The following is a 72,089-nucleotide window of genomic DNA, read 5'->3' as shown; positions in this document are numbered from 1 at the left end:
CAGCATGCAGTCCCATGGTAGCAGCATTTTTCAGAAAAGTCATCCACCAAAGATTAGAAGCACACTGCCTCCATCTGGTGGTGGCATTCAGGTAAGGTTTTCTCCATCCTTTCCAAACCATATACACAGAGGTCAGTAAAATAGAGGAAGTGCACTCTTTAATAAATTAATGAACATTTGCACAGAGATTTCATTTCAAAGCAACTTAACCATATAACTATGATATGAACCAACTATAGTAGGCAACTGAAATTTATTTGAATTTTTAGTAGTAATACAAGAACCTAGCAACTGAATACTTGGATTTCCCCCCAGATCACCATCATATTATCTTTTGGGGAAGAAAAATTATACTGTCTGAAAAGAAAATATGAGTGCATCCTTAATCATCATGAAATCAATTGGTCGGATGAAATAGAGATTTCTTAGAGATGTTGGTATTAACTATTTTAAAACCTTGTTGTTGTTGTTGTTGTTGTTATATATCTTCACATCATTTCTGACCTATGGTGACCCTAAGGCAACCTATCATGCAATTTTCATAGTAAGATTTGTTCAGAGGAGGTTTTCCATTGCTTTCCTCTGAGGCTCAGAGTACGTGATTTGCACAAGTTGCTCAGTGGGTTTCATGGTCAAGCTGAGAATTAAACTTTGGTCTCCAGAGTTTTGGCCCAGCACTCGAACCACTACATCATACTAGCAGCCCAAATCTTTGAAATCACTCCTATGTTCCCAGACACATTAATAGAGTGGAGGAGGCTGTTTAAAAAAGCACATTGAGTGTTAAGAGTACAGTTTGGAAATGTTCCTTTTAGGACTACAAATCCCAGAATCCCTGAAATAGCAAGAAAAATAGCCATAAAGGCTGGAAGATTCTAAGGGATGTAGTCCCAAAATATCGTTACTACTTACATCAGGTTAGTTCTGTGCCCCAAGACAGAATATTCAAAGGACACCTGATTCCGCTATTATCTCTCCTGTGGGATATGGTGGTCTCTTGAGAATCAGTTGACAATCCTTTTTCTTCAAAAGAATGAAGTTGGCACCCTCCCCCGGAACTCCCTTACTCCAGATATTTGCAAGGCTCCTTGAAGATTTTTTTTAACAGCATGTTACAATCTTCATCTTTTTTTTATTCTGATACATCTTTAAAGAAGGATATAAAATATTTCATAAGGGTTTCTTTGGTTCCATGCTGAACTGTTTTCTATTATTCTTGAATTGGTATGTTCTCCTATCTCATTCTGATTTAGGATATGATTTAGGATCATATCAGAATTTGGTATTTCATTGTCCTAACAAACTTTGAGGGACTATTAGGCAAATGGCAAGACAAACACTAACATTATTGTTATTGTCAGCAGCAGCAGCATTAAATAGAGTGACTATGAGATCAAGGACTGAGAGTGAGATATATGGAGGCAATGCATAATTGGCATGAAAAATGTGGCTATCCTTTCTTGTGGCTTGTATGTCTCATTAAAGATTAATCTGGTGTATCTCCCTGCAATTATACCTCTTCCTCAACATTGGATTGGAGTGACTGGAACAATACAAATCATGGGGGCCCTTTCTGCATATTCTGAGAGGAGTGGCATAGAAACTAAAGAGATGGAATGCAGAGTGAAATAGAGTACAATCTTCATGTGTAAACTTACTTTGATTCCAGTAATTTCAGTAAGAATAATAGCCTGATTCCATGCATTTTAGCTCATTTACTCAAGCAATACATGTCTTTCATACTATGCAATTATAGCACTTTGATACTATGTGAACTCCCATGGATGCATCCTACAAGTTCCTGGGAAATGTAATCTGATGAGGCACTAGAGCATTCTGGCTGAGACTCTGAAATCCAGGGTTCAGATACCCATTCAGCCATGGAAACCCTCTTGGGCAAGCTGCATTCTCTCAGCCTAAAAGGGAGGCAAAGGCAAACCCCCTCTGAACAAATCTTGTGATAGGTTTGGCTTAGGGGATTTATCCTCATCCATCTGATAGCCAAATTCGAATCTAACCCTAAATAATGTCCCTTTAACACTCCGACTCTGCCCCCCAGCCAGTCTTTCAGGCCGATGTGTGCAGGGCCTTAATCTTTCATGTTAATAGAATGGCATGAGCTTACTCCACCCTTTGCTTCAATTGCCATACCTTATTGTCCTCCACAAGTTGAAGGGTGAAGGTCTAGGATGAGCTGTCTATTCTGTTCTTGTAGGTTCTCTAAATGCTCTGTTTCCCTTTCTGGGAATGTACTCTGCTGGGTGGAAAGGGCTCCCCAACATACAGAATGGTTGTATTTGGGAGACTGGGAAGAGGAGACTGTAGTCATTTAATTAAAAGTATTACATCTACTGCATATGGCCCCATGGATCATGGTAAACATCTGAAGATACCTTATCTGTCCATAGAATTTCACTTGATCCAACAATATACAATAGCTGTTGATAATTAATGCCATGAGGAAAATGCAAACTGGGAGGCTATTAATTAATTCTTTCATATTTATGATTTGCTATTTATTTTTATTAGCATCCTATTATTTAAAAGAAAGGCCTCTGTAGAAGTTCAGTCAAATGCATGGTAGCAGGCAAATTATGCTTGTTTGTTCTGACCTGTCCTAAGGTCTGCCCAATGCTAGCATATTTGGACCACATTTACATATAGGAGGCAGTTTGTATTGAGCCAAAAAATATGTTGCTCAGGACTGAAGAGACTACATATTGTGGATTTCCCGTGTGTGACCCAGGAGCAATCCCCACTGGCTTGCAGAGCCTCTTTTTAGCTGAACTTAAAATGTAGGGTGTCCATCAGTTAGCCATCTGTCCTGCTTTTAGTCTGCTGACTTCAAGACTGTTCCTTGTGATGCTTTCCTTCAGCACATTGTTTTTAGGATCTCCTGATTTCAAAGAAACTTACTTCCACCTAAATCACTATGTGCCATTCAACCAGAGGGCTCTTGCCAGGACTCCACATGGGAAGGCAAGCCCAAAATGGCAGGATGACATCCCAAAGACAATGAGCCATTACTGCATTAAACTAATTCACAATGAAGTGTTTCATACAAAAATGAGGACAGTACAATAGGATGGACCTTCGCCCAAGAAGGCAAGTAAATTCTCAGCTGTATCAGCAGCTTTGTTTCTTTTCATTTAGAGGAGATTCCAAATATATAGCACACACCAGCAGGAAATTATACTAGGGCAATGAACAGTGCTGGAATATAACCAGCTATCCTGGAGTCTTATTTTCCTCCAAAATCTTGCACACTCGGATTAATTTCTGTACAACCAGATGGTCTCACTGTGACTACATATTGGCAAGCGAGCAGCACAGCAAAAGCCTCCTCTGCTTGGACAGGGCAAAGATTAAAACTAATCTTTATTTCCTTCCTGCTTGAGGTCTGTTTCTTAAGATTACTTACTTGTTTAATTCTATTCGTCATATATTGATGAGGTTTCCATGGTCACATTGAGATTCCTTCCTTCCTTCCTTCCTTCCTTCCTTCCTTCCTTCCTTCTGTACTGTGATTTAATTAATGCCTGCATATGCACAGGTACATCATTTCGAACATGTTGGGGGGGGGGATTATTTTTCCCAGAGGAATCCAGAAGAAACTACAAATCCTGTGCTCTTCTTCATTACAAAACCATATTCTTGAAAATAGTCAAGAGCATATAGGATGATTGACTGGCAGGGGACAGCCAAACTCCATTAATAGTTGTACCTGAAATTTAGGGTGGCCTTGTGCCCTCTTTATGATTTTTTTTACCTTTAAAATGGATTGGGAGCAGACAGAATTTCAAATAAAGCAAGGGTGGGAATTGTGTGACCCTCCAGATGCTGGTGGATTGCAGTTCCCAGCAGTTCTAGCCTACAAAGCCAATGGTGCGGAATACAAGGAGTTCAATGACAATTCCACAGTTCCAGATGATGAACCTTCAAACAAAGGGTGGGGCAACTCATTCCCAGTAGCTGAACTATTTAAAAAAACAGATGAGGAGCAAACAGGAGCCACAAAGTCGTTCATCAACAGCACTTATACAGGGAACCTAAGCAGATACACAGGTCAGCTAATCACTCTCTTCCCCACTTTTGGGAGATGTGCTGTATTTCACCACAGTAGGAAAAGGGCATTTGCAGAGAAGCTAGTGAAAAATGTACGAGACCATTCTACTGTTAGGTGAGTTTACAACTGACTGACTGACTAAACTCAAGAAGTGCTCAACAATGGTTCCTCATCATAGAAGTAACTAGTGGAGTTCCTTAGGGTTCTGTCCAGGGCCTGGTGTTGCCCAAAATCTTTATAAGTTATCATGACTTTGGTAATGGAATAGAGGATAGGCTTATCACATCTGCAGGCAATATCAAATTAGGAGGGGAGAGCTAATAGCCCAAGAAAGAGAATTGAGATTCGGGGAGGCGATACAAACCGCCGCTTTGCAGCGGTCTCCCGGCGCTGCTGTTTGCTCCTTGAGGGAGTCGCCACAGCCAAACCGTGCGGCTCCCTTATGGAGCAAAAAAGAAGCTCCAAAATGGAGCTTCTTCTGGCAGCGTGCTAATGACGCCGCAAGGCGCCAATGGCGCACTCATGACATCATTAGCGCCGTGTGACGTGCGGACTCACAGCGTCCGTTACGTCAAGATGGAGGCGGCCGTGTGGAACGGCCTCCGCCATTTGTTACGGACAGAGTCTGTAACAGGAATAGGGGCGTCTGGAAGAGACGCCCCTTTTTTAAACTGGGACGTCCTGAGGACATCCCAAGTGGCGGTTTGTAACCCGCCACAATGATCTTAAAAACCTGAGGACCTAGGCTAATTCTAACAGAATGAATTTCATCAAGGATAACCGTAAGTACTACATTTAGGCAGCAAAAAATTGAATGCACATGTATGCATGACAATTAGCTTGAAAGCAGTGCATAGGGAAAGGATCAAGGGGTCTCAGTAGACCCCAAGCCTAATATGAGTGATGTGGCAACCAAAATAAAAAGCCAGTGCAGCTGAATGTTGCATCAATGGGAGTAGAATGTTCCCAGCACAAGGGATGTAGTAGAACCCCTCTAGTCTACTTTGGTCAGATCTTGCCTGGAATACTGTTTCCCATTCTGGGCACCATATTTCTGGAAGGATATTGACAGTCTGGAATATGTCCAGAGAAGGGGAACCAAGATGATCAAAGGTCTGGAAACCAAATCCCATGATGATCAACTTAAGGAGCTGGGTATGCTTAGTTTTCAGAAGATAAGACTGAGAGGTGACATGATAGCCATCTTTAAATATCTGAAGAGATGTCATGTAGAAGAGGGTGTGAAATTGTTATTCCTACTGCTCCAAAGAACAGAGCACCAACCAATGTATTCAAATGGCAAGAAAAGGGATTCCACCAAACTTCTGTAAGAATTTATTTACTGTAAGAATTGTTTGACCATAGAACAGACTGACTCTGAAGGTGATGAACTCTCTTTCTCTAGAGTTTTTAACAGAGTTTGGATGGGCATTTCTCAGGATTGCTTCAGTTGAGTATGCTGCACAGTAGTTGGCTGAACTAAATGGTACCTGCACTTTCCAACTCTATGTTTTTCTTTTTCTACTATTCTAATAGCAATTAGTTTTAAAACTGTACATCAGTTGGCATATGGAAATATTATACAGATCTGCTTCCTCTTTTGTTTTTTTGTTTTGTTTGTTTTGTTTTGTTTGGGGGGGACAACATCTTTCCTCTTTTTATCTTTCTTTTTTCTGAAGGGGGGATGTATATACATGGATACCCTTAAAACTGAAGGCTACTGGGCCTGGCTCATAATGCAGTGAAACTTTCCAAACTAAGGAAGTTCACTATCTGAGCAAAACCAATTCTACATTTGCCCCATTACTAAACAGAAGCAACAGAAAACAGAATCAAGACAAAGGAGATTATCATACTGCCTTTTCCCTTCCTTCCCTCCCAAGCTTGGCATGGGATGAAAACTTTTAAGGATGGATTGTAACACATGCCACGGTGCCTAGGTTAGAGGCATACCATATCCAATCATGGCATCCCATACCCAATCTGGACTTCTCCCATATTTTGCAAAAATGGGAAATTCTAATTCTTTCAAAAAGTGCCGGAGAAGTCTGGTTCACCCATGGATGCCATGATCGGCTACGGGATGCCTCCAACCTGGGCACAGAGGTGTATAATACAATCTGTCTTTAAAAGTTTTGATCCTGTGCCAAGGTTGGGAGGCAAGGATGGAAAATGGCAGTGTGATGATCTCCAAAGCTAAGGAATAAACTACAGCAGTCACAGTGGCTTGGTAATGTTGACTTTTTTTATTATAACTCCCAGAAGTTTATCGCACCGGGGATAAAACGTTCCCCGATGCGTTCTAACGTGCACGAGCGGGGCCATGCACGGAGCGTGATGGGAACCCGATGGGGCCCAGAATGCGACTTTACCGCCACCGCATGTTCCCATCAGGTTCCAGGGGACGCCATTTCTGGGAACTGTTTCAAAGTTCTCAGAAATGGAACCTGGAACCCGATGGGAACGTGACAAGAATGTGTGGCGGCGGCGGTGGCGGTGGCGTTCCCTGTGTGGTAAAGTCACGTTCTGGGCCCCATCGGGTTCCCATCACGCTCCGTGTGCGGCCCCGCTCATGCACGTTAGAATGCATCGGGGAACGTTTTATCCCCAGTGCGATAAACTCCCCAGAATCCTCCAGCTAGCATGTTCAGTGGAAAGACTCTGGTAGCTACAGTCCTAACAATAACTTTCCCGAGGTTTTCTGTTGATGAGACCTGTGATGGGAAGCCTCTTTCTGCTTCTGAAATATTGGGATGCAAGAGTTAATGAAATTCAGGATGCTCATGACAGCAGTTTAGCCTTTATTCCAAAAGAGAGAGTGCAGTTGTGGCATTTTTGACTGTAATATTCTTTTTGTGCAGGTTCTTTACCCTGGTGGAGTTCAGCCACTAAAGAACAGAATAGTACATTCATTTACATGGAAATCATGCCCACACTTTGAAGAAAGACTGTGCTCTTCTGACAGAGAAAAGTAAATGAATTTTGGTCTAGCACACAAGAAGCCATTAAAAGTAAAATGGCCTCCAAGTCATCCCTGAGGACAGTATATTTCATATTTGGCGGCTGTGCTTTTCTTATTGTTATTTCAGTAGGGATTGCAGTAGCAGAGATATTCATTTTTTCAGTGCTTTAAATGTGCTGCAGAGACAGTGTTTTGTGGATGAAAGACAGAAAAGAATAAATAAAAATATAAATGAATCTTTAAATTTCAAAAGTTTTTAAAATGTATTCAATCGCTATCACACCCCTGGACTGTCTGAGTTGTATGGTTTTATAAAGTGGATACTGAAACCTCAGAACTAGGCTCTCAGCCATTCAGACTAATGCAAAATGGAGAGGCTTTGTGGAGCCCTCAAATGTTGTTTGACGCTCTGGTCAGCACTGCTAGAGGTAGAAACCCTGGCATGTATATACCTATTAGTTGGTAGACTGCACATTTCTCTAAGCATAGATTGTATTCATGACATTTGTTGGGGTTTTTGGTTTTAGCCACACCCTCTCTCATTCTGAATCAGTTAAGAGATTATCACACCTGCAAATCCCGCAACGATAGATGTGGGATTGAAAATCAAAACCAGGTTTTATTGCATACAGCCAAAGCCAGGCAAGTGCAACCTGTCTGCAACTCCTTATCCAGGAGCTTTTCAAAAATGGCAAGCTCTGGTTTTTTGAAAAGCTCCTGGATAAGCATGGCTGGGGTCTGGGCTGCAGATGGGTTGCAATCGCCTGACCTCGGTTGTATGAGATAACACCCAGTTTTGATTTTTCAATCCCACATCTATCCTGCCGGGATTTGCAGGTGTGATAACCTCCCCAGTCTGGGTTTGTTCAGCATCCATATTGTAATGTGCTATTTTCTCTCTCATTCATGCATGAAGCTCACAGGTTACGCTGATCTTCCTACACCATGAGATTGTAAGTAAACCTACTTCATCAGTTTTTATAAAGAGATTTGTTGGTAACTGTCATCAAGTCAATTTGGGAATCATTCCCACTGCAGTTTGCTCCAAAGTGGGATCCAGGGCAAATGACCCTCGTTCCCATTTGAAACTGCTTCTGATCCTTATTGGATCGATTCCAGGAAGAAAAAATCGAGACAAACACAAATAACCCGGGGTTTCCTAACACTAGTTTGGAAGTGGTTTTTCTGAGAAGAATCGATTCTGAAGCGTGCCCAATAAGTGGGAATGCCAGATCAGAATCAATTCTTTTTTTCTTTTCTTTTTTGCAATAGAAATAATTGAAAAATCAATATATTGCTAACTCAACTATTTGCTTTAGCAATAGATCAATTTTTGATTTTTTCTATTTTTTTAATTGTCTGTCACCCTTCTCCTCCTCCTCCCTCCTCTCAGGTCCCCCAGCCTTGCTTTGCTCCCTCTTCTGCAGTGCCTCTCCTCTCCTCCCTCCCTCCCTCCCTCCCTTCTTTCCTTCCCACCACCGCTGCTTGCCCAGTACTGGCAGGGCTTGCAGCACTGCTGCCACAGAAAAGGAAAGAATTACTCCTTGTCATTCCCCAGAGGAGAAAGAGGAAGAAATGTGTGAGCTCAGGTTTCATCATGCTTTGTCCTCATCAAGCTAAAATGTGGTTTGGCATAACAGCCAAGTCAAATCAATGAGTTTGGAGGATATATTTGTCCATTTGTATAATCATTTTCTATCATCGTGTCGTTATGGGCCTTCTTGTCATTGTTTAGTTGAAGTGGGCATGTGGTTTTTTAAGTAGTACTCCAGTATTTTTGAAGAACGCATTTCCATATTCCTTTCAGAAATAGTAATCTACTGTTGTAGTTTGAAGAGAACAAATGATATATATAAATCTTAACATGTCTTTGTTAATTTTATACATCATTTTAGTGAAAAATTAGTAACAGATCTTCTAAGATACTAAAATCAATTATGCTACTTCAATCAGCATAACATCCTTGTAATTCACTGATAACAGATACTTTCATCTGAAGGATTTCTTAAGGCCCACCTCTACAAGCATACAGAATGTTATCTCTAATTACTTCGACTTTATGAACAATCTTCTGTGATAAGTAATTCTAATATGTTATAAAATGGGATGTGTGAAACTCCCTTTAGAAATTTGACTACTCTTGCTGAAAATATAATGTCCCAGAGTCTAGGCTGGGTTTGCATGGCATACATCTTCACATGCAGCATTATGTGTTAATTGTGCCAGGCTTACATTGTGTAGAAAGTCAATATTGCACAACTAGATGTACAAACAAATGGCCCACCAAAGGAGCAACTGAATGCACAACCTAAGAAGTATAACCCCAGTGCCACCTGGGGCAGAAAAATTCACATCAGCAGAGAATGTGCATTGGTAGACCCGTCTCCATGACCTTGAACTAACTGCAAATGTTGTGCTTTAAATATAAATATCCAGTCCCTTCCATAAAGGAATTCATAGTATGCATGCATAAGACACCAGCAGAATACCAGTGTTTTGACTTCCTTAATGTTCCCTAAATATTTTGCTTGAAGAGGTAATGCGGCCCTCCAGGATCCCAGGGAAGGTAAATGCAGTTCCCAAAGTCCTGACAGGTACCCACCCCAGCTTAGTTTATATATTTGTGTTGGGCTTCAGGTCACACAGTCAGTTTCATGGTTTAGTCAGGTCTATAACCTTGATGTCTCAAGTCCCATTCCAGTATTGTAATCTTCATTGGCAGAATATGTTAAGAATTCTTTAAAAAGAATTATTCTGCTTTAAAATTAATGAACTTTTGACTTACATTCTGTGATGCTTTGATAATCTCACTGACTATGGTACAATAACATCCAAAATCCATAAAACAGTGATACCTTTATTCGACTCAAGGGCTGCATTCGGAAATTTTTGGTATTATAAACAAGAATCAAATAAACGTGCCACTGCTTTGTGAATTTTGGATGTTTGGGGATTTTGGATACTATTCTTTTGCTATATGGCCAACATGGCTACCCCTAAATATGTTCACTGGCCATAATTTACAGAATTCAGTGTTTTGTGTGTGTATTCATCTCAGTCAACAAAGACTAGTAGCAAAATACTTGAATGGTTAGCCATGACAAAGTTCCTTTTAAAAAAACTGGAAGGGATATAACTCAATTTCTGCCATTTCCCTTGGAAGTAAAAGGAACTTCTGTCTCCTTAATGTTTTTCAGACTTTTTTTAAGAGAATGCTAAAACAGCAGTTTAAATTCACTGTGTAGACTGACTGGTGCCATATTATCTTAGGAGACAAGGAGCTAGCCTACTTTTCTGATCAATCCAGAAAAATCTCTGCTTACTTGCATACAGAAAACCTATTTGTTATAGGTGTGTATGTGTACGCATGTGTGTGTGCAAACAGTGGCAAGGTATCTTTCTTAGAACAGTACACCCTGAGGGCTGTAGCACCTACCTTCTTCCCCATCTTTCAGTGGACCTCAGCACTTCAATGTGTAGTATTCCTAAGAAGCAACATACTTTCTATCTTGTATGATGCTTCATATTCATTTATTATTATTATTATTATTATTATTATTATTATTATTATTATTAAATACAACCCACATATCATCATTTGAATTGTATACATATAAAGCCATGAAATCCAATCCAATACTCAGTGATCAATGCCAAGTATAGGATGCAAAACCTCAATGCAAAGTACAGGATGCACAACCACAACACATAATGTACAATGCAGAACTTGCAAAGCCAAGGCACAGATGAATATGCTGTCTGTGCAAATCTGCTTCCCCTCTTATTCAGCAGAACATGTCCATTGCACAATGTTGATTTTTTGGCCCCATATGCATAGTGTGACTTCCACATGTGTATGTCCCTACCAGAATTCTGTCTAAAGTAAAATAATCCCAGATACAGCTATAGGTAGTAAGTAAATCTTAATATAACACAGCCTGGACTGCATCTGCACTGCAGAAATAATCCAGTTTGACACCACTTTCACTGCCATGCCTCAATGCTATGGAATTCTGGGAACTGTAGTTTGTTGCAGCACCAGGCTCTGCTCTGATGTCACAACAAAATAGAGTTTCCAGAATTCCATAGCATTGAGTCATGGCCGTTAAAGTGGTGTCGAACTGGATTATTTCTGCAGTGCAGATGCAGCCCTTGAGTCTCAAAAATATAAACTGGGAAGATTTATGAGGAATGTTATAAAGTTTAATGTTCCAAAGCTTTGTAGTTTAAAAATATTGTAGCAATAGGAAGCAAGTACATTTCTATACTGCTTATCGGTGCACTTAAGCATAAGGCAATTTACAATGTATAAGCTAATTGCCCCCAACAAGCTGGGTACTCATTTTAGCAACTTCAGAAGGATGCCAGGCTGAGTAGACCATGGATCCCTGTAGAATCGAACTCACAACTTTGTGGTTGTAAGGGGCTGTAGTGCCAGCATTTAACTACTGCACAATAATAATATTGAATTGTGTCAATCTAGATAAACCAACTTGCCCACTTCAGGGTGTATTAATAAAAGTCAAGAAAATGAAAAAGATTTGAAAAAGATTTGTATATTGGCAGCAACGGCAACCTAATTACATTGCCTGAGTATATAGAGTATTTTGCCACTTCAAAAGGAAATGCTTGATGATTCTTTTTCTTGTATGATATTTTATCTTGTGCCAAGGAGGTAGTTTCCTGTTGACAATTCCAAAAGATGCTCCTGCCACCTCCTTTGCTGTTCTAAATTATATCAAATTCCACCCTTGGTGTATAGCTCTTTTTATGTCACCTTCTCCACAATCCTAGGTATGGCAGTTTGCCATTTGTCACAGTATCTCTTAGGGTTCTGTGACCTTTTCTTAGTGCAATAAAAATAGCACTGTGACTTGACTACTTCTAGATCAAATATCTCGCGACTCATCAAACAAAGTTTTCTTCCTGTAGTCAGTTTTTATCTTTGGCTACTGCAGCAAACCACAGTTCCATGATGAAACGGGACACTGAGCTTTCTCCAAAGGCTGGAAAACAATAGACGTCAGTCCTCCTTTTAGAATTATCCAACCTCTGAGCTGTTTGAGAAGCAGAAAGCAGGTGACAGCACTGCCACTGTAAACTGTATTAGCGAGTTATCAATTTATGCTATGATAAGTGTTTGTAACTTACAGTGGGAAAGCTAATCGCTATATGCACACAAAAATAATGCCTCCACCACTTCCAAAATCCCATACCTTGGTTTATTTACCTTTGCCATTTTTCCATACTTCTTCATAGCCATATCCAAAAATCTGTTGTGGCACCACTCTTTTATTTTATTTTTTCCTCTCCCACCCTTTTTTTTAATTTATTTTTTTTAATTTATTTTTATTTATTTTTCATTTGCCACTTTTTCCAGCACTTTTGTTGTGAGCCAATTTTTCATACCCTCCAATATTTCATAAAAGAAAACCAGGACTCATGTGGCCAAGCAACATCAGACTATGGTCAAGAAGGACAAAGTTATTCATGAGAAAGAACACACAACCTAGGAGAAGCTGCAGCAGTTTGGTTTTGCCCCAAGCCCTAAGAAATTCTCTACTCAGAACACATTATCAAATCTGTTGTTCACAGCCAAGCCTTCCAATGCAACCACATGTGTTCACACCCACAAGACAGAGACTCAAACCCTATGTTTTTACAACAGGCATTTCTCAAACTAAAATAAAGAATTGAAGAAAAAAATTGAGAAGGCAAGAGTAATACTCAGAAATCACTAACTATGGCCCAGTACATACCTCTTTGTAAGTCTGGGCTGGCGGCAGCCTTTTTTCCTCCGGAGGGAAGCTGCAACCACCAAACCGCACAGCTTCCCTCCGCAGGAAAAAGAACCCGAGTAAAGGGGGTTCTTTTTAAGCCGCAGGGGTGGTGTAACAAGTGTGCCATTGGCGCACTCATTATGTAAGTGCCGCACAACAACGTGTGGACGCCGCACAGCACTTACGTAACAATGACAGTGCCCGTGTACACAGGGTGCCGCCATTGTTACGCTGCCAGTACGTTCTAGAGTTAGGGACCATGCGGTTGCCAAGCAGTCCCTAACCCTAGAATTGGCACTGTTACACCACTTTATGATGGTATGTACTACGCCTATGAGAGAGGCAAAGGAGATTATCGCACTGACACATAACCCTACTGTTCCCAAATGGGATATAGTTGGGTTGCGGGTTGCTGGCAGGTATTATTATACTTAATTCACTGCTGATTCCACCTGGCGATTGCAACCTGACTGCATCCCAGGTCCCAGGCATGCTTTAGAGACTATTCTTCCAACACAGCAAACTCCCGTCTTGGAAAAATGGCCTCCGAACTGCTCCTGGGACCTGGGATGCAGCTGGGTTGCAATCACTCAGGGGAATCGGTGGCAAATTAAGTATGATAATACCCACCATACTGACTATATCCTGATGGGGAGCAGTTGGGTTATTTGTCAATGTGATAATCTCCTTTGCTTCTCTCATAGTAAATGGTTCCTGGGTATTAATGTCAAAATGACAGAACACCCCTAGTAGTCACTCTAACACATCATCAATGAGTTACACCCATTTGTGGAAATAGCAACCCTCTCACAAGCTCTGGGAGGCAGGTCTTTACAGCCTCCAAATCTTGAACAACTACTCACTTCAACAGGATAAATATGGATGGTAAAACCCGGCGACAAACCCAGATGCCAATTCACTCCCCACATCTAATCTGGGAGAAATATTCTCTCTCTCTGGCCTTACTTCGCAAACGAAGATTCAGGAAGGACTCAATCCCTTGCTTTCTACAAGCGTGTTGATGACTAAAAAGGCCAATCCGAGACAAACAAGTCCGGTTGCAGAAAGCACAGCAGAAAGTCTCCTTGGGTGGTGTTTCCAGTTTGTGGTTCTTTCTGCGTTGTCGTTTCTCTTCGAGACTCGTTCAGTGTGAGCTTTCAAAAATGGCTGCAGCATCGTGGATAGTGCGTCTCCATGCTTCCCGATTTGAGGCCAGGGCGGACCATTGTTGGTGATCAATTTGGCCGAGCCTGAGATGTTGTTTCAGGGAGTTCTTGTATCTCTTCTTTGGGGTGCCTCTCTTATGCTGACCCGTGGCAAGTTCACCATAGAATACTATTTTTGGGAGGCGATGGTCCTTCATCCTAGAAACGTGTCCTGCCCAGCGCCTCAGAGGCTGGGAAATGGGCTTTGGAGAATGGCTACCTGAACAGGGAGCCTCTGATTGCCACCCTCCATAATTTCCCAGCCTCTGGGAGCCATACTCCAAAGCCCATTTCCCAGCCTCTAAGGGACCCGAAGGAACTCTCAGAAGCTGGGAAATTATGGAGAGCAGTGACCAGAGGCTCCCTGCTCTGGCAGCCGTCCTCCAATGCCCATTACCCGGCCTCTGAGAGACCCAAAGGGTCCTGTGCTCCAGACAGCTGGAGACCAGGAAAAGGGAGAGGGGGAACCCCACCCCCTAAAGGGCGGAACCCCCAACACCAGGAAGAGCCCAGTGCCATAAAAAAAGCAGTTGGGGCACATGGCCTCAAAAATGTTCGCCATCACTGTTCTAGGATATATGACAGTAAGCCTTTATTATTCTTGGGTAGGCTCAACAAAATGGTGATCTTAATATTTCTTAGGAGTTTATCACATTTTTTAAAAAAATTACTTATCACTTCCGTTTTGCAGTCACTTATGAGATGCAGCCAGGAATTATTGCATGGAAAATGCTGCTGATGCCTCTGCTCGACTGCATCCAGCCTAAATTCTGACTCCCAGCCGTGCTCACCTGACCAATTTGCAAAGTTGGGAGCTTCCAAGTTTTGAAAAGCAGTGGGCTAAGAGCAGCTGGGAGCTGGGATTTAGGTGGGATGCAGTCGGCCAGCAGCATTGGCAGCATTTTGCTTGTTATAATTCTTGGCTGCATCCTGTAAACAACTGTAAAATGGAAGGGGTAAGTTGCTTTTTTATGAATGATATAAACTGCTTAGTGTCTGACATTTTAGAACATTTCTTGTGTCCCCTTTTGTTTTAGTTAACTGTTTTTGTCAACTGTTACCCAAAATGTCCACCCAAGAAACAATAAGATAGCAAGGCTTTAAATAAACACTATGGATTCTTTATTCACTCCATAGTATTGTTCTGTTCAGTCCCAAAGCTTAGAAATTGAAAGATGAGAGTTTATGGGAAATCAAAATGCCAACCCATTACACAGACAGGGGCCTTAATAGCACTGTAAAAACATGCACTTGCATTCCACTCATTCATCTCTTTTCAAACTGTAGCCTATGAACACTGAAACACAAAGATGAATTAGCTACGGCAGACACAGGTGCATTGAATAGTGTTGGAATGCATTTCCCTTTCAAAACTGGGTTCCAAATGTATGAAAGGCCTTTTAAATCAATTTTTAGGATCAAAATAGAAGCAAAACTGTTTAGTTTAGTATGTCAGCAACTGCAGTGATCTCAGAGGAAAAAATCTATGCTGAGTTGGGAATTTTATACACAAGGTCAAGCAAAATGATCAAAAGGCAGGTGCAGCTCTCCTACTGAAAATGATTATAAAGGGGTTATTTTGCTTTTTAAAAACAATGAGCAAAGGACATTGTGATAAAAGTGTATAAAGTTTTGGAGGGTGTGGCAAAAGTAGAAATGGTTCTTTCTGTTGTAAAACTAGAAATACCATCCATTCAACTGGACAGGAGAGATTCAGGACTAAGAAAGGAAGCACTTTGTAAAGTGCATCCTAAGCTGTGGAAATCATAACCACAGGAAGTAGTGATGACTGCCATCTTGAACAACCGTGAAAGGGGACAGCACAAATTCAGGGATAATTGGACTATCATTGACTACTGGTCATGAATAAATAAGACCAACATGCTGAAAAGCACAAGCAGGAAGATACTGCTTCTGGGCTTCCCATGAACAACTGGTTGGCCACTGTGTCAACAGAATGCTGTGCTACATAGGTCTGCAGTTCTGGTCCCGACAGGTCATCTTAATATCTTTATGTTTTAAAATATCCTGGCTGAAGGATAACACCTTTCCCATTTCTTAACCATAATGGCAAGGAGAGAGGGGGAGGGATGGGGATGAGTCCCAAAGAGGGACACCAGGAGAAGTTGCTGTGCATTGTATGCCATACGGCATCATTTTTTAGAATAAAACTTGTAAAATGTATACAAATATATGTTATGCTCTTAATCTGAGCCATGCTCAAGCAATACAATGAAATATGTGCACAGGGAACATAAGTCACAGACACCAATGTAAATTCATATAGTGAGTTCTTTCCTATTGGCTAGAATCCAAAGTCACTGCTTCCATAGTGAGGTTTTGTCTCTTTGTGTAAAATATAAATTGTTACCTGCCTAGTATATATTCACACAATGCTCTGTGTGTGTGTGTGTGTGTATGTGTGTGTGTAGTCTTACACACGCACACACACACACACACACACACAAGCGCACACACATTTGGTAGCTCTCCAAAGGCTAAATGTGGAGTCTGAACCCTGAAACAAAAACTCTGGTGTAAGTCTTGCATGTAAATCATTGCAAAATGCAAAATGGCATTACTTTAGCAAGAACTTAACTGGGTTTCATAAATGTTTTAACTTCTTTAAAAGCCTTTTTTTCCCCTCCACAGTGGCACAGGAAAAAGCCAAAAGCATTTTATACCCAATAGCTCTTTTCGTAATCCTTTATTATGAAATATCACAAATTCCCAGAAACAACACCCACCTGCAGAAAATGATGGTGAGAGATGGAATCAAGGATAAGCATAAATGATTATTTCTCCTAATTTTCACTCTGCAGATTGTCTCTGGATTACAATGCTCCTTCGTATTGCCCCTGAATTATTTAACGTAAGCTGAGCAATCTAAATTCTCCCACCACCTAAATTATTTAGGACATAAAAGTTTCCTGTTGAATGCTTTTGTGGTCATATTATGTGTCCAACTCCTAAGTGAATAAAATTACCTTTGGTGTCATTATAGGAAGCAAGTGCTAGAAATAATACTCAGAGCTGCTGCTATTATCTCTTGAACCACGATTATGACAAACCGTTCATCAAGAAAATCCATTCATTACTGTTCTTCAATAAAATCCAGAGCCTGTGAAAAATAGATCTTTTTTAGCTAGTGGGAAGACAGAAATGATGAGCTCTTTAAAAAGGAATTTAGAATCATTTTGCATTAAGAGAAGAATATGGATCAGCTGGAACTAAAACAAAGAATGAAATAGAAAAATAGTTTTCCTTGAAATCTGGTCACTTTTTATTAACTATAGTGAAATAAATCCAAGCAGTGTTCTGAGACAAATATCATACTATTTATTTATTCTGGTTTGACACATTGCTGTTCGTATCTCTCAGTGAGTGTCTCCCATCTTCAGAAAAGCTGAAAAGAATACATTCAGAAGCCATAATAGCCCTTTATGAAGAGCCATGTGATTGAATAAGCTACATGTGTCCAAAGCCAGCTGCTGAGCACTGTTTTTGCCATGCAGACATACCTTATGAAATGTCTACTAACACTACTACAAGTTCTCCGTCAGGGTTCAATACAAGTCCTTTCACTACACTCCCACCCAGTTTTCAATTCCACACCATTCAAGAATCAGTCCCCAGTGTGCACGTTCAGTTCCCATTTGGGCTCATTTTAAATAAGAGACTGAACCCTTTTTAAAAAAATCTAAGGGTTTTCATACTTTATGTTTCCCCAAATCTTCAGTCCCCTTACCTCTGGTGCCTGCATTTGGGATTCAGATCGTGCCTGCTCATAGTTTCCTTTCAGTACCACGACTGAGAACTCAAAATGAGGAGAAACCAACTAACCCATAAAAGTTTGTTAATAGTTTTGAAATGAAAAAAATCAGTCCAGTGAATATGAATAGATTTTCTTATTAAAGTTCAAATTGTTTAGGGATGAAGCATTAAAAAGAATCACATGGATAGTTACAGAGAAAGAAGTACTGTATATACTCATGTATAAGTCAAGAAATTTAAGTTTAAAAATTGACCCAAAAATCCTGGGGCAACTTATCCACGGGTCAATGTAAGTGTGTGTGTGTGTGTGTGTGTGTGTGTGTGTATAGTGAATGGCAAAAATTTAATCTGCCCTGAAAGCACTGACCCCCTTCTACTCTCTCATCCATCCAGCCTTTAGTATATGCACTGATAGTTATGTCCTGCTGGAATTTTGTAAGTTCTTTGGAATTGTTTTCCTTTACTTCTTCCTTTACATCCTTCATTATATGTACCTTAGTTTTACCCTCGACTTATTCATGGGTCATATCAAAATTCATAATTCTGGCCCCAAAACCTGCCCTCAACTTATATATGCGGTCGACTTATAATTGAGTATATACAGTATATAATACTAGAAAAAGTGATCCACTTACAAAGAACAACAGAAGTGAAAGAAAAATGCATCCACTTTGGGGAGTGTAACACAGCAATACAGTAAGAAATTGTATCAGTAAGAAAGCACCAAGAAATGACATTTTGGAGAGTGAGGGACCAGTGAGTGAGATAATCAGGTCCAGCAATAATACCAGAGAAGCAGCAGTTGGTCCAGCATTTTGGGAAATCTATCGAAATTGCAACAGACCTAACATTATGCCAGAATGAGAACTGAAAGTACAAAATGCACACGATGACTGCAGAGACATGGCAAGAGAAGAAGGTATTTTTAAACATCATTAGGAGCCAGTCAACAAACATGAATGACTATAATGTATGATCAAATTATGCACATCTGTTGCATATGACACCAATATGGGAACAGGCAAACTTAATAACTAATTCAGAGTGCTGAGAAACAAGTAAACAAGAGAGCCAAATGCTTTAGCTGTAAGGAAGGCATAGATGAAGTTTGGGTGAGAATGTACACTGCCTGTACACAAAGAATCATAGAATCAAAGAGTTGGAAGAGACCACAAGAGCCATCCAATCCAACCCCATTCTGCCATGCAAGAAATCTAAATCAAAGCATCCCTGAGAGATAGTCATCCAGCCTCTATTTAAAGACCTCTAAGGAAGGAGATTCCACTACACTTGGAGGGAGTTTGTTCCACTGTCAAACAGCCCTTACTGTCAGGAAGTTCCTCCTAATGTTGAGCAGGAATCTCTTTTCCTGGAGCTTGCATCCATTGTGCCAGGTCCTAGACTCTGGAGCAGCAGAAAACAAGCTAACTCCCTCTTCAGTGTGACATCCCTTCAAGTATTTAAACAGGGCTATCATATCACCTCTTAACCTTCTCTTCTCCAGACTAATCATCCCCAGCTCACTAACTCGTTCCTCATAGGGCACGGTCTCCAGACCCTTCACCATTTTAGTTGCCTTCCTTTGGTCACACTCCAGTTTCTCAACATCCTTTTTAAATTGTGGTGCCCAGAACTGGACACAATATTCCAGGTGGGGACTGACCAGAGCAGAATACAGTGGCACTATTCCTTCCCTTGATCTAGACACTATACTTCTATTGATGCAGCCTAAAACTGCCGCATCGCACTGTTGACTCTTGTTCAATTTGTGGTCTACTTGGACTCCCAGATCCCTTTCACACTTAGTCTCATTCAGCCAGGTGTCACCCATCCTATATCTGTTCAGAAAAACATTTTGGTAAAACCTTATTTGGTGTTCAGAAGAAAACAACCACTATTCATCCTTAAAATTGTGAGGACCTTGCTTTTAAGAAGAATACAAATGCAGGCAGGGAGAAAAAGAGGACAAGACATCAACAGATTCAGCATTCATGTAGAAACACATAAAGACAGATCAAGCTACTTTCCAGAAACACAAAACATGACTGCAGGAAAAAGTTGTAACCATGTCATGTGGATAACCTTAAGAACAACAGGAAGGCTTGCTTTTTTTAAAGCAGAAGACAGAAGAAAATAAATCAGGAAACCATTTGATTAAAGTCAAATTTTAGTAAACAAAGGAAAGGGAAATATAGGTAACTAGAAACATAAGAAAGGCATATTTTAATTAGATGTATGTCATATACTGAAATGGGTGCAGTGGCTCAGCAGTTAAGACAGTGTCTCTGAAGATCACTAGATCAGCAATTCAGCAGCCTATGTTCAGCAGCTGAAATTTCCAGTCACAACAGGAGCTGGAAGAAAGGTGTAAATGATGTGAACCCATGCATTAATATTTTATTTTATTCCTGATGGAAGAATTCAGATAGTACTGTTAAGCACAATTTTAGGCTAATGCCAATTCCAAATGACATCTATAAAACACAGGTGGAAAACTAAGATGAAAAGAACATTAAATAGAATCTTTTCAGAAGAATCAATGATGTGAGATGTATTAATTATGTGAAGATCAGAAGACAAACAGGAGTTCAATGAATTCTAGGTCCACTGTTGGAATATTTTCACATTCAGTTTTGTAGCCCATGGAGCTTATCTCATAGGGCTTACCCATCTCCAGTAAGTCACCAGGTGAGCATGAAAACTAGGACATGAACCAAATTTCACTGATTTAAAATAGATTCAATTTTTAGAAATTTTAAGAGTTTCTGGACCCAAAGAAATCTATCATGTATACAGATGTATTTTTTTAAGTGTTTTACTCTCAAAAAAAATTCACCCTGTAAGTACAACCTTGAAATGTTGCTCATAATCCACTTAGAGCTCTATTTGGCAGCATCTCTAAAATTCTTAGAATGTTCTTTTAATGCAGGCTTAATGTCATAATAACATGTTCAACCATGTTTTAATGAAATTTTAGTCCAGATGCTACATTGGCTTATTATACGATGACAAGCAATGATGTCATTTCATTAAATAAAGGACTCCATGAAATATGTATGCAGATGCATTTTTTTTTACAAATGAACTTTATTGATTGATTTAGAGAAACATTGTAGGTTTTTTCCCATTGATATAAAAGAATATAACAAACTGCTGTGTTGACATAATAAAATGAGGTGGTTTTGTGTATCAAGGCGCTCTCCTTTAGCTCAGGCAGCTCTTGCAGCGTTGCAACCCATTCTCATTGCAAGCAGTGCACTTGAGGGCTTTGAATGAGTCCGTAAAACAGTTCCGAAACACTGACATCTTGCTCCCATGGCACGCTGAGCATGGAATAAAACCAAAGCCCCCGCATGAGAGGCATTCATGGGGGTGTTGCACTTTCTGCAAAACAAAGGGGGGAGGGAATAGGGGTAGGAAGAAACTAGTATCTATTATTTACATTGTGTTCTGCATTCTGAGGACTGAACTACATGTAACATTAATTGGGTGACTGTAATTGCTGTGTTTCCTTGTCTATGGAAATTGCAGCCACCAAAGTATCACAAGCAGATTTGTGACCATGGAAGTTTGAATCTTCCTCTCCATGTCTTAGTTCAGGCCAAAGGTCCCCTCCAAAAAAAAGGTGCTATCTGAATTTTGATGGCTAACAGCAATTTTGAGGTAGAAAAGATAACATATCCTTAAAACTGATTTACCAAAATACCCAAACAGCAGAAACAATCCTTACAGGTTAACCAATTGTGCAGTCAAAAATTATTCCCAAGCCCTTTCCTTCCACTGGCAGTAGTATCACTAAGGCAATGCAGGGGATGTGGACTGTACTGGGTAACACTCTAGAGGGAACAACTGGGCGGACTGGCATGCTATTGGACAAGTGAGAAAGCATGTTTTCCTGCTCACCTAGCAACCACACCAGACCCTAAACAGGCCTTCTAGAGGTCACAGCACTGCATCCCTTAGTAGTGGTGACTGCAGGGACGTAGCTAGGATTTTAGGAAGGGGGGGTCCAGACTAAATGCTACCATTATAATGGGGCTTGGGTGTGGCAGCGCAGCAGCACACACCATTCATTTTTCTAATGGAAAGGGGGGTCCGGACTCCAAGAAACCCCCCCCCTTGGCTATGTCCCTGGTGGCTGGGAAGGCAGCACCTTCAGGATCTGACTTGGCTGCAGCCATGCCAGACTCTGAAGACCTTTAGGAGGGGTGGCTGTCTTCAGGGTCCGGCGTGGCTGCAACCACACCAGACCCTAAAGGTATTTATGGGGGCGGCTGAGTAAGTGGACAGGTGACAGGGCAAAGCAGTTTACACACACACTGCACTGGTTGACAGTGCCACTCAGTGATGCCACTGCCCACCAACAAAACTTCTTCCAATTTCAGAGCCTAGTTTGGTGGGGAATTAAAGGTAAATTTTATGTAACTTTGCATAGAAAAATTGGATGGGTAAGGAAGAATTAGCATCCCCTTGCTACTCATCAGGTCCCTTGCATAAATAACCTATTCCCTTTTATCAACTTAAAAAGGAAAAGATAGCATCGGCTGCCCCTTATTTATAATGTAATATATAGTTGGTATGTGGTGAAAATAGATGTGATATTATTCATTCAGTATTGTTGGGGACTTTTTAATGGTAGCTATAGAGGGAGAGGATATCTTGATTGTGGTTTTTACTCTTTGTATTTATCACTATAGCAGAAAATTTATTCCACTCCACTCCACTTCAACTGGTATTTGCATCAGAAAGGACATTCCCATTGGTTTCTTGACTTCCAACTTTCCTACCAACATAATGGTCAGGAATGTCCAAATTGCTTTTATGCCATGATCCTAATGGAGACTGAGAAGTTCTGGGCCTGATATTTACATTTAAAAAATAACCATGCTTTAATAATTACATGAATTGCATGAATAACATAAAATCTCTTCTGTCTCATAGAGAAGCAAAGTTTGAAGGCTTTGATGTCAGAATGCCCTTACAACTGTAAATTAATATAAAGACAACTAAACCTGAGAATGTAAAATTATGACCATATATTCCCACCAACAGACATGACAATAGGAACAGAAAGGTTTACAGTCAGCCCTTTATATCCATGGATATTTTTTTATCTACAGATTCAAGCATCCACAGCTTGAAAATATTTAGATGTAATATATGTACCAAAGAGCAAACCTTAATTATGCCATTTTATATAACAGACAACATTTTACTATGCCATTGTATTTAATGGGACTTGAGCATCGTCAGATTTTGGTATCCACTGGAATCAAACCTCAGCAAATACCAAGAGCCCACTGTCAAGTATTTTAATGGTCAAAAAACATGTACAAAAATGTAATTTTTAAATGTCAAGAAACTCTGACCAGAAGAATCCTGGATTGATTACAATCTTCACCATTCAGGATTTATTCTGCACAAAATTCGTACTTGGGGTTTTTTTGGGGGCGGGAGTTGCACATAAAACAGCATTCTCTGCAGAAATAATACTATTTTCTGCATGGAAAATAATGTCTCAATGCAGAAATGTTAATTCTTGTGCAGAAAATTTGAGTAATCACATGTCTAGAGAAATCAAAGAGTTAATAGTAAGTTATGAGCAGGGCAGATGGGAGGAGAGCCATTACAAACTATCAAGGCAGAACCTAAACTCTTGGGACCAAACCATGTTTTTTCCTTTCTCGGTAATATTATCATTACAGATGTCAACAGTTTTTGACATCTCAGGTAAAATCAGTGGGTTCCAAAGAAAATAACAATGGTATGCATAATAATTATGTATTACAAAATACTAAAGATTTTTAGCTGGTCCACTCTTGTATAAGAGAGAACAGGATCTGAGGCTCAAGTGAGTGAAAGAAAGCTGAGGGTCATCAGAGGAACATAGTGACACCAACAAGCAGGAGGAAGAGAATTAGAGGGGTAGGCAGCATCAGAAGAAATCACATGTAAAACCTATATCCAAAAATAGTGGCAATAGCTGGAAACAGACCCAGAAAATATCAGCCTGCTGTGACCTCAGCTGCATGGAGTAGCAGCAGCTCTTCTAACTCCACAGCTCAGGTCAGCATATTTCCCAATTGTTTGCTAATTCCTCTGCCTCAGAGGTCTCATCTACACTGGCCAGAATACTCCAGGCTGTTCCTGGAGTATTTTGGCCACGTAGCTAGCCCACATTCACCCTGTTATCCCCACACTCCAGAGTGATGCTGGGCAGATGTTTACATGCCAGCATCACCACCGCTGGCATGAGTCACTCCCTCTGAAGTCAGAAATGCGGTACCCAGCATTAATCACATTGCTGGGCTGGTTACCTCTTCGTGACCTCAAAAGGAGGAACTTGCAACAGCAACAATGACACCAGGTGGCATAGTGGGACATGTGGTTAAACCCCTTGGGCTGTGGCATGCCCAATATCACTGTGGCATGCTTTGGATGTTCTAGCAAAACATCTCCTGGCTGGTCAGAAGTGGTTGCTGAAGGGCACGTGATGTCCAGCAGCATCTGAGGACAAATCAAATACTGAAGCTGAACAGGTGTCCAGTGGGGAAAATGCTAGTTTTGGGTGGCAGTGACTGTGTGCTCCTCTCCAGACAAAGATGTGAGGCAGCTTGAGAGAATGAGGAAACTTCTGGGACCTTAAAAACCTTTTTCTCTGTGGCCCAAACACAGCCAAGGTGCATATATATATATACTGATGTATACTTTTATAAACTGACTAGTTACCTCAATTTTGGTTAAAAGGTCTTGAAGCTCCCCTGATTCATTCATTGACAAAATTTTCTCAGCACCCTGTAAGAAAACAGGTAGTGTGTTAAATCAATAGCCAGTCTATAAAATAGCTTATTATTTGGGAAGAGTTTTAATCCTGGCTATTTAGCTGAAAGAACAGGAAAGCCTTCTCTCATCCTGCAACAGAAAATTATTAATAGTCTAATCATACTTTGTTGCTGAACCTAAGATCATTTGTCTCATATATATGCTGTGTTAAATGATCACTGTGACGTTTACCCTTTATTTTATAATACATGCTTCTTTATAAAAAAGAGGGGGAGATGCATCTTGTTTATATATTAGAAGGGTAATATCTTAAATATATAGTGCATCAGAGAATGTAGCTAAATGCATATGAGAAAAACAGTATTTCTACCACTGAAGCATTTCAGCATCAAAATCCCACAGAGAGTGTTGAATATGTAACACCAAGGGAAGACAAGTGATGAAAAATATCATAATGATGCTAAAATCAAAATTCTTCAGTGAATAATAAAAATCATTTCAACTGAGTACATTGGACCATGGGGAATATCTGAGCTATGGAACAAGACAGTAATGAAGAGGTTTTCCATTTTTCTTCTTGAATGTACAAAAGGTTACTGCAAAGGAAATAAAACTGTCAGAGAGGAGATATAAAACCTTCCTTTGGCTTTTTCCACTAATGAGAGGACTTGTTGAATATCTGAGCAACATTGCTGGGCATTTGTCCTTAATGTGTTTTATTCTAAGGGTATTATGAATGATTCGACCAGCATGGGTTGTTTTTCAGAATCCTATGTGGAAAAGTTCGTTCATTCATTTACACTGATCTTATCTGACCTCAGTGATGATATCATATAGCCACATTGGACTGGCAACATAATACTGTGATGTCTTTTCATTCATTGCATGGTCCCTAACTAGAAAAAAAATAGTGGGATGGGGTGGAAAGCAGTAACTGGAGAAAACACTGGTACTAAATAGGATTGTGGGTGGGGCGAATACCTAATTTAGTCACAGCATATATTTGTGCTAACTTTCTGTTTATTTCCACACCCACTTTGTTCTTGGACCACTTCAACTCTCCTCCACTAGATCTTGTATTTCACTATGCACAATAAATTGCAAGAAAAGCTGTTTTTATATATTTTACAAAGACTAAACGTCTTTCTTTTCTTTGCTAGACTCTGTGGGTGGGAGTAGGACTAATTGTTGTCCAGCATCTACCTTGAAAGTTTGATTGTTCTCCTTGAGAGATCCACTACTATATCTCACATTTTACAACATGATCATCACATATAAGCAATGTGAAAGTAGTTAGATCAAAGACCAGTCCTTCCTTTAACTTGCTGCACCATTGCTTTAAGCAGGGTTCTTGTGGGCTGGCGTACTTCCCGTATCAGAACCAGTACTTGCTTAGTAATCAAGATGGTAAACATGTCTGGTGACCTGCATGTTGCTTTGCACCCTTTTTTTCAGCCTTCTTGCACCTGCAGAATTACCAGCTACCACAATTATTCACATCCATCCATGTGAGACATCAAAATGATTTTTCTTTTCCCTTCCTGTAGCTTCCTTAACTATGGAATGGTCAAAGCTCCAAAGATAGGAAAGTTAGTAGGAAAGGCTTAGCGCACTTAGTTAATTGTTAATCAATTTAAAAATAGTTTAATTGCTATTCAATTTAAATTAAATCAATGCTAAAATTTTCATTAAAATGAATTTGAATTATGTTGAATTGAATTAAGTTGCCCCTTTATACTTCAAAATGTCCAACTTAATTGATTTTACCTAGTGAGTCCTTTTCTCTGCCCTCTTCTGCAGTCTCACAAGTCTCTATGATGCCTGAAGATAGTCTGTAAGCCAACAGCACCATACATAGCTGCCACAGTTGCTGAAGATTTTGTCAGAATCTGCAATGGTAGCAGCAAATTTAGAAGCAGACACAAAATTTCAAATGGAATAGGAATGTGACAATGCCCTTCTAAGAGACATTAAGGGCCAAATTTCATATTGTGCTTCATGCCTTCCATACAGCCAAGTCTCTTCTACTTAATTAATGCTTCTTCCTTAATTAATTATAGGTGCTGGGTTATTAATGAGACCTCTACAGATATCATGAGGAGACTTAGCTCTTCCAGTTCTGGCTGTGATCTGAATACATGGCAAAAACAGAATAATAAAATCCTAGAGTTGGAAGAGACCACAAGGGTCATCCAGTCCAACCCCCTGCCATGTAGGAATACACAATCAAAGCATTCCCGACAGATAGCCATCCAGTCTCCTCCAAAGAAGGAGAATCCATCACTCCCCAAGGCAGCGTGTTCCACTGTTGAACAGCTATTACCATCAGGAAATTCTTCCTAATGTTCAGGTTGATTTTTTTCCCCTGTAGCTTTAATTCATTGCTCTGTCCTAATCTTTGGAGCAGCAAAAGGCAAGATTACTCTGTCCTCAATGTGACATCCCTTAAAATATTTAAACTTGGATATCATGTCACCTTTTAACCTTCACCATGCTAAACATACCCAGTTCCCCAAGCCACTCCTCACCAGGCAGGTATCAAGACTTGTTCAAAGAAGCCTTTGGTGGGGTGGGGGGGATGTTACAGTGCTACCAAGCCTCCTCTAGGACATCTAACCACGTAGAACTTTTGTTCCTATTGTGGCTGGAGAGGGAAGGAATGGATGTTGCTTGGAAGAAGCATTACTTTTTGAACTATTACTCCCAGCTTGGTTAAAGTTACTCATCGGTATCTGGGAGTCTCAAACTAGAAAAATAACTTTTCCTGAGCTCTGGCATGGGGCACAGTGACAAGGCTGCAGGGGACAGTTCAAGAACTGGGCAATCCTGAAAAAAAATTACCTGAAAAAATCCTGGGGAAAATTACCAATACCAATGCATGTAATTAATGACAGCAAAAGCAAAGGTAGCTGTACAATACATGCTATTTATTCATACAACTTGTCCTCTAGTCTACAGAGGTTTTAGCCTGTGAAAGAGGATGCCACTATCTGCCTCAGGATCCCATCTTTACTTTCTGAATATTGTATCTTCTCATCTGGTCAGATCTGTCCTAAGACTGAACTCTTTCTTCCATCAGCTCTGTTGCTGAGGTAGGTGGCTGAAGGTAGACCTTCAGGTGAAAACACGACCCTCAGTTTTATAAGTCCACTTTTGTTTCTTAGGTGCAGTTGTAGAAATTAAGGCGGGATACACACCGCCATATAGTACGTATAGGATACGTACTAGGGTTAGGAAGGGCGGTGCTTCCGCACCCCCCTAACCCTAGTACGTATCCTATACGTACAAGATGGCAGCGCACCTTCTACATGGGCGCCGCCATCTTTACGTACTGGACGCATAGCGTCCAGACGTGTCGCGGCGCCTATGACATCGCGAGTCCGCGCCAGGCGCCTCGTGACGTCATAGAGGCACCGCAAGAAGAAGCTCCGAAATGGAGCTTCTTTTTTGCTCCGCGCGGGAGTCGCGCGGTTTGGCTGCTGCGGCTCCCGCACGGAGTAAATGGCGGCGGCGGGGGAACGCCGCAAAGCGGCGGTTTGTACCCCGCCTAAGAAACTGGATACTTGCACTCTATCTTATTGGATGATGTTTGTCTTGAGTGATGTCTGCCTCCTCTTCCTACATCAGCATTTGTTAGAAAGCTGGGGATTGCCTACAGCCCCATAATTTAATACCTCTTCTGCTGCTTCTATATGCAAATGTGCAGTCAGCTTGCCACCCTAATTTAGTCTGTACTTTGATTAACTAAGGCAAGTATTTTAAAGGAAGTAAAAGGTAGCTGGATTGCTCACAAAATCCATTAGGAGCTGTTATGTTTGACTGGGCCTAGAACATCATAGGCATGTAGTTTGGTACATCTGATTGGTCTAAAATAATATACCTAAGTGTACAAGCAAATACATTTTGAAGGGTGGCTTTTTTTGGGGGGGGGGGGGCATTTGTCATTGCTTACCTTAAATTAGTTCAATGCCCACATTCCTTCTTCTAGGGCTTGAAAAGCCGTTTGGATTTTTATTTTATTTTTACTACAGTTTTCAGAATCCAGCCAGTGGGCATGCCGACTATGGGACTCTCGGTATGTTAGTCCCTAAAAGTAAATTTTCTGAATTCTGCTTTTTATAACGAACATCCAGCTAGATAGTTTGGTTTAATATGCTTCATTGTTACCCCAGCAGAGGGCATAATTCATTTTCAGATACAAGCAGCTCTGGTTAATATGATGTTACAAAGATGTACATAGATCGCTGTTTGCAAATATGAATAAAGGCAAAATCATGCCATGATACTGTTTATCCCTGTTTGGATGTAAACTCAACAGCATCATCAACCTCTTAAAGCAGTGATGTCCAAACTCTGGCCCTCCAGGTGTTTTGAACTTCAGCTCCCAGAATCCCAGACTATTGGCCCAGGTGGCTGGGGCTTCTGGGAGATGAAGTCCAAAACACCTGGAGGGCCAGAGTTTGGACACCACTGCCTTAAAGAAAGATAGTTAATCAGTCTTCTGACTTTCAGTTTATTTATTGTTGGAACGTACTCATGACAAAGCCCCAGTATAGATATCTTCTTGGGATATGTAGGAAGTTTTGAACAATTTATAAAAGCTACCATTTGTTGTTAGAAAGATCAACTAAACTGACTTTTAGATCCAAAGTAAATGCATATGAGGTAATAGATACTGACAGCTAATTCATACTGGAAGCAATGATCACACAAAATCTTGCACAATATATCTCTGGTTTCCACTGGTTTGCATTCCTATGGAGGAAAATGTGGGTGTATTAATGCGCTACCTATTTGCACATGATACCGCAATTCCTGTCCTTTTTGTTTTGTGTGTGTTTCTGCTTTGTTCTTTACATAATCTCCAACATTTCAGATGAAAATGGGGCCATGCAACATCAGAGTGTGGTCAAAATGCAAATGTAACTAATTAGGAAGAACATACAAACTATGAGAGGCTGCAGCAGTACGCTTCTGCCAGAAGCAAAATTCTATCCCTTCCTGTCCACTCCTTTACCTCCCGCCTGGTTACTTGAGTGAAAACTAATTTTGCACTTTGAACTCAGTTTGCAGTAGGGGGGAAGAGACTAAATAGGAACAATTAGGCCTGAGACAGATGGGTGAGAAGCGGTGTGCCAGCGCCAATTCTAGGGTTCTGGAGTGGGCAGCAACAGCACGCTCCGGAACCCTAGAACATGCCGCTGCCACCATCATGTCGGCCTCCCATCCATATGGGGCACGCGTGCATGACACAAGTGCTGCACAGCGTCCGCACCTCCAGGTGTCGCATTTGCATCATAGATGCATCACAGTGCCCCAATGGTACACTGATGATGTAGTCTGCATCCACCAAGAAGAACCCGTTTTTTCTGGGTTCTTTTTGGTCTAGAGGAATGCCGCACGGTTTGGCTGCTGCGGTGTCCCTCCAGAGGAAAACTGGGCACCTCCAGCCCACCCTTTTGAGGCAGTCTGGAGAGCCCCTTTGTGTTTCTTTTTAGACCCCACAAATTGAGAGCTATTCTATGACATACTGTTTTGTAGTTGCAGTCCAAACTACACTGCTTTGTAATTGCAGTCCAAAAATATTTCTCCCTGTTTCCTTTCAGTGCTGCTACTGATTCTTGAAAAGCATCTTTGTCCTTTTGTAACTCCAGGGTTTGGTTGTTGCTTTTTTGTTTATTTTCTCAAAACCATCTTCCTTACAACAAATCAATGTTGTCAGGTCAGGACCAGCTTCATTTCCTGCTACTGAAACTATTTCCCTTTCTTCACCCTCCTTGCTGATAAAGGCTATGCACTGAGTTCACCAAACATATTGATCAGCTGTTAGAGGGAAAATGACAAGACAACAAAAGGTTTTTTTTTTAATTTTCTCTGCTGTCAATAATAATTTATCTGTAAATGTATGAATCGCTTTTCAACAAACTTTCTCAAAGTGCGTTAACCTGTAAAGTGAAAAGTAGAAAGCAAAAGCAAGCTGAATTGGACAAAAAAAAGCCCCACAATTATTAAAAAATCTGTATATCAATATATGAATCATTCTCACTTGGAGGGTATAGTAGGAGTGTTAAAAAAAATATTCCAGCATCCAGAGGAAAATTATCTCTTATATAGACCCCTCTAGAATCCTACAGATAAATATATGGCATTTGTTTCATGACATTTTAGGTGTATCCATACTAATTAAAAAGACCAGAAATTCCCAGCTTTTGTTCCTGTCCTTTCCAGTTTTATTTTGGAGATAAATAAATGTTTTGTTTGTTTCAGAATATTTTCTGTCCTCTCCCAGCATGATCAGAGACTTTTTATACCAGCAAGCCAGGAGAGTTTATTTTAAACTACTATAAAATCAGAAAGAACAGGAACAAAATCTAGGACTTTTCAATCAGTCGGTGCCTTCTGATAAATGTTGCTTCATCCATTGTTTGCGGGGCAGCAAGCCAAATGGGTTTGAGGTCTCTCATACTCAACTTACATTGTTGCAAAGAAAGGAAGCAAAAAAGTTCTTTTGAAACTACAGGTTGAGTTTTCCTTATCCAAAATGCTTGGGAGCATAAGTGTTTTGGATTATATACTTTTTTTAATTTGGAATATCTGTATCTTATCCCATGATAATCACTGGTATGAAAATCTTCATTGCTAGAAATTTGGGGACTGAAGGAAAATTTCATTAGGTGGTGGGATCCTTATTTGTGGGGCAAAGGCCCCCTCATCTCTCTCACACACACAGCTACACCTTTCCCCACTGTTTAGGACTAACACTAGGACTAGGATATTTATACCAGTGGGTGAAGCAAGATTAAATATATGCCTGTGTGTCACAGGAAATATTTCATATTTATAACTTGACCCATTTTTCAGACTCACTTCTCTGGCTGTCACTGCAAATTACCCTTGCTCTAACCTGAGGCTACTTTAAGTGTATGAATGAGAAACTCTCATAGTACATCATTCTGCATATGCATAGGTTTCCTATATGCTGGACTGGGGATTTTCTTTGTTTGTTTCCTTGTTTTATGTGATATTTAATATTAGAATCTGACCCCCACACGCATTACCACAATAAATACAGCTGTTTCTTGCATGTGACTATTTGGCATTTCTCCAGTAGGTAAGAGCTAGTACTTACGTAGATACCATTTTTCTCTCTTGTTCAGATTAACCTAAACTTATACTTATGTTGATACATTTACATAGTGCCATAAAATGAAATAATGGTGATTTTTAAAAATGTCTGGATCTTGCTCATTTTCACGGCTGCTTCTGCTGTTAAATGCTGACAATACATATCCAGAAAATTTATCATCAAAACCATATTCCTGGCTCTCTAGAAGAAAATGTATCGAAATCACTTTCACATTGTATGTACACAACTCACTGTCATGTTAAACATTCAAAATCCTGGACAGCCTGTGATGTCATAAAGGGGGTACAGTGGTGCAGCCCACACTATGCGACACCTCAGAAGAGGGGTGACACCTGGTCTCTCTGCACGCTATTCCCTGTGCTCCATCCCTGCACTACTCTGTTCCCCATGCTTGCTCTGTCCCCCATGCTCCGTCCCCTGCATGGGCTCCATCCTCTGTGCATATTCTGTTTCCCATGCTCCATCCCCTGTGTTCTGTCCCTCGTGCTCACTCTGTCCCCTGTGCTCCATCCCCTGCATGCCATCCCACTCACGCCTCTGTACCCTATGCTCTGTTTCCTGTGCTCTATGGCTGCACTCCCTCTGCACTCCATCCCCCACACTCCATCCCCACATTCACTCCATTCCCCATGTGTTGTTCCATCCTTTTCCTCAGCAGGAAAAGAATGGGGTGGCATGGGGGAGAGAGCATGTGTCATCCTTGGAAGCCCTGCTCCCAGATGCCCTGTCCCTCCAGACACTGAGTGACACCAGGTGCAGTAACGCCACTGCAGACAGCAACAAAGGCCTGAATCATGTTCTTCGTTACATGTGCAATTAGTTCCATTACCCATTCTTCAAAAGCAGAAAAAATATATTAATTAAGGTAGAATTAAATCATGTTTGGACATCATATTTATGTTAACTTCAGATTAGAGCATTAGGATTGGGGTTAGAAGATTACAGTTAGGAATATTCTCTGGGGGCAAACTCAGGCACTAGTGTTTGCAATTCCTGAAAAGCAAGAGTTGTGACCTTTTAAATAAAATGCATTCTGCTGTGCCACCCACCACTGCTGCCACCACCACCATGGCAAGTCACTCACTGTGAGGTCAGAACAAGGAACTCAACCATGTGATCGATGCTGGGCACCTCATTCTGACCTCAGAGTAAGTGACTTGCTGCAATGGCGGCAATGTCAGATGGCAGAAGAAGGAGGTGTGTAAATTGGAAAAAGAAACGTCAGCTGTTTGAAATATGCAGATGACACCATGCTACTAGCAGAAAACAGCAAAGACTTGGAACAATTACTAAACAAAGTCAAGGAAGAAAGTACAAGAACAGTTTGTCAATTCAACATTAAGAAAACAATAATGATGACAACAAATAATTTGCATAACTTTAAAGTAGACAATGAAAACATTGAAATAGTTCAAGATTTCCCATACCTTGTCTCAGTCATTAATCAGAATTGAGACTGCAGTCAAGAAATCAAAAGAAGAAGAAGACTTGGAAGGTCAGCTATGAAGGAGCTAGACAAGATCCTCAGATATAAAGATATATAATTGAATACTAAGGTCAGAATTGTCCATGCCAACATATTTTCCATTGTATATGGTTATGAAAGGTGGAAAGTGAAAAAAGCTGGTAGGAAAAAATACGCTCATTTGAAATATGATGATGGAGAAGATCTATGGATCCCATGGACTGCTCAAAAGACAGATAAGTGGGTCCTAGAGCAAAACATGCCTGAACTCTCCCAAGATGCTAGGATGACTAAACCAAGACTTTCGTACTTTGGCCATACCATGAGAAAATATGACTCACTAGAAAAGATAATAATGTCAGTAATGTAGAAGGTAGTAGGGAAAGAGGAAGACTGCATTCCAGATGGTTAGACTCATTCAAGGAAGCCATAGCTCTTAGTATGCAAGACCTAAGCAAGGCTATTCATGACAAGACAACTTAGAGGTCTCTCATTCAAAAGGTAACCACAAGTTGAAGTTGACTTGACAGCAGTTAACAACAAGTCTTCCTTATAAAAACTGATTAAGTAAGTTTGCTTGAAAATTTTAAAGATTTCATAAAATCTCATTGCATATGATGATTACATGCAGATTTCAATGTAGCTGCTATGTACTGAAATGTGTTTTTGTGTTCCTTCACCATTACTATTGTATTTAAGAGTGCCCTAAATGCTGAAGAAATTTTCTGAAGTGATTTTTGAAATTATTAAACTCCCTTTTCTATTTAAATGAACCCTCTTTGTTGCTCACACTAATAGCTTTATATTTGTATTATAGGAGCCACAGAGAGATATACACTGTACTTACCCCCAGATACTGGCCTTCAATGAACACAACTGGTAATGATGGGATTTCACCGACTCTTCTGCATCTCTCATCTAATTCCTTTCCATAGTCACTGTTCAATGCAATGTTTTTCTCCTCAAATTTCACTCTGTGGTTTTGGAAGATCTTTCGAACCAACTCACATCTTTCAAACGTTGTTCTAACCACACGAAGGCTGGTTGTATAAATTACTATACGTCCATATTCCAGAACAGAAGATACCTGTAGAAAAGGAGGAGGAAACATTATTTTTAATATTTTTATACCCCTTTTACGTTTGAAAAAACTACACACAGCACAGCAGTTTTAGATATTAATAAATATTAATATATTTGTTTGGGACTTAAATAGTTTAGAGGCACCAGATCCTGTCTGATCTTGGAAGCTAAGCAGGGTCTGGTAAAAACCCCTCTGAGGTTACACAAGGAAACCATATGAAATTCATGGGGTCACTATAAATCAAGAGGTGTTTTGAGTACTAGTTTGACTACAGAAGCAACTGCCCAAGACAGTCATACACTTCTTAGGGATGCAAGTGAATTAGTATTTAGTCTCAGTGATGCACTCCAATCAAACTTGCAAGGCTACTAAGGATGTGGGACATAATTCCTGCATCAAACCTAACTGCATTCAATGTTTCATAAGAATATTAGGGGATAAACAGACCGCTCCTAAGGGGCAGCCTGCAACCGCCTCTTTCTTCATCGGATTGGGGCTGCAACAACTACATGCCACAGCCCCAATTTGACCTTTCCATGGTGCAAAAGGGAGCCGCAAAAAGGGTACCATAGGCGCTTTACAGACCACCCAAAAGGGCGATCTGAAAAGTCATTTGCTGCACGGAGGAGCCTCAGCGGCCAAACCACGCGACTCCTCCGAGCAGCAAGAAGAAACCGCAAAAGTGGCTTCTTTTTTGTGGCTCGGAATGAATGCCGCAAGGCACCAATGGTGCACTTGCGGTGTCATCACCGCGCCGCAATGTGTGGTGCAAGCGTCTCCTGCGTCAAGATAGAGCGCCCATGTAGCATGCGCCGCCTTTTTGTAAGTGCTCAGCACGGGTTAGAGGCATCTGGAAAGGATGCCCCTTCCTAACCCTAGTACGTGCCGAGCGCTTACAAAATGGTGGCGCCCATGCTACATGGGCGCCGCTATCTTGACGCAGGAGACGCTTAGCATCCACACATTGCGGCGCGGTGATGACGCCGCAAGTGCACCATTGGTGCCTTGCGGCATCATTACCAAGCCACATGCGGTACGGGCCATAATCATCAGTGCCATGGTTTTTTGGCATTCCTCTGGCACTGCGTCATCTGGATACAGCACCAGAGGAGTGCCATGATGCCACCTGCCATGTGATTGGGCACATGGCATGACAGCGGTGTCAGGACAGCATCGTGGCATGTGTCGTGTGGACACCACACCCCCACTCTGCCCTGAGGCTGACGTTTATCACCAGTTTGTCAAGGCTGTTACTTTCCATTTAGTAACAAATCACAGAATTCATCCCTCTGTAGTAACATTATAGAAACAACTCCCTCTGCTCACCTCACACATACCTTACCATTCTGGCATTGCTACTCACATCACTAAGCCAGAATGTTTTCTCATCCAAACTGGCTACACTTTGAGACATATGACCCATACTCTTTTCTGACATTTCAAAAAATAGTACCAAGACAAACCTCTTGGAATAGCATGTGCCCATGATATTTCGGAACATAATGCCAAGGCAAACCAGTTAGTTTCTGAGAGATATGCCCCATGCTCTTTTCTGCTGTATATACAGAGAGAGAGAGAGAGAGAGAGTTTCCATATGTGCCAAGATAAACCTCTTGGAATTTAAAACTATTACATATTGGAGAAGTGTGACTAGGGAGTTTATTGACTTGCCCATTTCCATCCTTTCATCCTGACCTAGGTGCAGGATGAAAACTGTAACATGCAGATTTTATTGCACACTTCTGTGCACAGGCAGGAGGCAACCTGTACCTGATCATGGCATCTCATACCCAGTCCAGACTTCTCCTACACTTTTTGAAAGAATGCAATTTTCCCATTCTTTGCAAGGTGCAGAAGTAGTCCAGATCGGATGCGGGATGCCATGATCAGGTGCAAGATGCTTCCTGCCTGGGTGATAAAATCCATGTACAGTATTAAAGTTTTCATCCCGCACCCAGCTCAGGAAGAAAGGATGGGGGAGGGCAGTGTGATAATTTCCATAATCTCACTTGATATTTTCAGCCCCACTACAAAAGATTTTTGTTTGTGCTTCTCAAATTACATTCTGCTTTTCAAGCACCCCTTGAAAATACTGCTGACTTGAACAATTCTATACAAGTGCAGACTTTCCATAGATTTCTAAATCCAGTCTGTGATGGCACTGTCTTCTTTGGCTATTGGTTGTTCTGGATTTCTTCACCTGTCCACGTTTGTTGGTTTTGTTTTATTACTCTTGATATTAAAGTTTGGCTATTATGCCTCCCTATATTATAAGTGAACCATTGCATCATTTGTTTTTATAGGCAGCATTATTACACTGTAACACCTTTTTTATTATTCCCAAATAAAAATAGCTTTATTTTAACATAAATTCATCATAGTTAATTGTATGTTTTGAGTTGTTTGGGCATAAATTAAAATAATCTAAACAGTTAAAAAGAATAAGACACTTTGATTAAATCATATGCTTCTCACAGCTATATGCATTATGCATTCTTTAGCATTGCTTTTTGTTGTTGTTGTTGTTGTTTATTGAAGCATTTGTATTATATGTGATTATATTCCATTAAATCAGAGTATGATGGTTTGGAATATGGTGCTCATTGTCACCAACAATGTCTAATGCCACAGCCAGCACTAGGTTTGAAGGGGAATGTGCCCTCAGTGACCCTGATCTAATCTGCAGATCTAAACTAGTTCAAGTCTAAACTGCCAAAATAATTTTGACACTGCTTTAACTGTCATGGCTCCATCCTATGGAAAAATAGGATTTGTAGTTTGTTGTGCCACCAGAGCTCTGACAGAGTGAGCTAAATATCTCACTAAACTACAAATCCCAGAATTCCACAGCCCATCCTCTCAAGAAAAAGTTTTTAAAAGGTTAACTAGGTAAAGGGGGTAAATGTAAGCCCCTTGATGACCTTCTGTGAGCTGCACAAAAGAGTGTTAAAAATTCTTCTCCAAACTTGGAAGTGTCCCAGTAAACACACTAAAACGGGAATGGCAATACTGTGGCCTTTGAGATGATGCTGGACTGCAACCCTCACTATTCCTCACTATTGTCTATGCTGCTGACAGTTGAACTCCTACCCCAATTGGCAGGGACTGTTTTTAAGATGGGAGGGCTCAACAGTAGAAGTCTTATTAATATTTTCAGAGGGAGGGCAATGCACTTCTCCCATCCATTACCATCCAAATCTCCCTTAAAAATTAAGAGTCTTACAAGCACAGTATGTACTTAGACGTGCCATTCATATACTGAGTATAGATTATCCAAAGTAAGTGTGCCTACGATAGGTTGCAGGCAGCCTTTATTGTTCCCAGAAGGTCTCAAGAATAGCAGCCTTAGTATTTATTGGTACTTGATCATTTAGGGCACTTACAATAGATCATTCTTGAGGTGGCTCAACTATATAGGCATCCTGGTGGTCCGCTTTTGTCAGATCAGATCAGGGGTGGGCTCAGCACAGACTGTCTAGTTGTAGGATGGCTGGAACACTGTCAGGCCCCACATGATTCCCATATCCTCCATCATTTCACAGATTAAAAATTCACTTTACCCAGGATAATCAATCTCAGGGGGTTTTCTAAGTTTTTCTGAAAGATTTCCATTGTTGGTTGTGTGAATAACCAATGTGAATAGACCTGGGATTAATTCTGCATGTCTTGAATGTGTTTCAAATAGATCCACATCATCAGTTCCTTCTTTATTTGAGTCCTGACACATGTGAGCAACAGAACACACAGAGATGTGCATAGATGCAGTTACAAGGAAAAAATGGTGTGAACAACAAAATTGGAATGTGTGAGTGAAATTATTTATATAGACACATTTAAAAAAAACCAACATCTGAACAACCCCAGGAGGAAGTGAGGAACTGAGGCTGCAAAGGAGATGAATGAAAAGAGGCTACTACAACTATATATTTGACTGGAGAAGCCAGCAAAGATAAACCTGCTCTCTCAGGAAGATACAACTCAGACCCTTGAAGGATAAAACATGGAGGAGGCAAATGTTGGATGGTTTTATTTTGCCTCTGATTCTCTTGATTGGAATAAACCTGTAAGTTGTTGAACTGTACCTCATCTTTCTGCAATGATAAACAAGGTGAATGATATGGAGTCCTATCATATGAATCAACCATAAATCCAGACCGTGTTAATAAAACATACCTATCAGGATGGAAATCATATCTCCAAAAGTTAGCATGCCACTAAACCACCCTGAACATGTCCAGTCTCCTCTTGGGAGCTAAACAGAATCAGGTTGAGTGAACAATTGGATGTGAACCACTATCCAAATATCTAGGCAAGACTACGAAATAATCATGATTAAGCCCTTGAAGATCCATCACCAGTAATCTGAGTTGGCAACATTGGACTAGAAGAATCTGACATGATATATGTTTCTAATGCATGTTTCAGCTGCCCTCAGTTGCTTTTTAATCTATGCCTGAAATGCACAGCTGCCTGTAGAGTCATCACCAACCAAACTGTGGGTCATAAACGTAATGTGAAAGCCACCTGCTGTGGGGTTGCTTCCTCTTGTTTCCTTACAGCTGACTCTCTGAAATGGTATGACCCCATCAGGGTGATTTAGCTGCTCAGTGCTTGGGGCCAGGGCTTTGCAGAATGGTGCAAGGTCTCCTGTCCATTCTAATAACACTCAAGTAATGTTCAAGTTCAAAAAATGATCCTGCTAGTTTTGTTGGGAGATTTCCACTCTGGCTTGCAGGCCCTGCTGTGCCATAAATGATCTTGTACAGCATTTATTTGCACATGGACATAAATGCTATGAGTCACACCGAAAGTAGAAACTGCCACAAGTAAGGATGTCAGGCTGCTTCCTAAAATGATTGTTTGCAGGGCAACTACCAGCAGTATTGCAACATGAATGACCCCTTCCCTTAGCCTCTGATACCATAGGGTAAATTATCTATCTATCTATCTATCTATCTATCTATCTATCTATCTGCAAATACAGAAATAGATGTAGATGTAGATATATAGAAAGACACAGATATAGATGTCTATCACACAATGTGCCACTAGAAAGTCTTTCACTGATCTTTTTTCCCCTACCATAGCATAATCAATCTGAAATTCTTTGACATAGCAGGTGGCATTCTGTTAGTGATGTACACGTGTTAAGTCCAATGTAGACCTGTATATGTGTTTGGAGGGGTTATTGTATTCTCTTCCTCCTTCTGCAACAACCAACCACAACCACCACCTTGACTCACCATTTAGGTGCTGCAGCCTCCTCCCAGCATAATGGCTAGTAGACAGCAGGAAGAACAGGAAGTGTCTGGCTTCCAGTAGCCAGATGGAAACTAATTACAACATTCACTGAGACCCCTCAGCAGATCATGTCCTCAGTCTGTGTCTGACAATGAACACACAGCCAGATGTTTTTCCAGCCAACTCCCCCCAGCTGCTAAATGGTTGGGGGACCCCCTAAATGGGGGGGGGCTTGATGAGAGGCGAAGCGTAGTGTAGTTCCTCCTGCAAAACCCTTTACACTGTGCTCTGCAATACAGGATCTTGCGCATAAGGTGCAGGGTCACTACGAACACTTAGAATCTTGAAAGACCAGTGGATACTGTGTGGCTCACAGCATGCCAGCCAGTGTAATGTCAACATAACACTGTACAAGCTAGCTGTAGTCAGTCAAGCCAGCTGGAGCAGAGGGAGATGGAAAGCCTTCTCTCCCAACAGGCTAGCTTTGATAGGCTCTTCCTCTCATAGAACTTCTCCCATCTCAACTGTTCAGTGGGAGAGCTACTATTTTAACTTTAAGAACTGGTTCTTGATTCTGTTTTTTTCTCTTTCTCCTCCCTATCTCCTTTCTCTCTTGTCTGATATCTTTTAGACTGTTAGCCTGCAGACAGACATTGTCTGCTTGGTTTTTAGTTTTTGTACAAAAGCTTCTCTGGAATGCTTTCCAGATAAAGAGCTGTGTAAAATTGCTTTATATATATAAATAACAATGATTACACTACTTATTATGTTAAAGATGCAGTAGAAGAAGCCTGAAACAGAATCAGATTATTTTATCTATTTTAGCAGTATCTCTGATTGTATATGTTTGATGTTCCACTCTTTGATTGAAAGGGCGTTATTAATAAACGTTGATAACTAAATAAATCCTGAAAAAATGATCAAGGCAATCATCTTCCTCTTTCTTTTCTTGTCTTTCCTCCTTTTCTTCTCCTTCATCGTCATCGTCATCATCTTTATTTCTAAAATGTCCAAGGTCTACATGGGCCTATACAAAGTAAAAGTCTTAGGAGCTTATCGGACAGCTTTAAAAAGCGACTTACCGCTGCCAAATTGAATTCTAATTTGGTCTGCATCTGGATGCTATCGCATGTGTGCGCTTTTTAAAACTGTGTGATAAGCTCCCTAATAAAATCTGACAGTATTAGTTACTGGTAAATCATGGTGGTTTGTAAGCTTTAAAATAATTCCACTTTAGCCCATCCTTTCTAAATCCCAGAGTTTGCGCCAAAATCTCAAATCACACTCGTCTGCACTTCTAAGCATACACAATTTAAATGGGGAAGAGAGGAATCCTTTGGCATGTGAGTTCTTGAAATGGTAATTATGCGGATGATATCATCAGCCAAACTAGGTCTACAGGCAGCTTGTTCCACCTGCAGACTGAAATGTTTACATACAAACTACAAAGCAGTAATTTAAATCTGTGAACCTATGGTGAAATATTACTCAGCTATAACTAGTGATTTAGCTCAGTAGTTCTCAACCTTTGATATCACACATCTCAGCAATTACTTATCAAAGAAGCAGAGTTCTACCACACAAAAAACCACCCCAGCAACTTAACACTTCTTTAATTTTTTTTATCTGTTTTTAAAGGCATTTTGTTAGTACATTTGTGATTTAGACTAAGGCCCTTATCACATTACATCTTTATAGCTCTCCTTGTTTTTTGCTGTTGTCTGACCTCAGTTCATATGGCGACCCTATGACTAACCTGTCATGGAGTTTTCTTGGCAAGGTTTGTCTTCTCCTGAGGCTGAGAGCAGGTGATTTGCCCAAGGTTCCTCAGTGGGTTTCATGGCCATGTCATCTCTAGAGCCATAGTCTAACATTCAAACCACTACACAACTACTCTGGAAACATCTTGTGGAATTCTGAGGTTTGTTGTTTTGTGAGTCCCAAGTGCTCTCTGGCTGAGAATGCTAAATGTCCCTCCCTAAACTGCAAATCCCAGGATTCCATAGGATGTTGCCATGGCAAACAAAATAAAAGCTCTATAACAGAGTAGTTGTTGAGCAGAAGAAACACTGGGTGTTCAAAGTTACTACTTGCATATCAAAAGGTTCTAGATGGATAGTCTGTGTCAAGTAGGTTAGCAGGAGATAACAGGTTATACTTGCGAGAGACATGGGGATTAAGAGAGAGTGAATTCTAAATAATGTTTATTAAAACCCTGTGTCCAACAAAAAACAAAACAAACAGCTTCATTTATATAGTGCTTCATACTGAACTAAAGGTTTCTAAGTGGTTTACAACTGTAAGCTAATTGTCCCCAACAAGCTGTGTACTCATTTTAGTGACCTCAGAAGGATGCAAGCATGAGTTGAGCTTGAGCCCTTTCGCTGGTACTCACAACCTTATGGTTTTGAGTGTGTGGCTGCAGTACAGGTATTTAACCACTGTGCCACTGTGCCACCAGGGCTCTTCTACCTCTGCATGCCACCAGTGTTCCTATTCAGGATACAAGCCAACCAGCCATACTCTCCTTCTCAATCCTGCAAGCTATGAGTCTCAACAGCCTCTCTTCTCAATGTTATGTTTTTCTTTTCAAACTGATGTTCATCACTTTTCATGACCACAGAGCATGTTCAGTCTTTACTGGGCTATTTGCAAGGAAACAGGGGATTTTTAGTCCTTATATGGGGGAGGGGGATTCTTATTCTTCAATACTCATTTTTAGTAGCTGCTATTCTTGTTCCATGTTTTGTTGGCATTGAGACTTCTTAGGGTGAAACAAGACAATATGTCTATCACATTCTTTGGAAAGGTGCTCTCCAAAACAGTGAAAGAGGTCTTTTAGTTCTACATATGATTCTCCTCACCGAACTATTGCCTATTTAGTGTGCTTTTTTTTAAATTTGTTTGATGAAGGAGAAATACAGGCTAAATTTAAAGGGACGTATATTTCAGGTGAAATCTCATTGTAGGAGAGGAAAGGCTTAATGGCAGTACACACACATTCCCCTTAATGTCTGGTTTTATCCTGACTTTGCTCTTGGAAGGCAGTATGATTTCCAAAGACCATACAGTAGGGGAGAGGACAAAGGAGAGAACAAGAAAATACAGTGTGTGTCTTTAACATCATTTCTTACATTGATTTTCCCCCCTGGGTCTCAGAATTCAATATGGTTGCATTACTGAGCAAAGGCCAAAGAATCACAGTTTGTTCTGAAGCACAAATACTTTTGCCTATTGGATTAAGAGCCCTGTTGTTGATCCCATAGGCATGAACTTCATCCTTCAGAAAAAGATGTGACTCTTTGGTGTTTGTCCATAATGCTTATGAGATATAAGAAAAATAATTTTAGTCACTGGTCTTAAAGATGTGCACTAACCATTCTTGTTTTCTTTTTTGCAACTGAATTGTGAGCCCGTCTAATTATTAACAGCAATTGAAACTCAGCAGCTTGACATAGTGATTTACTAACTAGAGATTTGGGTACTACTGAGTCATCACATGTGCTTTGCCTCCCTGCCTCCTTCCCTTTCCCACCCACCCCCCTCCATATTCAAGTAGCAAATGCAGGCAGGTAGTCCTTCCTCTGTCTGCACATAGGAGTGTGACTTATTTACACAGGGGGATCCAGCTCTCCATATTCAAACATCCTTCAGTGGGTTTTCTGTTCACTAGAACACATAAGCTTCCTGTTTTCCATGGTGCCATGTCTCCTTTCTTTTTGTTCCTGATAATTTGGTACATCACTGTGGCATTCCTTAAATGCCTGTTTGAAGGAAATCTGCTGATCCCATGAGTGGAGAGAAATTAATTCCAAGATTGTTTCATTTAACATATGGCTTCTCAGCTGAGCAATTCAAATCCAATTAGAGAGACAAAGATGTTTTCTTTGTTGTGGGTAATCACTGGGTGCACTGAAAACGAACATCACTATATGCACACAAAGCTAAATTTCTTTCCTCATCCTTATCTACAGCAGTGCGACTGGGAGAAGACTGCTCTCTGGTGAATGGGACAAGGGGGGGGGGGAAGAGTCTGCACAACCTAATTCACACTTTTGCATCATTTAGCTGCTGATGGAAATAGACCTGTTCCTTAAGGAATCTTTACTAATGGATAGGAGAACCAGTGACATCCCTGGGGTTGGTATCACCCAGTGTGGGAGGGTCAATGGAAGATGGATTGCCACAATCTCCAGAGGGCCATTTGGGGTCTGGCATGGCTGCAGCCATGCTGGAGCCCAAATAGGAGCCACTCCTCTCCACCAAACAACCTCTGCTTGAGGGGGCATTTGTATTCCAGCATGGCTGCAGTTGTGCCAGAGCCCAAATGGAAAAGCACTGCCTCCCCAGCAGCTTCTGCTTGAGGGGAGAATGTTGTGGCCTCTGGAAGGCCATTTGGGCTCTGGCTTGGCTGCAGCCACACCAGAACCCACATGGAAGACACCAGGGACGTAGCCTGGGGGGGATCTGGGGGGGTCCGGACCCTCCCTTCTGTTAGATACAATTAATGGTGTGTGCTGCTGTGCTGCCACTCCCAAGCCCCATTATAATGGTGGCACTTAGTCTGGACCCCCCTTCCCAAAATTCTGGCTACCTCTCTGAAGACACTGCCCCCCATCAGCCTCCACTGCTGGAAGGGGAAGTGTTACAGCCTCCAGAGGTCTGTTGGCCTCTGGTACAGCTGCTGGGCAAGTGATAAAGTGACATTATGGCATTTCTCACTTGCCTAGCAGCCATGACAATCCCACCAGGTGAACCACCCGACCCAATATACACCCCCTTCTGGTGTGGGTCACATCCCCCCTTAGTGATGCTACTGAGGACAACTACATGGCCTAACCATGAGCATCATGTTGAGATAAGCAAGGTGAAGAGATAGGCCAGAATTGATGTACTGCCAGTCTAAAAGTGAATACTTGCAGCAGCAGAAGCAGACAACAGTTGTGGGAAACAGGGCCTCTAGTTGGCACTGTAAAAGCAGTGACCTGAAATTAAAAAAAATAACTTTGTTAGAAGGTTAAGAAGAACAGACTTCAGAGTGGGGCATGAACCTGCAAGTAAGAGCATTGACTCAACCTACGACATGAACCTGCAAGTAAGAGCACTTGACAGTGAGAGCACTGATGATAGGCCAGTTGTGGATATAAACCCAGCTATATCCATTGACAGCTGATGGCATCCATGTCAGTGGAGAAATAAATCTGGTCCCAGTTCTAGTTCAATTCTTGATCCAAGGAGTTGAACCCTATCCCAACAATCGGTTCATCACTTTGGATAGTTCCTTTGAAGTTCAGAGTGGAACTCAGATTGGATCCACCAACCCCATGGATGGCTGTTGTTTGGTAAATACAAATGACATACTAAGCTAATTTTGTATTTTGTACTGTTGTGTATATTCTGATTTTGTTCATATGTACTAAACTATTATGGTCCAGGGCTATAAATAAAAATTTATTGTTATACCAGACGACACTGACATGGAAGTCACCAGCTTTCCTGGTTATATCTTCACATCCCTTACACTATGACCCAGAGTTTGGAAAAGTTACTTTTTGAACTGCAGTTATCAGAATCCTGCACCCCACAATGCTTGTGAGATATAACAAGCCATTCTACCTGGAGAATTCTGGAAGTTGTAGTCCAAAAGAGTAACTTTTCCAAACTGTGCTCTAACTAGATGGACCTATAGTAAGAGACATATGTTGACATTTGCCCCTAAATGGCTTGATGGAGTATCTACTGCAAGTGGATGACTTTGCTTATATTTCTAGTGTGCTTGGATGGTCAAAACAGATTGTTTCCAATTTTCAATATACAATGTAAAATTAAAAGTTTTGTCTTGGTCTTTGGGCATGGAACCATTTCAGACTGCTTTTCACTCCAGTGACAGTAGTAATACTTCCCTTATGTAACACCTCCATCTGTGAATCTCTCAATGCCCTTTGCAAAATGAACAAAACTGCAACTGCCACTGCATTATGGCTCTGCCAAGAACAGAGTCCAGCTCATGTGCTTCCTTGTCCTCTGCTTTCTCATTTCATCCATGAACATAAAATTAATTTCAAATGCCAGGCTGGAAACATTCGGCCAGCTGCATCTTCCCCCTGCAGGTATTGTGTTATTATATGCTGGAACATTTCACACTGTAAGTGTGACTCGCAAGAGAATTCCTTCTGATAATGAAGACTGGAGGCAAGAAACAGCAATCTGGGTCACAAGCAGCAAACACCAATTATCAAAATGTGCCAACTATTTGATGAGCTAATATGGCCTAGTAGATGAACTGTGTCAGTGTACATACATACTTCATGTGGTAAAGATTTTCCTATAAAAACTGATACTTCAGTCTTTCTCACAATCCAACTCTGTCTTCATGTTGGATAATAATCCGGCTGCCTCTGAGCATGAAAACTAAAAGGCAGTCAAAAGGCTAAGCAGAACCTTCTTAATGTGCCAAGTTTTTGTGCAGGGATTATTTTCCAGGATAGACCATTTAACATGTAATGCTCCACAGCTGATCCTAGAGAAGTGTAGCAGCCTCCTCTTCTGTCTTCAGATACAGCCCCACCTGGAATATTGTGTCCAGTTCTGGGCGCCACAATTCAAAAAGGACATTGAGAAACTGGAGCGTGTCCAAAGGAGGGCGACTAAAATGGTGAAAGGTCTGGAAACCATGCCCTATGAAGAATGCCTTAGGGAGCTGGGTATGTTTAGCCTGGAGAAAAGAAGGTTAAGAGGTGATATGATAGCCCTGTTCAAATATTTGAAGGGATGTCATATTGAGGAGGGAGCAAGCTTGTTTTCTGCTGCTCCAGAGACTAGGACCCGAAGCAATGGATGCAAATTGCAGGAAAAGAGATTCCACCTCAATATTAGGAGGAACTTCCTGACAGTAAGGGCTGTTCGACAGTGGAACAAACTCCCTCGGAGTGTAGTGGAGTCTCCTTCCTTGGAGGTCTTCAAGCAGAGGCTGGATGGCCATCTGTCGGGGATGCTTTGATTGTGATTTCCTGCATGGCAGGGGGTTGGACTGGATGGCCCCTGTGGTCTCTTCCAACTCTATGATTCTATGACTTCTATGACTTCTATGAGTACAATGACAGCCACAGGAAGTAGATTTTGGGTGTAAATTCTTCATTATTTTATCCTACCATGGAGGAGAGGGGCGCTTGTCAGATTATCTGTTTCATGTGCCAAAATAATGTGGCCAGTTTTGGTTCCTCTATTCACCTTGGTTTGCATGGACATGATTTGCCTTTTGCCTCAATCATCAAACTGTCCTGGGCCAGCCTTGCATTTCCCATAACCTCTAACTCCCAATTTGGCAAGGACAGTCAGACTAATCTTCTATCTTCCCACTTTTTCAGCTGCTTTTAAAATGTCCCAAGTTTCCCTCTCCTCCTTCAACTTCCCTCCTTTGTCTTCAATATGCTTCAATTGTTGCAACTGGGGTTCGTAGTTTACACTCAGTTAATTCAATAGGGAGAGAGAGGGAAAGAAAAAGGAGTTTTGCCCTTCTCAGTAGGATCAGGCAAACGCAAACTACTCCAGCTTCTCCTAGCTTGTGGTTCTTCCTCAGTAACTTTTGCCATCTTGACCACACACTAATGTTGCTTGGCCTCATGTTTCCCAGTTTTCTTCTGTGATATTTTGGAGGGATGAATTCCTGTACCTGCAGCATGCAGTGGTACAGTCTAGGAATCTTTTATCAGGTGAGCCTGCTGACTGAGTAAACTGTCCCTAAGACTTCAACCTCATAAAGTTGGGTTCAAATTCCAGATCACCCTGCATCTGTCTCTGCATTTCAATTCCTCACCTGTAACACTAGACTAATACTACTGTACCTAATCCAGGAGTACTATGATATGATGGGTAATGGTGCTTGCCCCAGAATTTTAAGAATGTAATACAATTGCATTAAGCCTACACATGTTATTTTGTACTGCCTTGAAGAGCTAGTTTGTCATCCTCGGTCCACCAGCTCAGGCAACAGAAAGCATTTTTCCTTGGCTGTTTGAAAAGTGACAGATTTTCTACTCAAATGGCTTTTGCGTAGGAGAGAGCATGGAGACTAGGTATAGACTGTCATCACTGAGGATCATCTATTTCACTTCGAAATCATAAGCCAAGAAGCTTCACTGGCCTCACCTTTCAAGCCTTGGAGTGGCAGCCAGGAAGAGCAGCAGTGAAGCGGAACCAGGGTTTATCTGGTCAGAGATCTTTTTGATTAGCGTTAACACAATATCTGCTGGTACCACCCCTCATACTTCCCTGTTCCCTCCGAGCTTAGCTGCAGTCTTCACAATAGCTGTCCAGGAGGTGGAGGGGAGGAATTTTCCCAGCAACTATATATTATTGTTCCTTGCTGGTGTCCTTTAAAAAGTGCATCTCCTGTGGCATTAAAATCACAGGATGGGATGGGATAGATACCTGAAGTGTCTTGGGTACCTGAACAAAGCTCATGTCGTTGCCTCTTATGCCCACTATACTGTCTTTACCCCTCAAGTGAGATGAAACTGGGCCCGTACAGACAGGCCAAAATAAAACTGCTTCGGGTCACTTTAAAGGTATGCTGTTTAAATGACACAAGCATCTTAAGAGGCAAGCTCCGCCAAAGCTGCGCTCCAGTCCTTAGGACTAGAATGTGGCTTTGGCACGGCTTCCGGCCTCTCAGGACTCATGCATCATTTAAACAGCATACCTCCAAAGTGACCCAAAGTAGCTTTATTTTGGCCTGTCTGTATGGGCCCATAGTTGCATTTGAAGGTATTCCTGTACTGTATTAGCAGGCCCTCAGGCTTCAAGTGCCGTCTTCTCAACCTTCTGCTTCAGACAGTGTAGAAGTCACAGAAAGAGGTTTGAAGTCCACTTTGGTTCCTCTGGGGTGGCAGCATATTAACTTCTTGAAGAAAAAGTTTCTGAGGGTGAGATCCTAAAGTCTTCCCCAGTCCTGAGGATCACAGTCATAGGAAGTTGCCATACTTCCTCCACCATGTTGACATTCACAGTGGTCTGAATGTTTGATATATCTTCAAGCTCCAGGTCCAATTCCAGATGGCAGCAGTGGTCACAAAGTCCTCAGTACTGAGGCCATCAATCATGCAAACATTATGGCTATCACAGCATGAAGAGTTCAAGGTCAGCTTTGGCTGAATCATCTCACTCCAGATACAGTACCTCTTCATCTTATGATATGCCTTACTGGCAGGACTATGCTTATCACTATGAAAAAGAGGCCTGCCTGCAATACCATCTAGCCCATAAGCCGATCAACATCGAGAACTCTCCTCTGTCTCTGCCCAGAAATCAATTCAGCACATGGAACATGCCTTACAGGAGATACCCTCAATGGTGCAGCAGGAACCTGTACTGTCTAGATCCTTACTGGTCCATGATATTCCGAGACAGTCCACCAAGATGGCCCAACATTCACCTACTGCCATTTTGATTCAGACTGAAGTCCCTGCCACATCTCAGGTTTTGCAGCCTCCGACCTCACCTACTACAGCCTCCAATTCTGGGTCTGATCTGGATTCAATAATCATGTCAATGAGGCAATCTCCTCCAATTTCATTGTGGGTATTAGATCCCTCCTCTCCTACAGTCTAAGGAGGTTATTACACTACACTCTTAAAACATTGCTAATTCACTTTAACTCCTCAGGCTGCCACCTGTTGCATTTTGGGACTTGTAGTTTAGGAAGAGGCATTTAGAATGTCCAGCCAGAGAGTTCTTAGGCCTCACTGAACTACAAACCCCAAAATGCAAGAGGAGACAGTCAGAGCAGTTAAAGTGAATTAGCAACGTTTTAAGAGTGTAGTGCAATAATATACTATGTCAGAGATTCAGGGCCAATAGAGACGGCCCAAAAGGGGCGGCAGAGAGGATTGGGGCCAGGTCAGCCTCACTGGCAGCCCCTGGGGCCCCAATCTGGTGCTTTTCCAGGCCACGGAGAAGCTGCAAAATGCCGCCTCCCCATGGCCTGGAAAAGGGTTGTCCTTGTGGCTGCATGCCCCCGGACACCCCGATAGGTGCAGCCATGGGAGAAAGGGGCCGCCTGGCCCCTTTTTCCCTGGCTTCGTTCCCGTGGCAATCTAACTGCAGTAGCAATGGAGCATTTTGGAACTCCTTTCTGCACCGCAGATAGGGCACCACAAGCGCCCTCCAGCAGCGCACTGACATCATGCATGCCCCGGTCCATGTGGAGGCGGCGCGTGTGTGATGCCATCTTCCCATGCTGTGTACAGACAGTGCACCTTCAAAATGGCGCACCTTCAAAATACGAACTAGGGCTGGGGAACGTGTGGTTGCTGTGCTCTCCCCAGACCTAGTTTTAGCCCGAGGACAGCGCTTCTGTGCCGTCTGTATCAGGCCTTAATTGACCAGATGAGAATAGCCAAGTCACTAGATCTCTCTATCACACAGCCACAATCACAGATTGATGACCTGGATTTCCACCACATTCAGACTTGATCTATTGTACTTCCTGCACTGCTTATGCTACTATACCTTGTCCCTGACATCCATAAATCCTGGGCAATACCCTTCATGTCTACCAAGATCAAAGTCTTTATGGGGTTCAAGGCACAGATATGACTTTGCTTGGTCGATATCCAAAGCAAATCTCATCATCATGGATGCAGCCCCATCCCAGGCATTTCAAACAGTTCACTAAATTGCAGCCAATAAGTTAATGACCTCTCAAGCACATGGCAGACAGTGGTGATAAAGCTTTGGATGGCACCGTGGCTCTCTGAAAACATGCTTGGCTCTGGGCTTCAGGGCTCTCTGAGTAAACAAGATTGGTGATCAGGGACCTGCCACAAGACAACAACAGTCTGTTCAACACAGAAACAGATACAAAATTGAGACACACACAAAAGATGTGATCCATTATTAAGATGTACAGGTTCAATCCACTAGGCCAGTCTAGTTCAAGCTTGTGGTGTAAATATAGCATGGCCTTGAAGATGACCTATAATCCATCTTGGGCTCAATATTAACATGCCTTTCTGCTGCCTTCTCTGCTGGGAAGAAGCCACCTTCTTCTGGGTCCAAATTCAAGTCTAGATACTCTAAGAAGCATCAGGGGAGACTTCGACAACCAGCACTCACTGCAGTCCCTTGACTAACTGTGGAGTTTGCTTTTACTCATGGACCAATATAATTACTGTACCTTGATTCCTCACACCCCCTTCTCCTTTTCTTTTTCTTCTTTTTTTCTGTTTCCTTTCATCTAGAAAATATCTAAATCATCCTTGCTAGATATAAAATACAATTCTACCTTAACTAGGCTCTGCTGGAACTGTTATAGCATCAAAAGAAAGTAAAGCAACAAGCTTTGTTCAAAAGAAGTAAAATCTAAGGTTTTTCATTGCAATGTAATTTGCACTGGAAGATTTTCTGGCATCCTAAACAAATGTCACATTTGTGACTTTCAGACTGTGGCCTTAATAAGACAAATCAGAACTCTGTTTGCAGTCTGGCTAATAAAGTGCTGCTGAAGTGTTGAATTATTCCTAAGACTGCAATGCTGATGTTTTATCTCTTTGAGCAAACCCAACCAACCACAACAGAAAGGACCAATTGCAGGCCATGGATATATTTATGGGAAGGGGGCAAAACGAGGGCCTTGTCCCCCCCCCCCAAGAATTTATTTTTCCCTCCCTCAAAAAATGATTTTTTTTTCTTCAATCCTGAAATTTCTAGCATTGCATTACCTTAAAACTTCAAAAATACCATTTGGGCATCCAAAGAAAAAGGATAGTGAACACAGCAAATATAAGACTTCTAAGTGTGAGCCATTTTCTGTGTCTCACTCCTTTGCAATGCTAGAATTTGGGGGCTGAAGGGCAATTTCACTGGAGGACAGAGTTTTTATTTGGGGGAGGATATGTCCTCATTTTCCCCCTCCTTGTAACTGTACCCATACTATATGTTCTCATGCTGTCTTAATGCCTAGGGCTGCACCAGAATTATCTATCAGAAGGCTCTACAGTGCGCAGCCTAATTAACATAATTGGAAGCATACTTCCCAACTGTTCCTCATTATTTAATCATGTCTAGAACACAGATAGGTCTTTTCATCCTGAAATTGCTCTACAAGCATTAATATATTAAATAACATAGAGAACTTCATTTTTACCCCTAAAAGTATGGACTCTTCTGTATTACATAGTTGAAAATGCCATCTATTTCATTAGAGAAATGGCAGTGAAAAGCTTAGCCCTGGAAACATGTTTAGTTGTTTGTTTTCCTGGCAAGAACAGTAAAGCAAAACCCATGAAACAGATATTCTAAGGGATGAGTATGCATCAAATGGAACTGGGGAAAAACATGACCAAGGAGAAAGCTAAATGAGGGCTAAGCTTTTACTAAGCTTCAGAAAACTGAAGAGGAGAAGCTTTCCTAGTAAAAATGCTTAGCCTGAAATAGTAGTTCCAAGAGTACACGATTTGTAAGTACATGGGGGCCTGAATCTTATTGAATAGACTCAGCTAAAGTAGACCCATTGAATCAATTGTTGACTGGTATGTCAAAACATAGGTAAATGTCATTGTTTCAATCAGTTTGCTCTAATTGGGATTAACAATAAGATTTTGACCTTTATCAACTGAGTTACATCTTTAAATCTTCCTTAAAATTGGGCCCTAATGGCAAGAAATATGTGTGATGCATATGTACATGCACATACATGTGGACAAGCTGATAGATATATCCCATCATACAATGTTGGTCCAATAAGGTAAGGCTACCTGCTTATGGTAGCACCATGAAAGTGGGATAGGTGAAAGCAGGAATTAGTGCCTGAGGGCCCGAACATCCAGACCAAAATAAAGCTGCTTCAAGTCACTTTGGTGGTTTGCTCTTTAAATGAGGCTGGAAGCCGCACCAAAGCCTGGCCTCTTAAGATGTGTCAAACACCAACATAGCTTTATTTTGGCCTGTCTGTTTGGGCCCTAAATTGTGTAGTAAGGGTTTTTAAAGGGTACATTATAGTGTTGGGTGGGGCACCATAGGTTTCTAAGGGTTATACATTATAGAAATAATACAGTTTGACACACTCTAACTGCCATGGCTCCATCCTACAGAATCCTGGGATTTGTTGTTCTGTGAGGCGCTAGAACTCTTTGGCAGGGAAGGTTTGTAAAACTGCAATTCCATAGGCTGGAGTTACAGCACTTAAAGTGGTATCAAACTACATTATTTCTACATTGTAGATGCATCTTAGGCAAAATAAAGTTGCCAGTCAATTTTATTGAATTTCAATAGGTTTCTGAGGCAAGGAATACTCAGATGTGGTTTGCCACTGCCTTCCTCTGCAGTATAGCCTGAAGTACCAAATATTTTCTAGCAGGCTCTCTTCCAAGTACTAACAAGGCCTGACCATGCTCGACTTTCAAAATGAGAGAGCATTGGATGCCTTGAGGGTATTTAGGTACTGGTATTGATCAGGTGTTGAATGGTGAATCACCACCACCATTCTTGAAAATATCCTGGAATTGACTGCTACTAACTTTAGAAGAACCTACTTTTACCAACAGTATTTAGAGCTAAAAAAACAAGCGTCATCTTTCACTGTGAGGTCCAAGTTCAGCCAAGTTACCCATAAATGGGTACCATGAATCTGTCTACCTCCTACTTACTTCTGTCCTCACTGCCCATTCCTTTGCCCTCCATCCTCTGGGCCCTTAATGTACAACACTGAAAGAGTACAACATGAGGATGCTATGTGCTCTCGTTGTCCTTGTTACTGTTTATTTGCTCAGTGAGGACAGGTGAATACTAGGCAGCAACAGCAAGGAAATCAAGGAGCAGCTACAGGTCCAGGAGGCTTTGGGAGGAAAGGGCCCTCTGAAGAAAGTGTGCCCTTTGTGCCTGCCCAATGACACTGGGCCTGTTTGTTTTAAATTATTGCAAGAGCTTCCCACCTTTTAAAGTAATTTGTGTACCAGCACTGGGATTGTAAATGATTTGTTGTGTCAAATGGGATGAAATTGTTCTGCATTTTATTTACTGAATTATTTATGTGGCTTCACATTCTGCGTGGTGTTTTACAGAATAACCTTAGTAAAAATAATAGGCCCTGAGAGGCTGACACTTCAAACAGGAATCTAAAAATCTAAATTTCTGGGAATAAGTGTTGCTTTATTCATATTCCCATGGGGTCTGCTTGGAGACACCTGCATAGTAGTGCAAGGGGAAAGTTTCAAAGAGAGCACAAAAGAAAGGTTTTTTTAACAATATGTAATAACTTCATTTGGGGGGAAATAATTCAATTTTCAGCCATATTTGTTAGGCAAACCCACCTTTGTTACACACCCAGATAATACTCCAAACTAATAGCAGCCCAAGCTTCCATTGGTTTTATTAATCTTACAGGAAGAGAGATGTAGCTTAACTGTAACTGTTTTTCTTCAAGTGGTCATCTGTGAAATCACACAAATGGGTTATCCTGCACCTGTGCAGTGCAACTTCGGAAACCTCTAGAGCTATTACATAAGCATTTTGACAGTAGCCCCATCTACTGTCCAAGTGACCTACCAGCTGACTTCCTTCCCACCTAAATCTTCAGTTCCATTGACACCAAAGCAGCTGCCCATGATCTAAGGAGAGGCAAGACATGACAAGGGGAGGATGGGTGGGGTTGTATGATTTCACAGATGATGCGTCAAAGAAATAGTTACAGATAAGCAATCTATCCTTTTTTGTGGTCTCACAAATGGAAAACTTGTAAGCTACTAACCATAGGGGAAGGGCGTGTCATGCCACACAGGAGAAAGGCACAATTCTTCCAAAGAAAACCTCCATATGTGATCCTGAGCTTCAGGGGTACAAAAGTGAACAGTCCAGATCATGTGAACTCTGCAGATGTCATGCAGAGATATCCCATTCAGGGATGTAGTCAAGACTGCAGTCACTCTAGTTGAAAGACTTCTCACTTGAGCAGAAGGCAGCTTGCCCACTGTACAGATAGTTGCTGCAATCCAGTTACAGAAATGCTGTGTAGACACAAACCATCCCTGTGAGGAGGAAATAACTCTGGAGCATAGCACCCTATGAACATTCAGACGGTTATAGGAGACTATTGGAACAGAAAATATCCTGTTTGAGATGGATAGAAGACAAGAACATTAATAAGAAGGAAATATCTGGCCTAAGATGAGGTTGATCCCCTCACAAACCTTATAGATTTGCACCTCTGCTGGCTGTAGTGATTGCCCACAAAAAGGTTAGCCACCTGGTGAGTGAATTAAAGGAAGAAGAAGCTATTGCTTTCAAGCACTTCTTGGACCATTAAAGAAATCTGGAAATTGAAAAAGCTATTGCCTTCAAGTGTTTCCTGGACCAATACAAGAAACTCACTCAATCCAGGAAGGAGTAAAGTCCTGCAACAATTCAAAAACTGCCTGACCAATGGATTCAGTAAATAAGAAGGCTCACCAAGTCATCAGAAATGCCATGCTATGGCTGCAAAGCGATGCTTATCTTAAGACAGAAACAACAACTGGATAATGTCATCAGAAGATTCAACATATGAGTGACTGTGGCATTCTTGGAGAAATCCTCTGAAACCAAAAATGTTCTTGATAACTCAGTCCACTTATTGGTGTAAGAGCATTCAATGAGCTCAGCAATGATATGTATAATGGACACTGGTGAAGGAAATCACAGAGAGGGTCCCCATACCATGGACTTGATTGATAAGAGGTCTAGACCACTCACCCTGTCAATGGAAAGTGCAAACAGGCTTAGATTTGGAATTGGCCTCCTAGAATGACTTCTGCAATTATGCAAGAGAAAGATGACTGCAATCACCTGGCCATTTCAGATGTTTAAACCTATTCCATCAAATCATAGTCAATACACTGGTGATAAGATGGGAATAGTGGTAAGGTGTACAATATGTAACCTCTCCAGAAAATAGGACTTGCATTGCTCCTATAGCCCATCTTTCCAAAAGTCTTGAGCAAAAAAGCATGCATTTCCTGTCATGAAGTGACATGAGTACACTGTTGGCCTGTCTTATTTCTGAAAGATGATCTAAAGAGTGCCCATGGGCATTTGTCCCTATAACAGAACACAGGTTTTTGGCTCAAGGCATCTGCAAGACTGTTTTCTACTTCAAATAGAAATGATGTCAGGACGCCTTATGGAATGAATCAGGCCCACAAATTTATCACAGTGAAAATGTATATACTTATCAGGACTATCTCATCACAGGGCTGAAAAGATTGCAAACTGTCAGACTTGAAACCATTCGTGTGGGAAGTCCCATTCATCCCATGACCACCTACAGAATTCACACTTACCATGTAGTGACATATTGGCAATTACCATCACTGAGGGCATCCTCAACACCACAACAAGAGATATCAGGCATCCTTTATGATGAGAGCCAGCCCAAGGATCAAAGCATGACAGGGAGGAGACCTGAAAAGGCCACCTCCCAAACCTGCAAAGTGTGTGAACAACATGGTGGATGCTGTGAAAACAGTATCAGCTGCCTAACCTAACAGACAATTAATTGTCTGATGCATGTACAGAGAAGAGTAGCCCTTCAAAGAGTGCTGTACATGTCATCCAGTAAGGAAAAAAACCTCAACATAGAATCTAGTATTGTGCCAGTTCTCTTTATATGTTCTCTATATCAGGTAGACAAACATGAAATATTATGATACCCAGCCACAGAAGGATCGACCTCTTGGCTGGCTAGGGCTTATGAAATTTGCAGTCCAACATTATACATTCCTTACCCCTGCATTACTACGTCCCTAGGCAGACAATGCTCTTTTGCCATAATTTAGGGCTCTTTTACACTATCTAATCATAATGCTATGATTTCATTTAAAGGCCATGGCAACATCCTGTGGAATCCTATGATTTGTAGTTTAGAGATGCCCATTTAGAATTCCTAGACAGAAATGTCTAGTGTCTTACCACACTAAAGATCCCAGGATCCCATAGGATAGTGTTGTGGTAATTGATGTGGAATGATAGTGCCATCATTTTGCTGTATGGAAAGACCCTTGGTGTGCTCTTTCACATTGTACACAGGTTTCCATGAAATTTCATTTGTGAGCCAACTTTTCATCTCTGATAGGTCACATTCTCTCAGCCTCAAGGGAAAGCAATGGCAAACTTGCTCTGAATAAATCTTGCCAAGAAAATTCCAGGATAGAGCCGGAAACAATTTGAAGGCTCACCACAACAACAACAGCAACAACAAAGGGCTTCTGATTCTAATTTAACAGTTTTACAACAGACAAAAAAAGAAAGAGGTTTGGAGATATAATGGTTTTGAAAGCTTCCTGTAGAGATCCTTCCTCTGCTTTTTTTAATATAAGGTACCAGTAAAAAGATGCAACTCTGTTTCATTTATGAGCTCCCTAGCTGAGCCAATAAGAGTAAACTCTCTGCATCCTTATCTGTTTTTTGCTTTCATGGTTTGGTTGACATATTTCTCTGAGAATAGTGAGTGGCTGTTTCTCTTTAGTTTTCAGAGAAATAATGTTAAAATGCTTTTGATGGCACAGGCTAGCTCTCCAGATGGTTTTTTGTGATCTTTCCTGCCAGGTGTGAAATGAGTATCTCTCTCACTAGGCTTGCAATCACTTCTTTGGTTGATTTTGGAGAGGAGAAATTGTAAAGGGTTTTGTGGCTCCTGCCCTTGAATCTCCTGTTTATTACTTACAAATAAATGGGTTTGAGTTCTGAGAGGAATACAGTATTTGTCCTTGCCTTTTTGTCCTGTTTGCTTTGAAAGTGTTGAGACTCATACTATAGGAAAGCATAATGTTCACATCAAGCCTCGGTCACAAACTCAGAAACCCTACAAATGAACAAACTATCTTGAGATTAGCTTTTTCACTTCAGGTAGCATCATCACAACATAGGTATATTACTAGTAAATGGTATGTCTGTTTTAATTTTTAAAAATTATTTTAAAACATTTATGTCCCACCGTTTTCCAACAAGTTCAAGGCAGTTAATATGTTAAATATATCTCTATGACTACATGACACAGTGCCAAAGGAGCACTGAAAAGCCATGCACTGGGGGCTATGGCACTCTTTCCAGGCGGGTGCAAAAAGGAGCCACTTTTTGTGGCTCCTTTTTGTGCTGTGGAAAGGAGAGATCAGGGCCACGGCATGTAGTTGCCACAGCCTCGCTTTGACAGTCTGTCAAGCCCCTAACTACAAAAATACTTTAAGAATACTGTATATATTTGAAAAGTGCACAATGGCTAAAAATGTGACGTCGAAGGCTTTCATGGCCAGCATCCATGGTTTTTTGTGGGGTTTTCGGGCTATGCGGCCATGTTCTAGAAGAGTTTCTTCCGAACACTTCACCAGTATCTGTGGCTGGCATCTTCAGAGAAAGACGTCAGCCACAGATGCTGGCGAAACGTCAGGAAGAAACTCTTCTAGAACATGGCTATATAGCCCGAAAAACCCACAAAAAACAATGGCTAAAAAGTTTAAAGGACAATTGAAAAAGGTTTGCCTTGGCATTTCTTTTAACACAGGAAGGAGACCAGTATCCCCATGGGGACAATGAATAAGCAAATATGTTATTCTCAGTACAAAGTTACAAAATTCACCATGCTCCTCAGAGAACTGTGATATGCAATTATACCTTTAGATTTTGATAAATGACTACATCTGGGGTAAAATTCGTACACTTCAGCTGATAGTTGAAGAAGTTCCACAGGCCAATTAATTCAGCTTCACTTCCGAAAAGTCATCTCAGGTTAGCTGAGCCAAGGTTACAGAAGATCTGATATCAGGAAGTCTGAATCATGAGCTCTTAGAAAAAATGCCGGCAAGGGTCACAAGAAGATCCATAAAGAGCATTTCATATCATACCCAAGGTAGAAACAGACTTACAGCCAAGCTGTATGCCTGCTTACCCAATTGCTGGAAAGTGCTGGTCTTGTTCCCATGATTATCAAGGAAGTGTCATTTATGGAGGGCTGTGTGAATGAATTGCCTGGACTTTCTCTCTCACCTATGGTTGTGTGTCAGATTGAATTTCACCTCTGGGCACTTCACTAACTGTATAGACTAATAGTAGTTATAATAATTATGGGTGTATGTGTTAGGTATGTCTACGAAAGTACAAATCCACCTCTGCCTACACATTGAAAGATTGCTTGCTTTCTCTAGGTTTCATTACATTTCTGTTATTAGTCATGGTGTAAATACAAAAGATGAGCATAAGAACCAGTGCCCTCAAGCTGCACTGGTTGTCTTTCTCCCATAATTTTACTTTGTGTGTATTGCATGGAGGTCTGGGGTTTGTAGTTTGGCCATACACCCTGGAGAGAGAAAGAGCCAAAGTGGTGTAGTGGTTTGAGTGCTGGACTAAGACTCTGGGGACCACGCTGTGAGTCCATATTCGGCCATTTAAACCCATTGGGTGATCTTGAGTGAGTCACATACTCTCAGGTTGCAACTGTACTGCAAAAATAATGCAGTTTGACACCACTTTTAAGTGCCATAGCCCAATGATATGGAAATGTGAGATTTGTAGATTGTTGTCACAGCAGAGGTCGCTGAGAAGAAGGTTAATCTCTCACAAAACCACAAATCCCAGAATTCCATAGCTTTGAGCCACAGTAGTGAAAGCAGTGTCAAACTGTATTATATCTGCAATACAGGTGCAGCCTCTGCCCCAGAAAACTTTGTGACAGGTTTGCTTTAGGGTCACCATAAGTCAGAAATGATTCAAAGGCACACAACAACAACAATAACAACCTAAAAACTGGAGAGCTCTGGCTCAGAATTCTAAGCGTCCTCCATAAACTGCAAACCACAGGATTAAATTAATAAAGCATAGCAGTTAAGGTGGAATAATAGTGTTATAATTCTGTAATGTGAATGCTTGTTGTTGTTGTATAACTTCATATCATTTCTGACTTATCATGATCCTAAGGTGAACCAATAATATGGTTTTTTTGGCAAGTTTCTTCAGAGGGCGTTTGCCATTGCCATCCTCTGAGACTGAGAAAGTGTGACTTCATAGAATCATAGAAGTGACTTGCTTGAGGTAATGTGAATGGACCCCCTGATTTAATGTTTGAGTGAGTCACCAACAGGGCTGGGTTCACACCTGCATTTTACATTTTCAAAAATATAAATCAGACTTTCCTGTCCTCCTTTCTCCTTATATACCTCAGGCTTAATCCAGTTGAAACCTAAAACCACTGCATCACCTGAGAGAGCCTTCTTTTAAATCTCTGCAGTCCCCTCCCCGCTCATTCCGTCTCTGGAGGACACTATGTGGACATCATGACTTTATTAGGTCAGTTGTCTCCTGTCTTTCACTTTGTAAAATCTTGTGATGATGCGATCCAGGGATCTTGCTCAGTTGGACAGTTTTGCACTCTTTTGGTTGCTTGGATAAAGGCATTACCCTACTGCAGATTTTCCAGGGTAACCAGACTTTGAAAATTGGATGTCTGAGTTCCAAGTATTGCACTCACATCCACTAGAGAACAACGGCTTTAGAAATGAAAAGCAATAATATTTGAGGGGAACCAAGTGTCCCCTTGGTCTGGCACAGCAGGATGGGCAACAGTGACGGACCCTCTTTCTGAGTCCCACAAGTGAAAAGCAAACCCCCAAGGACTTGTTACATCACCTTTATTTTGAGTGCTTCAGTTCACACTGAGAGGATGTGGAGAAACATTGTCATGGCAACTGCATCTCCCTCCTGGTCGAAGCAAGCAGAAGGGGATGAGGGGGGTGCAGTTGCTATAGCAACCTTTCCCGGTCCAGACAGCAGCCGCCGTCAAGAGGAAAGTCTGAAGGGATAAATTACACTCCCATCCATGCATCACTAGAACAACTTGCCTAGAAGATTGAATACTCCATGTTTGCCCTACAGACTATGTTAGGGAAAAGGAGGTAGAAATGAGCACGGTGCCAAATTTATGTGATGGTTGATTTCTGGTGCAATACAAGTCATTTCAATGGGTACGACTTGGGGAAAAGAAGCCAAACCTAATTTCCTCTCTTTGGTCATGCTTCCTACCAGCCATTCTTTCTCAATGTATTGATGCCCTGGTTACCATGGTTTTTGTTTTTTTACTTTACAGACTTTTTGGTGCTCAACCAGCCAGCCATCCCATAGTGGATATGTTGACATAGCAGACCGACACAGCTATGTTTGGGTGCATCAGTAATGGCAACCAACCAGGCATTACTTGATGTCTTTTTTCTGCTTTTTGTAAAGGAAGAAATTTAAAAAGCTTTACAGTGAATAGCGCAAGAAACAGAATTTTAAAAACTATGCACTTATGTACCCTGACTGTTTTTTAAAAAGGACTTCATCCCCAATGTATTCACATTTTGAAGCACTCCATTCTTTGAAAAATCACCAAGGAGGGGAATCTCTTATTATTATTATTATTATTATTTTAAGTTTTTTACATTCCTCTATGTTGCCTTTCTGGATGAAATCAGCCGATCAGAAAAACAGTTTGCTACTGCCACCAGAGACTGTATTTGCAGCTTTTTCTGCCTTCAACGACTGCCTGAAAAGTTGTTGTTTTTGGAAACAGAAATATGTAAGCAGATCTATTTGGACCTTCCTTGTTTGGAGAGAATTAAAATGCAGTCTTCAGCATAAGAGTTCTTGCAGGAACTAGCTTACAGTAAAATCTAGGATGTCAGCATTAACAGCCCTTATGAAAAAATGGTTGAAATCAATATACCTCTGGCTGATTGGCTCAGATATTCAGTGTACTTGTTAATAGTAGGGTTCTGAAATCAGATGCCTGCTTTCTTCTATAAATATTCTCCAAAGGTGAAATGATAGATGGGGCTTGGCTAATACTTAATAAGACTTGTGGAACTTATTAAGAGCAAAATATTCAAACAGAAAGCTTTCAATGGAGCTGAAGCCAGTGGGATTTAGAAGGAATAACTGCACAGCATAATCAGGCTGATTTGTACATGATTATTCCTCATTTGCACATGTGATAGCTCTCAGCATGGTGTGTTAACTGTCTCCACTGAAAAGTACTGCCTTTAAAGTGACAAGAAAGATCATACTAATCCATGACATCTCTTACATGTACAAGTCACATTGCCCAGCCAACTGGGCCCAGAAAGTTGGGGTTTGAACAGAGAGGATGGTCTTCTGTCCCAATCCAAGTGTCAACTTACTCAGCAATGTTCAGATGACTATATTATCAACAGCTCCTGCTGCTGTGAAGGGTCGTTTTGCATACATTTCAGCCCTAACTGAATTGCTACAAACTGTACTTGTTTCATTCTGGTTCTGTTCAACCCCAGTTTTTATTCTACCTTCCTCCTCTATTTGCTGGTCTTTTAAAGTGCCCCAAGACTCTTCATGATTTGGTCTTCAACAGAATAACACAGCTCCCCTCCAGAGATAGTTTCATTATCATTCTCCAGCATCAGAGGCCTCTCGGGATACAATGTGACAGCAGGGCCACTTTGCCTTTCTGAATGGCCCCAAACCACCTGATGAGAAATACTGAAATGCTCAGCAGAGAGTAGACTCTGCAGAATGCTGTGCAAAGATCCTCTAAGTAGATATACTTTACCAAAAAAATAGATAGCGGTTGCACTAAAATGCGAAGCAGCTCTTCTATGCTTTTGCTCCCACTAAGAAATGACTGCACTTTTCATAGCAACTCTATGCTTGTCTATAGTTCTTTCTATTGACCCTGAATGGTGAAGATTTTGTTTCACTTTTTCTTTAATAAGGATTTGTTTTTCTTCATAGAATCATAGAAGGGGTCCCATGGGCTATCATGTGCACTCCCCGGTCAATGCAGGATTTTCAGCTAAAGCATCTTCAGCATGTCCAGACTCTTTTTGAAGATGTCCAGAGAAGGAGACCCCACCACCATTCTATGCAATTGGTTCCATTGCTGAAACACTCTTACTGTCAAGAAATTCCTTCTGATGTTCAATTGAAATTTACCCTCTTGTACTTTAAAGCAATTAGACCTGGTTCTGCCCCCTGATGCAGCAGAGAACAAACCTTCACCTTCCTTTCTGTGACAACTCTTGAGGTATTTAAAGAATGCAGTCATGTCACCCGTTACCCTTCCCATCACCAGGTTAACCATGGTCAACTCAAATGTTCTTCATATGTCTTCACCATCCTTGTTGCCCTTATTGAACCTGCTCCAACTTGTCTATATCCTTCTTAAAATGGGTGCCCAGAACTGAACACACTACTCCAGATGAGGCCTCTACCTATGCATTGCAGTTTTGTGACATAAATATAAAATTTTATATTTGTCTCAGCTGAATTTCAATTTATTGATTTCCACCCAGTTTTCTAGTTTATCAAGATCCTTTTTAATTTTCTTCCTATCTTTCAATATGTTTGTTACCTCTCCCAGTTTTGTATCATCCACAAACCTGATAGAGATTCCCCACCCCATCCTCTAAGTCACTAATATAAATGTTGAAGAGTAAGGACCCTATGGAATGATGCTCAAGACCTCTTTCCAGTTTGAAGTGCCAATATTAATGACAAAATTAATGACAATGTGAAGTCGAAGGATTTCATCGCTGGCATCTATAATTTTTTGTCGATTTTTCAGGATATGTAGTCATGTTCTGGAAGAGTTTATTCCTGATGTTTCACCTGCATCTGTGGCTGGCATCTTCAGAGAATGCAGGTGAAACATCAGGAATAAATTCTTCTAGAACATGGCCACATAGCCCGAAAAACCCAGAAAAAACTATGGATGACAATATTTAGTATGAAAAGAATTCAAGGTTTTCAAAAATGTTAGGAAACCAAAACTGACAGATTCTGTTGGGATATAGAGTCCAGAGAAAATGCACAATGTGGTATTAAATAATGACTGGACAACAAAGGGTCACTGTCAACCATGATGACAAGGCATTTTTTCACCAGTGACATCAGAGAAGGACATCAGAGATGATGGTCACCAAGTGCAGTAAAGTGCTGCAAAAGGCTGCAAATGTGCACAGTCACCCTGGACGGGGGACAGAGATCATTGTGACACAGGAGGAAGAAGCAGGGCCAAAAAGGCCACATGGAGCCCTGGCTATAAAAGAGGAGTGCTTCAAGTCACAGGGTGGGTTGTGGATGATGGTGGATGGTGGATGGGGTTGGAATGGTAAGACAGCCTTGTACATAGAGCAACTTCTAAAGAATAAAAGCCTCATGAAGAGAGATCTGGCTAGAGTCTCTTTTGTCACCTTCTGGAAGGGGAGAGGCATTTCTCCAGTTTGGACACAACTGCCTGTCACTCGTGAGGTGGTGATCCTGATGAAGAACAACAGCATGACAAATCACGCACTGTGCAACAATGCTAACAGATTCATCCATTTAAATCCAGAGCTATGGGTGTGTAACACTGGTTGAGTCTCTTTTATCTGATATTGGGACCAGAAATGTTTTGAATTTTGAATTTTGAATTATTATTATTATTATTATTATTATTATTATTATTATTATTTGGATTTTGAAATACCTGTATTTTTATAACATACATAATAAAGTATCTTTGAGAGGGGAACCAAGTCTAAACACAAAATTAATTTATCTTCCATGTACACCTTATCCACATAGCCTGAGGGTAATCTTTTACAATATTTTTAATAATTTTGTTAGTGACACAAAATTTGTGTACATTGGACCATCAAAAGCAAAGGTGCCATTATCTCAGCCATTCATTTCAAAAGTTTTGGGTTTTGGAGGATTTTGGATTTCGGCATTCCCGATAAGGGAGACTCAGCCTATATTTGTAAATCTAGGTTTCAACCTGAGTAATTAACCATTTTAGAACTGGGGGTGGGATTGCTACTTCTTTTCTTTTTCTGAAAGGTTCCCAAGTTTGTGAGTTTTGATAGACTCTTCAAGAAGGGACTGAAATTAATTATCCCCCTCCCCTCCATTTTCATTTTTCAAAAGAGATACAGCTATTCTCATCGCAGAGAGCATCATTTTGTACTTGCCCTGTCATATGTATGTTAAAGAGGATTTAGCATCTATATGACAAGGCAAGTACAAAATGATGCTCTATGTGATGAGAATAGAGAATAGAACCTATTAATTTGGCCAGCGAAAATGGGAGAGAAATTAATTTCCGTTCATTTTTCAAGACACTATCAAAATTCACAAATCTAGGATTGAAATAACTTGAAGTTTAAGAAACCTGAACGTGAGAAAAGGAAAAGTGATATATTTCCCAATCTCTATCCATGCTTGGATTCGGGGGGGGGGGGGAGTATTCAGTAAATAGGAACCTGAGCCAAAGAGTGGGTAACAAAAGAAATCTGCAAATGGAGATGGCAGAAGTAGAGAAACTTTATAGAAAGTGATTTCTAGAATCCCAGAGCCATAGAATTAAGGGCCATGATACTTAGTTGTACACTTATCTTCAAAAATTACAAATTCGTTGATTTGTTTTTAGCTGCAGTTTTTCAAATTTCAAATATGTTACTGGAGGAGGCAAATTTGAAGGGTGCATATTCCTTTTTAGTTTACAAAAGCGGGGTTTATAACAGGGAGTGTTTTAGAATTTCTACATTTAGTTTAAATATCAGAGTTTAGTCTAAGCACACAGAATAGAGGGGTATTCAAATGAACAATTACAGTTTTCTCCATCTGATAGTCCTGGTGAGGAATCTGTACCAAGGACAGGAGGCCACTGTCAGAACAGAATTTGGAGAAACAGAGTGGTTCCCATTAGGAAAAGGGGTCAGGCAAGGCTGCATCCTATCACCTTATTTGTTTAACTTATATGCTGAAAACATCATAAGAAAAGCAGAATAAGAATCAGAAAAAGGAGGAGTGAAGATAGGAGGAAGCAACATTATCAACCTAAGACATGCGGACAACACCATAATATTAGCAGAAGACATTCAGGAGTTGGAACAGTTAATAAGGAAGGTCATAGATGAAAGTGCAAAGGCTGGTCTGATGCTGAACATAAAGAAAACATAAATAATGACACAGAAGAAATACACAAATTCAATCTAGACAACAAGGAAACTGAAATAGTTAAAGAATTCTCATATCTAGGATCAAACATTGACCAGAATGGAATCTGCAGTCAAGAGATAAGAAGAAGACTAGGAATGGGAAGGGCAGCTATGAAAGAACTGGGAAATATATTGAAGAGCAAAGACATACAACTGAGCACTAAAGTCAGAATTGTTCAGGCCACTGTATTCCCAGTTATCATGTACGGATGTGAGGGCGGGACAGTGAAGGAAGCAGACAGAAAACAAACCAACTCATTTGAAATGTGGTACTGGAAAGGAGTACTTAGGATATCATGTACAGTTAAAAAAAACAACAACAAACAAATGGATTCTTGAACCGATCAGACCAGGGCTCTCCTTGAAAGCTAAGATAATTAAGTTGAGACTATCAAACTTTGGCCACATAATGAGAAGGCAGGGATCCCTAGAAAAAACAATAATGCTAGGAAAGGTAGAGGATAGAAGAAAGAGAGGAAAACCACAAACTAGATGGACAGACTCAAACAGGGGGGTTATGGACAAGGGCTTGCAAGATGTGGGCAAGGCAACTGGTGACGGATTCTTGGAGATGTCTCATCCACCGGGTCACCATGAGTCAGAACCCACTTGAGGGCAGCTAAGAGCAACAACAACAGCAAGTGAGAATCAGGCCTCATTAAGAGATGGAGGTCTAATTTGCATCTCTTCCTCCTCTATAATGTTTTTGTGTCGAAACAACCACTGGAAGAATTCTGAATCAGATTTTGGCTGCAGTTCTTAACACCTTTGAAATGGGGAGCTCATGGTAAATGTAATTGGGTTCCATTTCTATCAGCCATTGACAGCATTTTCAGGGATGATGAGGGGTAGTAGCTCATCAATTTCACACTTGCCTAGAAGTAAGACAGTTGAATACAGTGGATAGACAGGTATAGGGTTGTGCTATTAACATTTTTATCTCAACATATTTGCACATATTTGTGCATATAACTTTTTATATAATCTAGCCTGATAAAACTTGCTAAAATATGTAATAAAGTTACTGGAAATTTGATCTGCATATTTCCATTCTTAATCTATTTTGAAAAGCCAAAATCAGTATTTCACATATCTCATAATCCCAATGCTTGACATGATGTGCGCATAGCATTCATTATTTTCAAGCTGAAAATTACCAGAAGGAGAGTGTGATAAGAAAGAAGCATAATTTATTTAAGGCACAAGTTTGATACATCTTATGAGAAATTGGTGCTTTCTACATTAAGGATGGGCACAATTCAGAGAGCATATTTATTCCCCATGGATTTTAGTGGCAAAGCATGATGATCCTTGGCATGTTTACTCAGAAGTCACACTCACTGAGTTCAGTGGGACATATTCACAGGTAAGTGCACATAGTGTTGCTTCCAGCTTTAGGGTGAAACTTGATTCCCTGGCTAAAGTTCAAAGTGCAGTGCATTTTTTTGGCCTTGAAACAAATGTAATTTGGATATTTTCCCCCTTTGGCCTAAGCTCTGGTTCCCTGTAATATTAGGATCAAAATGCTGATCTTTTCTTGGAGAATTACAAGAATTCCTGACTTAATGTGTATAAAACTTTTTACAGAATCTGTAGTGCATCAGTATTTGTACTAACAATAACAATGGCATTTACATAGATTATTATTTGCCTTATGATGAAGGGCTAGATATGAATAAAGAACACCAGCAACAACATTGTTATAGGGAGCACACAACTATCTCAACTTGCTTTGCTACTTTACAGAAATGGATCTTGTTTGAAGAGGTCCTGAGTAACTACAACACATCTGGCCAGTAACCACAACACATTTGTTCAGAGTATAAAAACATTACTTTTTAAATGCTGTTCCCACTAGGTGAAACCCCGCGTTCTGAATCGAATCCAAGGAGTGGCGTTCATATTAGGATCCGATTTAAACCTAGAACGGTTCTAGAGCAACCCGCAATCGTCCCCACTACAAATCAAATCGTAGAGCGGGATAAAAATTTGAATCGAGTTTTCGTCTTTTAACGCGCGTTAAAAAAACACTAGGGTCCGACCTACGTTTTTCCATTGATTCGAGTTAGGAACCGGAGTATTTAAATAGGAACGACAGCCTTTGAATAGGGTTGGATGGATGGGAGGAGCGGACTGCGGTGGGGGCTGTCCTTGGGGGAGTTGCCCTTTCTGTCCCCATCCTTCGTGACCGCCGCCATTTTTGCTTCCCTCGCCCCTTTGTCTGCTGTGGTCTTTCAATAAGAGATAAGGATTATTTTTATTTTTTATTTTAATGGTTTACAGGCGCTTAATCTCTTCAGCGCTTTAAGCGCCTGAAGTCCCGGCTGCTCAAGCGCCTGCATCTGCCAAAGGACTACAAGGCTTCTCCCGGTGGATTGCAACCTCCCATCTGTGTGGGGAGAGCCCATTTCTAACGGAGGAGAGGCAGGAAGGGAAGGCTCCTCTCAAAGAGGCATTCCCTGCCCGCTTGGGCTCTGATCTCGCCCAGGCAGGTAAGGGAAGGCTCCTCGCGAGGAGGCATCTGATCTCGCCCAGACAGGGAAGGGCTTTGATCAATGGGGGGGGGGATAGAGCCTTTCTCCCTCTCTTTCTCAAACGGAATCTGCCTTCTCCTCCAACCCTGGAAAGAGAATCTTTGGGAAGAGTGCTCCCTCCCTGCTTTGCCAGAAGCCTCCCCCATTGATCTGTGGGCTCTGTGAAGGGATTCTCCCTGGCTGTCTTGGGAGACATGAAGAGGGGATGCTGTCATGCAAAACCTATCCCATAGTTCCTCTGGAAAGAGCTTGGGTTTCCTACTAAATTCGGAGGGAAAATGTATATAAGGCTGACAGCGCTTATGACATTTGATCGTTTAAGTGCCTTGATTGGTTCATTTTTTTTTTAAACCGCCAAAAATACATCATTTCACAAACGGTCAATGAAATGGAAACGCTGACGAAAGTTAAATCGCTTCCAAATAATCCGGGTTAACGTTACGTCATTCTGACGTACTATTGATTGACAGCTCCAAATAAGGTATGGAAGAGAAGAATTGCTTTATTTAAACACCGATTTCATGCCAAGTAGGAACGCTTGCAGGTAAAAACTTTGATTTAAATAACCAGATGGGAACGAAGAATAACGCATTTCGGAACGCGAGATAGCACCAGGGTTATTTTGAATCGGTTTTATTAAAAACGTTGTATTTTAAATCGTTTCAAATATTAAGTGGGAACACCCTCTTAGACTACTGCTCTCAGAATAGCCATTGCTTGGGGAGGGGGGTCTGAACATTGTAGTCCCCAAAAATAAACTCTCTAAGCATTGCATCTGAGATTAAAAAGAAAAGTTTTCAACACGACAATTTTTAAAATGGAGTGACTTGAAGCAGTTCACTTTGAATGACAGGAGTGCCATTTTTGATCCTCCAGTCTGCATATCTTTGGTCTGAGTTCTATTGAAAAACTATGTGCAAAGTAGCTAGTGACTGGATACTTTGCCCACAATGTATACAGTGGCCAGGATCCACAAAACATCTTACCAGTTCCCTATGGCAAAAGAAACACTGGGTTTGTTCTTAGAGACCAGCTCCAGTGCTGCATGGCATACCATTTTTGAAAGAAGAAGGGCTTTCAAATTATGTTTGTATAATACAGCATAGGCTATTGTTGAAAGACAAAAATTCCAATAGATGTGACCAGGCTGTGGACAGACCCTAAGGTAGACTTTTGGATTCCGATTATAGAATATACTGGCACATGTCATTTGCCTGCAATTGACCCATCATTTCCAGCACATTTCCTAAGGTTAGCGAATATTAAGCATATGTGTTGTCTACTAACAATGAAAATATGCATAAACCAAGTTGCACAATGGAAATTGTTCCTGCTATCCATGCCACCCAAAGGACCATTTGAAGTTGTATAACTTGAATTTACCTTCCAACTTGCCTCAGCACTTGTGGCTCCACCCTATGATGCCATTGCCCTTATTTTAACAAATTGGATAAAATCCCTGGTAAAGATAGCTGGAGCACAAGGCTTCATTGGGCAGCCTAAAATGTGTGTTACGATCAAATAGGATCCTCATCCGACAAGACAAAAATGACTGCCAGCAGCCAATTGCTTCAAAACATTTTGTGTTGAGGATCTTTTCAGGAACCACTGAGATATACCCATTTAGGTAAGAGCATGCCTTCAAGCTACTAACATTACCCATATAAACAACCAAACTCCCATATTAACAGATGATGTTGATTTTTGTTTTGTTTTCTTAAAATACTAGAATGTCAAGGTTTGGCAAGGAGATCTGGATCAAAAAGTATGAGAACAGAACCTTTCATTTTCAGAATTAATCTCTCTGGGGCATTGTTAACGACAGAGGGATATTGCTTTGAGCAACCAGACAAAAAACAAGTATGCTTTGGGATCTTCAGAACAGGAGATGGATAATTGTTGTAGGCTAGGAGCAAAGTTACTGCACTTACCTCAAACACTTTTGTCAAATTATCAAAGAGAACTTGACCAGCACTGACTTTGTGCTTGACTCCTCTGACTGTACCATTTTTGCTGAGGATGTTGACTCTTTTCATGCCAAATCCCCTCTCTTTGGCAGCTCTCATGAAAATGAACATATCATCAGTCTGATTCTCATGTTCATCATATTCAGAACCTAGGTTTCCATTATGCTGTCCCTCAGTTTCGCTCAGTCGGCTGTTTGGGTCTGTTTCTGAGCTGCTGGTGCATTCAGAATCCAGGGAATCATATATTTCTCCATCCGCATACACTTCCTTTAACACTCTCCCACTGTGAGAGGAGGCAATTCGAAATCGGACTTTCCTTGGCTGCCTCTCACCCTCACCCTTGGTGTCGCTCTTAAACATGGTCCCATCCGTCATTAGGAGCCGCTTACATCGTCCTGGTCTAGGTTGTCATCACATTAGCCAGTTTCTCACACTTAAAACAATATCAAAGTTGTTTTCCACTGACAGCAGCACTGCTCATATGAGGCTAACATCTAAAGGAAAGAGGAGAGTCCCAAGAAGCTACAGTGCTGTTCAGTAATTAATAATGAATGGCTATGTGTGCTATGGTTACCTTTAAACTAAAACCTGAAAAATGAGATCACCAATGAAATATTAATGATCTATTGTGTACTTTCTTCAGAAGGATGGGGGGAAGATTCTACAATTTAAAAAACAAACAAATAAAGAAATGTAAAACTATATCTAAGACATGTGTCAGTTTGCATGGGCTAACAAAGAAAAAGAAATAGACCACACAGAAAATCTTCCTGAGCTCCAATTTTCAAAGAGCTAGTGGTAGATCCTCAAGGAGCCGACTGAGATCTATCTGAAAGTTTATGTCCTCAAATGACATATTCCGGAGCAATCTTAGACCGAGTCACCTGTTACACCTTCTAACTAGAGTCTTCTTGAAATTGCTCAAATAACAATTTGCACTGCATATTAAGCATATCACAAGTTGAAGCAATTCCATTGATTGAACCTGTATGCAAGTTGCTATCAAATCCGCCGGCAAGGTTTTCTAGAACAATCTGAAGCAAGTCTATGCACCTCCCACCTGCTTAGTGGTAGCTATTATCATGCATCTGACTCACTATGAAGTTTGATTAGCCCTGACGTCCTGCTTTGTACATATATCTGGTGCCACCTCTTTCCTTTCCTTCAGATCTCCCTAAAGCACCTTTAGGGTCTTGGACTTATGCATGAATACTCACTACGTTCATTTAGGTTTACTCCCTAGTAAGTTTGCTTTGGCTTGTAGTTAAGCAAAGCCCTTTTTCTTTGGATGTCTAAACTATATTTCTAAATGTTCATCTGAAGTTTTAAATTACTGCCAGGTTAAAACATAAAATGTGTAATATTAATGAGCAATACCTTCATTTGTGTCCCCCCACCCCCAATGGAAAGAGAAATTTAAGATAGAGAAAATGTAATTTCTTTAACAGAAGTGGCTTGCGCCAGCTGAGACAAAAAGCAGCACTGGGGAAAAAATGTTTTGTTGCCTTAGACTGGAGGAAGGCCAGCTTGAGTGATGTGGGACCTCCCTTGGAATGTGTCAAAACAAACTGGGCTGTTCCCCAAGCCCTTGGTCCATATTGAAGATTCAAGGGATGTGGACAGAGTTAGGAGTTTATCGCATGAACTTTAAAAGCATTTCAAGCCTCCTGGTCTGGAGCTGGGACACAGGATGGAGGCAGGGATTATTGCTTGCTAATTTGCTGCCTAATCACCACCCGCAATCAGCTCGGGTCCAGGCCGGGTCCCAGCCACGCTCTGCCAGTGCTTTTTAGAAGTCAGAAGCTTTCTAACTTCTAAAAAGTGCAGGCAGAATATGGCTGGGACCCAGGCTGATGGTGGGCGGAGATTCTGAAGCGATTTAGCATGCGATGATCCCCGCCTCCATCTCATGTTCCGGCTCCAGCCCAGGAGGCTTGAAATGCTTTTAAAGTTCATGTAATAAGCTCCTAGTCTCAAACTGTTAAAAGTAGTTTGCCTCCCTCCTGCAAACTGGCATATAGGTGGATTGAGAGCTAGAGGTAAAAAGGGTTAGGAGCTTTTAAAGGACAGCT

General features: G+C 41.1%; 1 protein-coding gene across 1 annotated transcript; it reads right to left on the bottom strand.

Moving 5' to 3' along the window:
• Positions 1 to 20,991: 20,991 nt before the first annotated feature.
• Positions 20,992 to 70,389, bottom strand: GRXCR1 (glutaredoxin and cysteine rich domain containing 1). Its single transcript, XM_042469666.1, has 5 exons — positions 69,989 to 70,389; positions 59,726 to 59,735; positions 34,030 to 34,269; positions 24,517 to 24,582; positions 20,992 to 21,171 (listed from the first exon to the last, which is right to left on the bottom strand). The coding sequence occupies exons 1-5, from the start codon at positions 70,375 to 70,377 to the stop codon at positions 20,992 to 20,994; spliced, it is 885 nt and encodes a 294-aa protein (XP_042325600.1). The 5' UTR covers positions 70,378 to 70,389.
• Positions 70,390 to 72,089: the final 1,700 nt, after the last annotated feature.

Source organism: Sceloporus undulatus, chromosome 5 (genome assembly GCF_019175285.1).
Source record: "Sceloporus undulatus isolate JIND9_A2432 ecotype Alabama chromosome 5, SceUnd_v1.1, whole genome shotgun sequence".
Taxonomy (NCBI): domain Eukaryota; kingdom Metazoa; phylum Chordata; class Lepidosauria; order Squamata; family Phrynosomatidae; genus Sceloporus; species Sceloporus undulatus.
The sequence above is the reverse complement of the archived record's forward strand: the minus strand, read 5'-3'. Positions and strand labels throughout refer to the sequence as shown.

Excerpts from the sequence above, each read along its gene's own strand:
- GRXCR1 (XM_042469666.1), bottom strand. The coding sequence starts at position 70,377 with ATGTTTAAGAGCGACACCAAGGGTGAGGGTGAGAGGCAGCCAAGGAAA. Across the intron at positions 24,583-34,029 it reads TTGAAGGCCAGTATCTGGGG|GGTGCTGAGAAAATTTTGTC; the intron begins GTAAGTACAGTG and ends GTTTTCTTACAG. Across the intron at positions 21,172-24,516 it reads ACCTTTTAACCAAAATTGAG|AAAGTGCAACACCCCCATGA; the intron begins GTAACTAGTCAG and ends TTTGTTTTGCAG.